This window comes from Pseudophryne corroboree, chromosome 4 (assembly GCF_028390025.1).
Source record: "Pseudophryne corroboree isolate aPseCor3 chromosome 4, aPseCor3.hap2, whole genome shotgun sequence".
Taxonomy (NCBI): Eukaryota; Metazoa; Chordata; class Amphibia; order Anura; family Myobatrachidae; genus Pseudophryne; species Pseudophryne corroboree.
This window is the reverse complement of record NC_086447.1, coordinates 807,559,140-807,631,228: the sequence shown is the minus strand read 5'-3', so window position 1 is coordinate 807,631,228 and position 72,089 is coordinate 807,559,140. Positions and strand designations below refer to the sequence as shown.

General features: G+C 44.2%; 3 pseudogenes; 2 read left to right on the top strand and 1 right to left on the bottom strand.

Moving 5' to 3' along the window:
* Window positions 1-35,531: 35,531 nt before the first annotated feature.
* LOC134913130 (5S ribosomal RNA) lies at window positions 35,532-35,649 on the bottom strand (annotated as a pseudogene).
* Window positions 35,650-41,493: 5,844 nt separating this feature from the next.
* LOC134912054 (5S ribosomal RNA) lies at window positions 41,494-41,611 on the top strand (annotated as a pseudogene).
* Window positions 41,612-41,750: 139 nt separating this feature from the next.
* Window positions 41,751-41,868, top strand: LOC134913129 (5S ribosomal RNA; annotated as a pseudogene).
* The last annotated feature ends 30,221 nt before the right edge of the window (window positions 41,869-72,089 follow it).

The following is a 72,089-nucleotide window of genomic DNA, read 5'->3' as shown; positions in this document are numbered from 1 at the left end:
CACAGAAACCAGAACTAAATGATAGAATTTAATTTCAAGAAAATCTTCAAAGCTTATAGTTGCACAAAAAAGTTTACTAGATAATAATAGTTTAAATAGTCACACAAGTAATTACAATTTCAAGAAATAAAACAGGGATAAAAACAAAGTTCAAGTCACCTGTAGTACTGAACGCTGGTTGAGTGAGGCCTCTCTTCATAATCTGGTATCATTATAGGACCCAGTGTCTTACTCGACCCACCTCAACGACAATGAACACTTTGCAGGCGAGTTTCCCATATTTAAACCTACTGCAATTAACATGCAGCCCCACCCCCTTGGGATTCATTTTTAACCCTTCCAAAACCAGATTTGACTGAATCTCAGTTTACACTTTGGGGTTTCTGATCCATTCTAGCAGGGTGGATTCCCTTATATTTAATTGTTTGTTTGAAGGTAGGGAACTAGGACTGTGTAAACAAACTCTTAGAAGTTCTAGGAAGAAACGTTCACACTTTCATAGACATGGTGTCTTTCCTGGATCCTTTTACGGCACTTTGATCATGGCTTCATAGAGAATTCCAGGGCCATTAGCCTTTTGTCTCTGGACTCTTGGTGTATATGAGGAAACACTAGCAAGGCAATTAGCTTTCCAACCATTTGACATGCAAAGGCATTTAACTTGTACAATACATTGATACAGTACATCGATACATCACTCAGTTAGAATAATACAAATTTTAATCATGCTCATTCCGATATAAAATTGGGCATCAAAATTACATTAGTAATATGGGAAGATGTATCAAGTAGTGAAAAAAGTTGAGAAGTGGACATGCTGAGAAGTAGACTGTACTTGATAAATACTACCTCAAAGTTGATTGGTTACTGTGGGAAACGTCTCCACTGGTCCTCTTCTCCATTCTTTTCACTGATTGACACATCTGCCCTATAATTACGGTCTTCATCTGTGTATCTCTTTTCAGATAACTTCCATTTCCTACTACAGTACGTTAGGCGTTTCCATCTATCTATCTATCTATCTATCTATCTATCTATCTATCTATCTATCTATCTCTCATATATATATATATAGAGAGAGAGAGAGAGAGTTGTTGTTACTTAAACATTTTGAGTACAATCAGTGCTTTTTGAATATTTGCTGTGCATAGGGGTACAATTTTGAATTGGGTCCAAAGTTTCTTGGGAGGGATAGCATGCAAGCCCTGCCATTGTGCTCTACCTGCTTAGAAAAGAAGGAATCACTCAAGCCCCATACACACTAGACAAGATTTTGAAAGATCTCACTCAGAATGGCCGATATGAGCGAGATCTTTCACAATCTCATCCAGTGTGTACACTAAATGTTGTTAACAATGCGCGCTCCCACGCATCGTTGACCCCCTCCCTCGTACAAACATGTACAGACAAGGGAGGGCCTCGTTAACAACAACCGTGCTGCAGATGCAGCATGGCTGTCGTCGCCCCACCCCCCTTACCCCCATCGCTGCCTGTCTCGGCTGCATCGGCATGTGTGTATGCACTTGCCGATGCCGGCCCCTCCGCCAGGTCCCCGCTGCCGCCAATATAGGCAGGGATCGCATAGTGTGTAGGGCCCTTAAGGTTTCAGTGCCTCAAGGTGTTGGAGGACACACAACAGGTTGATCAATAAGGTTCCAGTTGAAAGCGGGCACCATTCTATTCAGGCAACATATCACAAACATATAATAAATAAGTAATAAAGAAAGGTGGTTATGGGTGCAAATTTGTTCTATTGCTTTACTTATACTGTACACTGCACTATAGTGTATAATTATTGCACAGTGTTTCTGTTTTTGATTTCTGTATTTCATCCTCGGTGTTTGCATAGCTTTACAGAATGTCAGCTTGACAACAGGTTGTATTATCAGAAATGCAATAAGTAAGACAGCAGTACGACCACAACACAAATATACCGCTGACTGTTACTGTCTAAAGGACTATACTAACACCCAGTAAAAGTGATTGTTTTGCTCTTTTAATTAACTGCAATTTATGAATACAGTAAATGTGTTGAAAATGACCTTTGTGAGGAAACAAGGGAGTATAAATATGCAGAAATAATGATGCCTGGGACAAGAGAGGAAGGTGAAACAGTAAAAGGTCACACATGATGATAGACAAAAACTGCTCTAGTTACTATATTGGGTTTGAGCTAATCTACTACAAATGTTTTGCTTACAGTACTGTATGTGATGGATTTTTTATTTTTTTTGCCTTATTAATTTTCTACAAACATACCCCCCTTCCCTTACTGCCCCTTAACTGTGGGGCTTCTTCTTTATCCTCTGTGCTTTAGGGGTCCTCTAAGACACCAGATCCCTAAAAAGGTGCCCTATGTTGACCCACAATTATCATACTACTGCAATTGACAATCTTCACAGCCACAGACAAATCATTGTGACTCGGGAACCATTGTGGTAAGCAGCATGCACATGAGGGGCAAACAGAGATCTACTGTATTTGTGGCTTACTCAAAACCGAGACCCTTATTATTTGTTGTCTGATTTTGTCAGGAACTTATATGGTACAGAAGATAGAGGTTCCATAGGAGCACAGTTCTGATATTCATCAAATGGCTTATATTTATTTGTCCAAGTTGCACTGTGTATGTGTCCTGATTTAGTATGTACTGAGTAACAGTACAGATTTGGATGCATGGTAGCAGAAATTTAAGGGGCATTCCTGGACGGGGACGGGGAGGTAACAGAGGAACAGCTAAAAATATGTGCATGGCGATGTTGTGTCTTATGGGAGTGTCGCAGGCATGTCACTCACTGATAGTGTCTGTGTATATAGGGGGAGGTGTATCAAACCTTGGAAAGATAAAAAGTACCAACCAATCAACATCTGTCATTTTTAAACACAGCCTGTAACACGGCAGTTAGAAGTTGATTTGTTGCTGCTTTATCTTTCTCAACCTTTTCTTTATTTTCCGAGGTTTGATACATCTCCCCCATAGACTCTCAACTGCTTACATAGAAGGCCATACTCAGATGGTGAAAAGGCTCCATATACTGACATTCCACTTATTGTTGTAAAAAAGCAGATCCTGATTCGACTGTTATTGTTGAGAAGCAGGAGGCATCTAGTTCAATGTTTACCGAGAGTTGTCCTGCCGAAGATAGCAAACAAAAAGTCACCCCTTCAGCAGTGCCAGCAGAGACACATTCCACATCGCGGTGGCCATTTTATGATGACTTTTGGCACTCTAAGCAAGCGCCGGGCTGACAGAGAGGTGAGTATAGTTAAATGGGTGCAGTGTGCACAGTGTGTTGGCCCCCTGGACCCAGGGGCCGCTGTGCATTGCACACCTAGCACCCATTATAGATACACCAGTGGGGTTAGGACTTGGAGAACCTAAGGACTAATTCCTATGATTGAACATGCAAAATGTAATGACCAAATATAGATTGAGGCGAATATTTCCCTGAACAATTTTGATCATTTACCTCATCTCTAGATGTTTTCACTAAATTCTAAGCAGTAATTCTTGTAATGTTGAACAAAGCAAAAAGTGTGATTAATACTGTATCTGGGCTGCAAATCAACTGACCCAGTAAACGGTGCCATGGACTTTTACCTCCAATATTGTAACAATCGTTAGTCTTGATAACATTTCACTCTGAGCCTAGTCTACAGAATATTCTTCCCTACAATAATGCCTGACAATGTAGTGAATAGCAAGGAATATGTTGCAGCTGTTCTTAGACAGTATTGCAGAGTACAGTTTTGTGTACCAGTTCATAAAAAGGATATTCGAGAACTGGAAAGAGTTCAGAGACGGACAACAGAATTAATAAAGGGATTGGAAGATTTTAAGTTATAGCAGAAAGTTAGCCAAATTAGCTTTGTCAGCTGCAGTCCCAGTAGGTCGAGAGCTCCACATTAGCTCAACATCTGAAACTACAAGGGCTCATTATGTATTGTTCAAAACGCTTCGCTTCATACAACTGTTTACTTAACAAAAGAAATAGATTCGTATTAAGAACAACAGTATCAATATGACATAGAGAGGAAATATTGTATAATTATAAAATTACACCTAAAATAATCATTAAAAAACAACGTAAAAACACAATACTATGGAAAACATACAACTGGGGACAAGACAGACAAATATAAATCTATAATAGATTTAAATTAATAATGCATTTATAATTATAAAAAACTCTTACCAGAATAAATAAAGTTTACCTATGGCATTTGTGTGGTAGAGCCAAGCATTGGCAAGTAAAGTTTTGGTCCATTCAATAACTTCTTTCACCAAGATAGTTATAAAGAAAGAAACACAATTGGTTTAAAGTTACAGTGCCTAGCACTGTTCCCAAGCTGCAGTGGAAACGGGTAAACCAGATTGCCTGAACCAGGACTTGTTTACAGCATGGAACTCTGTTCCAAATCCTAGGTCAGACCTGGGACTTTACTGAAAAAGCGGTATACGTCACCTTTTCTCAAGTATGGCTATCCTTAAAACATGGACTGTTAGGGTGCCTTGAGGACCGTGGTTGGGAACCTCTGGTCTAGAGCTTACCCCTTATGGTTCTTATAAAACCATTGTCCTTTCTATTTACTATTTGCAAGGTATTGTGTCCTCCTATGATTCTTGTATGTGTGCTGCCTGACTTACCTGACTTTAGGTGAGCTGCTACTAATACTACTATTGGCAAAAGCCGTACTTGCACTAACATCTCAGATTTACTCTCAACATGGTGTGTTTATCTTCATCTGTTCCAATTTCAAACAGTGATTATTGTGCGTTGTGATTACCTAGCTTAATGTTTATGCTATGCAGGATATTTGTATTTTATTTAGTTTGGTACTTTATTTTTTATTTTTTTTTACCATTTTAGCATTCATTTGTCTTTTGTGTGTTCATTGATTGCTCTATTACATATTGCCATTTGTTTAGAAACCTCCTTGTTTGAATGACATCAATCAGATATATTTTATTTATATTTTTGCACTCCAGCACAGAGATTATATCTGTTTTTATTGTCCTCTAACTCAGTAGAACCTAGACAATGTGGACCGCAGAGTCATGTACACCAAGAGCCACTTCCTTCCAATAAGGTACAGTAATAGGAATCGGAAAGCAATCAATTTGGTCAGGATACTGATGCCGGAACCCTTACAGATGACATTGCCGACAGCCGGAATACCGACGCACCGGGACTATTCCCACTCATGGGTGTCCACAGCACCCATAGAGTGGGAATAGATGTTGTGGTGAGTGCTGCAAGCCATTGAGCCTGCAAGGGGATTTGTAGCGCTCACCCTGCTGCCAGCATTCTGGCATGCGGGATGCTGCTGTCGGGATAGTGACAGCCGACATCCCGTCCGTCGGGAATACATATGTATTCCTAGGAATCCTTTGCTAATGAAGCTAAGCATACTATCCAACATAAAATAGTGTGGAGATTCTAAGCTTGGGGTGAAAGGAAAAGTGAAGATAGGAACTTCTTAAATATTAATTTATTTGATATGGATATTATAGAGAGGAAAATGGGCTTGATGATTTAATGCACAATGATTAGGTGTCCTCATGAGCACTCACGATCTCTAATTAGACTTATGGGGAAAATGATCTCAAATAGATCCCTATCCCCATGTGAGACATTACCAGTGACATGCAGGAAACATTGGGAGGTTATAACACCTAAGGAGTTCATTTTAAGGAGAAAGCATGTGTGTTCAGACTGTATTTAGAGATAAGAAACATGTAAAAAGCATATAACTTTCATATGCTGTGTTGAATACATGTCAAGATATGTTAAGAGTAAAACATAAGTATTTGCACCAGACATGCACCACATGTATAAGTGAACATACTTATGCCATATCACAGCATAAAAATACCATAGAGAAAGCATATTTACCCGGCAATGTGACTTGATTATGTTAGTAGTAAATGATATAGTGGTATTACCCTATTTGTACACAATATAATAATATAATAAAGTAACATATAGACAAGAAACAATATTGTTCTTGCAGTTTTATTAATGTTTAACTAATTGATTCCATATAAAGTGTAATTAAATCTAAAACTAAATGCAAAATACAAATGCAATAAAAGTAAAATAAATTCAAACAAATGTTCCTCTTTAAAAATCAAAAAGGCATCTTCTGGCAACAGTCCAAATGGTTATGTCAGTTAAGTATTCTGCCAATGATTCCAGATGCCTTGAAAAAAATATTAAAATATTTGATTGGATAGAGTTAGAAAATGGAAGAAATTATGTAGGATAATGAAAGAAAATTGGGGTATGGGTCGTTGGGTTGACCCAACTTAGGTCGACGCTCATTATGTCGATGTGCATTAGGTCAACATGGGCGTTAGGTCGACATGTACTAGGTCGACAGGTCAAAGGGTCAACATGAGGTTTTTTTTACTGTTTTTGGGGTAGTTTTCTCCGTAAAGTGATGGGGAACCCAAATTAGTGCACCGCGTCCCTCGCATGGTGAGCAAAAGGTGCCTCACTCCATTACCACTTTGCTCGGCACAGATAACCATTCCAATCGTAGTCCACGTGGATCCTTAAGTATGAAAAAATCACAAAAATGATTAAAAAATGTGAAAAACTCATGTCGACCTTTTGACCTGTCAACCTAATACATGTTGACCTAATGGCCATGTCGACCTAATGCATGTCAACCTAATGGCATTGTCGACCTTCAGTGGTCGACCTAATGAGTGTCGACCTAAGTTGTGTCGACCTAACGACCGTAACCCAAAAATTGTGTAGCCTTTCTTTTTTCACCTTGTTTATATTGGGAAGATATTAAGGGCTTAACCCCTGAAACTTTCAAAATATGAATTTATCATTTGGCTCGAGGGGCAGGATTGCAAATTTTGTGACAAATAAAAAACAACAATAGTAAATTCCGCCATTTAGTTGTCCATTACTATAAAAGCCATATCACCTTAGAAATATTTGGTAATCTGTAGAAGTCATTAAGATCTTAATCAAACATATGTGTCTGGCATTACACAGTTAAATTGTCAGCAGCACTTAAAGTATGTGTCTGCTTTTAAGCCAGTGTACTTATCTCAGTCATGTAGTATTTTTACCAAACATCTACTTTGGCAACTAGTGACCCAGAAACAAGGATAAATCCAAGAAAAGCCTAGCACAATCAAAGTAATTTATATGCCTACATTTTTCCTCCAAGCCCACTTCCTGCATATGTTTCCAGGCAACTAAATATTTAGCAAATTAGTGGTTTTGTATTGAGAACTACAACTATTTGTTGCATCACCATGTAGGAGGCAGGATGACTGGATAAAGGCAGCTTAGCTGCAGTTTCGCTGACTTACTGTATGGGCAGTGACTGTAAGAGTCAGAATGCCTATTGCCGATGGGGCATGTGCCAGAGGATTGGAAGGGGAGGATGGCGGATTTATGGGAAAAGCCACAAAGAAAGATGTGATACAGCTGCGTTTCATTAGCTGTCTGAATATACATATGTAGATTGTTAAGGATGTCCTGGATTGAAGATGAAAATGATTTATTTTCTCCCTTATAAATACAAGCTTCAGCTTTTAGATTATTGCATGTTCATCGCAAGGGAGAAATGTTAGAGCAAATTCGTCTGGTCTCCGTTTAAAATATCTCAGTATACGGAACAGTTGACTATGTGAAGGAATTCCACCCCCCCTTGACCAACAGACACTGTGCTAACTCACTTTGACGTTTCCCTCTCTCTCTCTGAATGCAGTGGGTTATACTTTGGAGAGTACAAGTGCTGGTTCTGGCTTCAGTACTGGAGAATTTTTCTTAAAATAATTATTCTATAAACACCCCCTTACATGAGACCACGCTCTCTCATTAGTGAACTCATACTGGCCCAGATTTATCAAGCCTTGGAGAGTGATAAATAGCACGGTGATAAAGTACCAGCCAACCGGCTCCTAACTGTCATTTTTCAAACAGCCTGTGACATGGAAGTTAGGAGCTGATTGGCTGTTACTTTATCACCGTACAATTTATTACTCTCTGAGGCTTGATAAATGGGGGCCACTGTATGCTGGATAGCTCTAGTAACGATGTACAGTATAAGCCCTGAAGAGGAGGACTAAGATGCAGTGTCTTCTTCAAATAAACACCATAACCCCATAATCAGGTGTTGACTGTCATTGCTACCTGGCTGTTTCTGTTTCTGTGATTCCTATCCTTTGTGCGAGTGTGTGTGTGTGTGTGTGTGTGGGGGGGGGGGGGGGGCTTATACAACACCCTCCACACTAATACATTACTACAATTCTTATGGCTTGAATCCCAACCATCATGTGTCACATTTAGATAAATCAAGTACCATCTATTATTTCTACTAGGCTATCATTTTATTTATCTGTGTTAAATTCTTTGGACCTTATGTTGTCTATCACTAGTGAAGGCTTTCAGCACATGTTTCTACTGTTAGAAAGTACAGGGCGTGCCTGCATTAACTGGTAACTGGTGTATGAGTGTAAGTATTCTCACTTCTTAATCATCTACTATATCTCCTTCAGACATCCGTCCCTGACTAATAGGCTTGTAGCATTAAAAAGAAAATGGAAATTCTGCTCTGCACCTTTAGAATATAGGATAATTATAATAGTTCTCCCCGATGAAGGGGCAACAACGAAAACAACGAATGATGTCACTGAGGAGCCTCCTTCTTTTTCAAACAATTCTTCCAGACAGAGTTATATGGGGAGTAAAATAATAAAAGTATATAAATTAAACAAAAATCCTGAATGTAGATGATTGTCAAAACACCATCATAGATGATATGAGTGAGAACTCTCTAATTAGTCACCCTGAGTGTGATAAATATAAAATGAATGTTCACATGTGTGCCTACATGGGCATTGCAGTTATGGTTAGTAACCGTCCTTCCTCCGTCCTCGGTATTAAATAATGGAAAATTCCACGGTGTAAATATAAAATTATTTATTCAACCACAAAAAACAAAACTATCATTCAATATAGATATTAAATCACAACACCTTAGAAAATAGTGAAGACCCCGGAACAGCTATATGTGAAGTTTCCATTTCTGCTCCTCCTTGGTGATCTCTGCAGCCCCTGTGATGAAAGCAGCTGCAGTAGCAACAACAACTTTTGTGAATAAGGGCCCTGGCCTTCAACTTGGCAGTAAGCATGGTGCCAAAGAGAAATAACAAGTATACAGAAAGTACAGGTGAGAAGATAGAAACAAGTCTTCTCCAGAATGAGAAGAGAAGTAGGTGCAGTTAATATACATGGAGAAGGCAAATGCAGATGTCAGTCTTAGGATTTCTACATGTTTTATGTCTCCACCTTCCACTATCTTTCCTCATTCCAACCCTACTACACAGGTGGTGTTCTGTAACCTGAACAGAACATCTCAAAATTGCCTGTCCATGTCAAAGCTGGAAGTCTGGCAACTGAAATGCTCAGAATAATTAATCACCCTGAAAATGTACCATTGTCATATATTATATTAGTATGAGGAAATAAAAATGCTAAAAACTGTGGAGCAATCTAATTACTTTAAACGTAAGGACACAAAACTAAAATTAAATGTTTAGTTGCCAGGGATATTTGAACGAATGGGTTGAAATCGGGAGACCAGCAGTTAAGATGCCAGCGGTCTAAATCCTGATGGCAGCATCCGGACAGGTCTTCCACAGCCTAACCCTAACCTTCCCTCCCCGCAGCCTAAACCTTACCCTCCCTCCCACAGCTTTACCCTCCCGAAAATACTTAAGTTTGGGATTCCGGCAGTCAATATTCTGGTGCCGGCGTTCTGATAGGTGTCAGGATTCCGATGCTGGCATCATTACCGATGGAATCCCGAAACACCAGCATGCTGACTACATCCCGAACAAACTTCGTGGTTGTTGAATTCAAAGCTGTAAGTAGTTTTTCCAATTGGTTCTCGTTCTTGAGATAATGAATAACCTCTATTAATAGGTATCTTTGCCATAATTCGTGGATATGGGAATATACCAGAATATCATAGTAGATGAGACACGTGAATATTTTAGGCGTTCATGCCGCAATTATTCTAGAATAATCTCCTTTCTGTATTTAAGTGATTGGCCATGGCAGTTGGCAGTTAAGCAGTTTGCATTGCCTATTGTGTTTTTCTTGTTTTCTCGTCTGTGTATCTCAAAAACTAGAGCAAATACAACACCGATGTCATATTCTGAATCAGCACCACCAAGCTATCCTAAAATCGCTCTAATATGATTGGCAATAAAATGAGTGATTTGTGTAATTCATAACTTTTCATTGGTGCCACAGTGATCTTGAAAGAATAATTTGTCATAAGCAGAGAATTAACTAGAACCTGTTTTCTGCGTGGTGTTTTATATTTTAGGATGCAACATATGTCACAAGGAGCCATTATACTGAAAAGTGGATTTTCTCCCCAAATGTTTTATTTGGCAATAGGTAGTAAACTCGCATCCTAATTGTAGTAAGCACAAATGTTTCATTGCCCACAATTTATTTCTATCACACTCACACCCTTGTTTAAATTGAATGATCTAACCCACATCATAATGCAAGAGAAATGTAAGGTGGTTTGTGGATAACCATGCTGTCAGCGGCATTAGCTCAAAGTCGTTTGGTTTCAAAACAGCAATCAGTCACAACTTTAGTGAACATATAACATCTGGTTGTAGTCTCTGAATATTTAAAATTTTATAAAGAAATAAAACAAATATAACCTCAAGAATTTATTCTTACCTGTTGTTGTTTTTGAGGCTAAATACCTTATAATAATAATATTTTCATATTTACTGACAACTGATATCTGTGTATAGGGACTAAAACATCTTATTCTTAACCTCTTCAGCTGGCATATTCCACCAGTAGCAGTGGATCTAGGTTCAGCTGGGATCTAAGCTTAGGTGGGCCACTTGCTCAGACAGAGACTCAAGTAATTAACAGAGAACTTTCTCCATCATTAGGCAGTCACAGGCTGAGACGGACAGCACTCAGCCCGTGACTGGCACCCCTGGAAAATATCATCCTGTCCAATCAGTAGTAACGACCCTGTCACATACCTCATAAATATGCAATAGTAGCTGGAGTGACCTTCTGCATCTTAGCCTCCATGTCTTCCTTTGTTACCACACAGGGTGGTGAAGAAATGAAGAACGAATTCTGTACGGAAAGAGGAAACATCATAGCTTGGCCTGCACTATCCAGAGTCTAAAGTGGTCTGTGTGCAAGTCACCACAGGACTGAAAGTTGCAGAAGTGTGACTCTACTAGCTGCAGTCATGCTGAACAAAGGTTACAGAGGCACTTCCTGTATAACAAGTGGATGTCAGTGATGCAACTTCCTGACCTCCAAACCTTTTTAAACATAAACAAAGAAAACTGGTGTCTGGGTGTTAGACAGTGTAAAAGGTTTTGTATGCAGAGACAGAGTGCAACAAAGAACAAACAAACTGAAAAAATGGGAGATTAAGTAACACATTCCTGTAATTTTGGATTAGGCCATGAAATTCTCCCAGATTTGGTGAGAAATGGGCTAGTGGAGTGGCCGGTGTCTGAATAGGTTCACTATTTTGCACAGTACCGACACTGTTAAACTTGACAGGGGTCTGGATGCGGCCCTTCTATCCAGGGGACAATGGTCTTAAGTGATGAGATGCTTTATCATGAGTGGCTTTGAGCCACAAAATGGAGTTCTGCAAAGCAGCTTGTGGTATAAGTTTGAACTTGCTGCTGGAATTGATAGTGCCGGTACACTTGGGTAGGAGAGGTTGAGCAGAAGAGGGAAGACCATCTCTCGGGGTATTTCTCAAATTGATAAGTGCCTTAAACATGTCAGGGCAATCCCTATAACATTTATCTAACAGGTGCTTGCAGAACATATTGCCCTTTCTGGTCGTCCATTGTACTGTGGTTACTGAGGACTGCTGGTGACATGTGAGATAATCCATTCACTGGTGAAAGTCTGGAACTCACCACTGATGAACTGCGTGGCATTTTTGCATGGTATTGCCTGCAAGTAACTTGCTGCAGTGCTGCAAGCCGAGGGGCAGTGCATAGTAATAGCACTTGCGTCATCTAGGTAAGGGATTCGGCTTTAGCTCTGCCTAAGCTGTGCCTGGAGACTTGACAACTCACAAGACTATCAATGTACTGCAATAAAGCTCTGCAGCAGCCGTTGTGTACAGCTGAGCCACCAAGAAGAAGCGGAGCAGAGGCAAAATTCTGTACTCTGGTCCTCAGGATGCTAATTGTGAAGACAGTGTGTGGGGACCCCTTGGGATGACCACTCCTGCCGCACTGCTGGTAATCAGTCCCTGCAGAACTCAGAGGGTTTGATGTAGAGCTGTATGAATTTTATGTGAAAAACTTGGATGTAAAATGTGTCCAATGAAGTATGGAGAATTCCGGGTGAATGCTGAGCCCGTGCATCCATCTATGCAAAAGTAACAGTTTACACCAGTAGTTACAATAGTGTAGCGCTATGACTTCAAAGGGTGGAATTCAAATGATATATCACGCCCAATCTCCTGTCTAAAATGATCCCCGTTATCATGCATATCGCGCCCATAGTAATCAGGTTTAGCCGTGTAAAGGGTTGGGTGCCTCGCTACTCCAAGGGCAACAAACTGAAATAATGATACCATGCCCCCGAGGGCAGAAACAGAAAGGGTGTTGAAAGGGTTGAAAAGAATTTAATCCTGCCCAAAGTGTTATATAGATGTAGCCACTCTGATTGTTGCTGCAATGTGTATGCACAGCATAAGCATGTGGCAACGACTAGGTGCACTGGGCTGTGACTATTCGCACCTGCAACCACACAATACAAAGCATATTGGCTACTCATTTGCCACATGTCCTGTGGCAAATGAGTTGCGAGTGTTATTACATCTGTAGTGCTAAATGTTAAAGTCGTGGGATGCATATACCACCCAAAGTCGCATTGGCTAATTTGTACACATATAATACTAAAATGAAGTGTCATGTACATTGGACAGTGTTAATCAGAAATGCAAAGGTCATAAATACATAATATACAATTAAAAACAAATACCAATACAAAATAAAAGTACAAATTAAAATGAATTAACTACAAACATCTTGTTGAATCAAAATGGATTTTCCCTGTCTGGGGGGTGCACAATGTTATACTGTAGGTGAGTTTCATCTATAATCAGTCCTATAACTGGACCATTCTCACCACTGGCAGATTTAGGCATCAGACCACCCCTAGGCACAGTATTATTGGGCTCCTCTTCTGCTGCCTCCAGTATTCTGATGAGACACTCCTCCAGTTATTTGTTTTTTGGGGCCATTTGCAGGCTAAGAGCATCCTCTTTCTGCTCCTGGATTGCACATGCGCCCACTACTGATTCTCCTGATGGTGCATCATGTTGGATGTATAGTAGTCTTTGTTCTGGGTCCAAATAATCAGCAGCTGAATTGGGGCACTGGAAATCTCTGCTGCAGGGGGACTGCAGTGCAGCCCCTAAATAGTAACTCCCGTAGGCACATGCCTCACAAGCTTAGTGGGAAATCCAACACTGCTTATCACAGATGTGTCCTTGATAGAAGTCCAGTGTGAGGACTGAGATAGTGGATCAATTTCACTGTTTGGTAATTTGGTATGTTTCTGCTAAACATGGAAGCTATCATCTTGCACCCCACAGATAAATCAGTTTTAATATTTTTTAAAGGAAATGCAGATTTTGAAAAGTTAGTTTTTTGTGGCATCCAATGTAATGAAACAATGGCAATGTTTTTCAGCATACAGGGAAACAAAATATTCCACATTTGACAATTCATTACGTCAACTTTATATTTATCCACCAAGCAAAAAGATTACCAAAGTAATCTGATAGTGTTGAAAATAAAATAAAAAATTGCGATCTTTCAACGTGCCCAAATTAGTAAATGGGATATGATGAATTAAAGGATGCTTACTAACAATGCAGGAATTTTGTTCAAAAGAAACATTTGGGCACTTTCACTGGGAAAGAGGTTAAGAGGTTGTCAGAGCTTTCTCGAGGGGCTCCATCTGACAGTGAACATGTGTTTCCTCCCTTTAATCGGCTTGCCAGTAGCCAGAAAGCTGCTTGTTTTCTGCCGAGGTTGTCAAAAATAATTTCAGTCTGGAGACGATGAATGATAAAAGAGATTTTCAAACACAGTTTTGCACTGTAGTCCACACAGTCCACAGTAGATAGGTTGTATTACAACCCAGTGCAAAGGGTCTTGCCCGTGTTTCAGAAGTATAGCAGCACTTTGTACAACCTGCTCAACTACTTAGAAACGCAAAGTCTGTACGAAAAAAAGAAACTTTAAAGGGAAATAGTTTTAAAATGCAAATGTAGAGGCATTAATATTTCATTATATCACATAAAGATTTTAGAGAGAAAAAATACCATCTTGCATTATTGTTAAAATAGACAGTATTAATGGACCTTTCATTCAGTGGTTTTAGATCAAGTAGACAGTGCTACAGTAGTTAGTGCTATACTATTATGAAAACACAATGATGCTTTCTTCACATAAAACTTCTGTGCAAGGGCCGTCATTCCGAGTTGTTCGCTCGCTAGCAGATTTTAGCAGCATTGCACACGCTAGGCCGCCGCCCTCTGGGAGTGTATCTTAGCTTAGCATCATAGCGAACGAAAGATTAGCAGAGCTGCTAATAAATAATTATTTGCAGTTTCTGATTAGCTCCAGACCTACTCACAGATTGCGATCAGCTCAGTCCGTTTAGTTCCTGGTTTGACGTCACAAACACGCCCTGCATTCAGCCAGCCACTCCCCCGTTTCTCCAGACACTCCCGCGTTTTTCCCTGACACGCCTGCGTTTTTTAGCACACTCCCGGAAAACGCTCAGTTACCACCCAGAAACGCCCCTTTCCTGTCAATCATTCACCGATCAGCAGAGCGACTGAAAAGCGCCGCAGGATCCACAGCAAATCTGCTAAGTTTTTAGTTAAATAACTAAGCGCATGCGCCCTGCGTGCCTTGCGCATGCGCAATTAGCAACAAATCGCAGCATAGCAAAAATCGGCAACGAGCGAACAACTCGGAATGACCCCCTATGCTCTCTGCAGTGGTAGCCTAGAATGTTTTTTTATCACAGCCGGCGCGTTGTGTCACACAGTGGTTAAAGACACGCAGCTACTTCCCTAGCCCTGGTCTGACCCATGGACTACACTGATTGTTGATCTGTATTTGGTTATGTATTAGGCAATATTGTATTATATTGTATGATGTTATTGTTACAAGGGTACAGTTATGTTTTCGATGTATATATATGAATGTATTGGTTATTGTGTTATAGTTTGTAAAATAATGTTTCCCCATGTGACGATCAGATAACCTGTGTATTTGCTCTGTCTGGGAAGATACAGCTAGTCTCAGATGTCAGGCCATTCACCCCCCTCATTCTTCCCCACACAATGGATTCCAGGCCACACAATCAGATTAAGTAAGGTTACTTTAGTTAACATCTATTGTGGCCTAGGGAACATGTCTGGACATGTGAAAGTAGTTCTGTGGGTGTCGCCTTATTGTAGAAAAGACAAAGGGTTTTGATAATAGCAAACAGGGGCGGTGAGAGAGATCTGAGACAGAAGGTGAGAGAGAGGCAGGAGACTGACTAAGAAGTAATGTTCTGTCAAGAGCTCCAGGAGGGAATTGTCGTGTAGAATTGGATCACAGAAGTGTGCTGAACTGTGTTATAACCTATTCTGTTAATAAACCACTGTTGGTTTTTCATCTACCACCGTGACTGAGTGATTTTGAACCCAATATCCTCACATTTGGCGGCAGCAGTGGGATCACTCAAGACACCAGCAGAAAGGTATAAACCACAGCAGGCAATGGATTCTGCCCCGCTATGCTACCGATACAGCAAGAAGGATCAACTACAGGACCTCTGTCGAACAAGACGGATTGAGTTTAATGCATCGGACACCAGAGCAGTCTTAATGGCAAAGCTAGCTGAATGGGACCAAGAACACCCTGGGCAGGAGGATGATGAGGACTGCATCCCAGAGCAGGCCGAGGGTCAAGGAACCACTGGAACCGCTACAACAGGCCCTGCACTGGTCGTTGGAAGTACAGATCAGTTGCGGGAGTTGCTGGCAGCACTGGGGCAAGGAGCATCAGTACTGGGAGCCGCATTGGGGGCGCAGACCGGTATAACCGCCCCGGCAGTGGCGGTAAGGCAGACCTCCCGGCTGAGGTATAATGAGGTCCCACCTTTTGATGAGGTCAGTTCGGATATTGATACTCATTTGCAGATGTTTGAATCTGTTATGATAATGCATGGAATTGAGGCAACAGAGTGGCCTCGATATTTGGTACCCAGTCTGAGAGAGCGGGCACTGGAGGCATTCCATACCCTGAGTCCAGAGCAGATCCTGGTATATGAGGAGGTACGGAGTGTGCTGCTTGCCAGATATGCGGTGACCGCTGAATCGTATCGCATAAAGTTCCGGTCTATGGCGCGGAAAGGAGATGTCTCATTTATAGAGTTCAATAACTTGCTGCGGAGGAACTGTGATAAGTGGCTGGCTGTGAAGAAGGCCCTTACTGTAGCAGACATTAAACATGCTTTTATTTTGGAGCAGCTGCTAAACAAGATGCCTCCAGAGATCAGGGAGTGGGTGGCAGACCGGAACCCTACCACTCCGGAAAAAGCAGCACACCTAGCAGATGAGTTCACAGCTAACAGGCCTCGGTGGAGAGGTGCCAATACAGAGGAGAGCACAACCCTCCGACGGCCCCAGCAGGATCGTGATCTACCATTGCTTCCCCACCGGCCGGCCCCAATACATACCCCAGCTTCCCTAGCCAGAAATTCAAGGTCTCGGGGACCAGCGTCACCTGCAAGCCGACGCTGCTACAACTGTGACCAGGTGGGGCATTTACTTCGTGACTGTACACGGGTAAAACGGCCATTCCCAGGTACCCAATCTGCCATGTCGCGGGTGGCCGTGTGCCACGAATCATTTGGAACGGGCGAGGTGGACTACTTTCCTGATGCGCCAGAGGCGGAGGAAGTAGCATACCAAGTAGAGGTGGTAGCAGCTATTGGGAAATCCACCCCGGATAATATGAAGACCCACCTACAACCTGTTAAAGTTAATGGGAAGGAGCTGCAAGGGTTGAGAGACTCTGGAGCTTCTATCACCCTTATACGGCCAGAATTAATTCCCCCCTGCCAGATACTGAAGAAAAGGAAAGTTAAAATTTCCATGGCAGGAGGGCAGATCACTGTAATACCTATGGCAAGGGTACACCTGGACTGGGGCCTGGACTCTGGAGAGGTAAATGTGGGACTTTTGGATGGATTACCCACTCACGTCATTCTGGGCAACGATCTGAGTGCTGGATTGGCTAGTTACTTTGTGGGAGCTATCACCCGAAGCCAAGCACAGGCATTGGAGACAGTGCATGAGGACCCTCTCATGCCAGCACCAGGAGTCCCTGTGGAAGTGACAGCCACAAACCGTGAACCGTTGGCGGTAAGTAACCCTGTCCCGGACTTACCTGACTGTAATGAGAATCTGGGGGAAGTAGATAGGATAGCCTTTAGGGAAGCCCAACGGACCGACCCCTCCCTAGCTAGCCTCCGCAGGGCAGCGGGACGAACAGATTGGGGGCCTCAGGAGGATCGCATTATGTGGGAGGAGGGGAGACTGTACCGGGTGCCAGCAAAAGCAGACCCATTAGAGCCCGGGTTCCTAAGAAAACAGTTGATTGTTCCACAGCAGTACCGTGCCCGGTTGCTGGCCCTTGCCCATGACATTCCCTTAGCAGGCCACTTAGGGGTTCGGAAAACCTGTGCCCGGCTGCTGCGACATTTCTTATGGTCTGGGGTTAACCAGGAGGTAAAACAGTATAGAGAGTCATGTGAGGTCTGCCAACGCCTCGGGGGACCCCCACGCCGGGTTCCCCTACAACCCATGCCTGTCATAAGTGAGCCATTTAAGAGAGTGGCCATGGACATTGTGGGGCCTTTTAAGAAACCGAGCCGAACAGGAAAGAGATACATACTGACTGTAGTTGATTACGCGACTAGATACCCTGAGGCAGTGGCACTGGCATCCATAGATGCTGAACATATCGCCCAGGCTCTTATGGATATTTTTAGTCGCGTAGGATTTCCCCAAGAAGTAGTTACTGATCAGGGTACGCAATTTCAAGGGGAATTGCTGCAGACAGTATGGGACAACTTTGGGGTCCATCCCTTACGCACCACCCCTTATCACCCCCAGACTAATGGTCTCTGTGAGAGATTCAATTCGACCCTAAAGCAGTTGCTGCGGGCATTTGCTGAATCGGAGGGGGGAGACTGGGAGAAGTCCTTGCAACAGCTATTATTCGCGTACCGCGAAGTGCCGCAGGATTCAACCGGATTCTCTCCTTTTGAGTTACTATATGCCCGAAGGGTAAGGGGACCACTTGACCTAGTCAGGGAAAGCTGGGAAGGGTCATTTCAGGAACCTGAGGTTCCTATCTTGGAATATGTAGTCCAAATGAAGGAGAAACTGCACAGGCTGATGCAGCTTGCGCATGACCACACCCTGGGCGCGCAGGAAAGACAGTGCCGGTACTATAACCAACGAGCGCAGGACAGGGAACTAGAGGTTGGACAGAAAGTGATGGTGCTAGTACCTGCCCGAAAGCATAAGTTACAGGCGACCTGGGCAGGGCCTTATACTGTAGTGGATCGGCAGGGACGGGTAGATTATATTATTGCCCTAGACCAAACAGGGAAGCGGGTGGGTACCTTCCACATAAATAGGTTAAAGAAATATGTCATCAGGGAGATAGGGGCGGTGGCAATCTGTTGCCCACCTATGGATGACCCAGAGACTGACCCCATCCCTGATATTCTAGCAGCCACCAAGAGGGACCTAGGAGTGGAGGCAGTGCCCATAGGCTCGCAATTAACAGAAACCCAGGCCCTACAGATGAGGGAGGTATTGGAGGTAGAGAGGCCACAATTCACAAGCAGGCCAGGGCGCACTCATGTAGTGTCCCATCATGTCAACACCGGGGAGGCTCGGCCCACTAGGCAACCCGCTTATCGGGTGAACCCCAGGGTGATTGATATGATCAAAAGGGAGGTCGATGAAATGCTGGCGCTTGGTGTTATTGTACCGTCCCATAGTCCCTGGGCCGCCAGCGTAGTCCTAGTGCCCAAGAAAGATGGCAGTACCCGCTTCTGCGTGGACTATAGGAGGCTGAACGAGGTGACAGTGACAGACGCATACCCCATGCCCCGGGTAGATGAGCTGTTAGACAGGTTGGGAATGGCACGCTATGTATCCACTCTGGATCTTAGCAAAGGATACTGGCAGATACCCCTTACCAGGGAGGCACAGGAGAGGTCTGCATTCAGCACCCCATTTGGGCTCTTTGAATTTACTGCCATGCCCTTTGGGATGAAGAATGCCCCAGCCACCTTTCAGCGTACCATAGATCACCTACTGACAGGGTGTCAGGACTTTGCCCAGGCATACCTTGATGACATAGCCATTTTTAGTCAGACATGGGAGGAGCATCTGCAGCATGTGGCCCAGGTGTTGGCACGGATCAGCAAGGCAGGGTTAACAATCAGACCTGACAAATGTCAGATGGGGATGGCAGAGGTGTTGTACCTCGGGCACAGGGTTGGCGGAGGCCATATTCGTCCAGAGCCAGCTAAAATTGAGGCCATCCTGAAATGGCCTCGGCCCACTAACCAAAAACAGGTACGTGCCTTCCTTGGAACAGCAGGGTACTACCGTAAATTTGTGCCCCAGTACAGCACCATTGCCAAACCCCTGACTGACCTAACGACAAAAAAGTACACCCGACAAATTGACTGGAGCCCAGAGTGTGAGCAGGCTTTTTCCCAGCTGAAGGACATTTTGTCCCAATCCCCAGTGTTAGCAGCCCCCGACTTCCGCCGGCGGTTCATTGTGCAAACAGATGCCTCGGGTTGTGGAATAGGAGCTGTGTTGAGCCAAGTAGGGGAGGATGGTTGTGAACACCCAGTTGCCTTTCTCTCCCGAAAACTTCTGGACCGTGAGATAGCCTATGCCACTATTGAAAAGGAGTGCCTGGCCATAGTCTGGGCACTCAAGAAATTGCAGGCATATGTGTACGGGCGCGAGTTCTCAGTGGTAACAGACCACAGTCCCCTTAGTTGGTTACAGCGCACTGCCGGAGACAATGGACGACTGCTGAGATGGAGCTTAGCCCTACAACTATACAATTTCACTATCTCTCACAAAAAGGGCAGAGATCACGGGAACGCAGATGGCCTGTCCCGTCAGCAGGAACCAGACCAAACGCCGAGCAAGCCCAGGAAACCCCTCGCTACAAATACCCAGGGTACAGGAGAATACCATTACTCTCAGCAAGCTTAAGCCACCCAGGACACCGGGCTTGGAAGTAGAGGGAGGAAATGTGACAACACAGCCGGCGCGTTGTGTCACACAGTGGTTAAAGACACGCAGCTACTTCCCTAGCCCTGGTCTGACCCATGGACTACACTGATTGTTGATCTGTATTTGGTTATGTATTAGGCAATATTGTATTATATTGTATGATGTTATTGTTACAAGGGTACAGTTATGTTTTCGATGTATATATATGAATGTATTAGTTATTGTGTTATAGTTTGTAAAATAATGTTTCCCCATGTGACGATCAGATAACCTGTGTATTTGCTCTGTCTGGGAAGATACAGCTAGTCTCAGATGTCAGGCCATTCACCCCCCTCATTCTTCCCCACACAATGGATTCCAGGCCACACAATCAGATTAAGTAAGGTTACTTTAGTTAACATCTATTGTGGCCTAGGGAACATGTCTGGACATGTGAAAGTAGTTCTGTGGGTGTCGCCTTATTGTAGAAAAGACAAAGGGTTTTGATAATAGCAAACAGGGGCGGTGAGAGAGATCTGAGACAGAAGGTGAGAGAGAGGCAGGAGACTGACTAAGAAGTAATGTTCTGTCAAGAGCTCCAGGAGGGAATTGTCGTGTAGAATTGGATCACAGAAGTGTGCTGAACTGTGTTATAACCTATTCTGTTAATAAACCACTGTTGGTTTTTCATCTACCACCGTGACTGAGTGATTTTGAACCCAATATCCTCACATTTAGTATAGAACTACAGGTGATAGAAAAAAAGTATCATCTGCTTTAATTTCGTAAAGCCCTAATTAACAAGGGGCTGGATCATAGGAAGAGGTCAATTAATAAGATATAAGAATTGAACTGAGAACATTATTTACCCACTTATTTTATTTGTTGTCTGGTAGATCTGGGGAAAGGGAGATCTAAGTAAGAGGGTGAAAGCTGTTTTTCTATGATTCATATTATTGGGATAATGCATATAATCATGACTGTGATGGCCGTTTTCGATAATGATATGATAATGCATGACATCAAAGCCATGATGGGAGGGATGTTCATTATCATATGAGCTGGGAGAACTCCCCTAAATATAGTGAGTCTCTCTAAATTCTAGGAGAGTGTGCAATTATGACTAAGATATAAGGCAGGGTGTATCCAGTATCACATTTACTATGCGATACATACTACCACCTATTCTATTGCATGCTTAACAGCATTTAATAACACTGGTACTCATGGAATAGTTCCTGGGACAGCTCTTCTAATCAGAGCTGTCCCTTGCAATGAGGTCTATGACTTGACAGTAATATTGCACTGCGTGGCCACACTATAGATAGTCCATGGCAGTATGTTCAAAATTCAGTCCTCAAGGACTAATAACAGTTCATGTCTTCTAGATCTGCTAGTTGGGCTAGTTGGTGGAAAGGTGCATTTATTACTGGCTGACACATTTGAAAAGATCCACAGACGATTATATATTTTGTGTAACTGAGGAGATCCGTAAAACAAGCACTATTAGGAGTCCTGAAAGCCAAGTTTTGGAAACTCTGGAATATTGTAGGAGAATCCAGTAGGATGCACTGGGCAGTGCTGTTCTTCCCGGAGGATGTCATGCACTCAGGGGGTGTGGCCAAAATACTGAAATAGTGATTGGTGCACCATTAGATACACCATTGGTCGCCGCATTGACACTTGCACCTTCCATATAGCAGTTGCATTTTTCTCATACGTCCTAGAGGATGCTGGGGCCACATCAAGAACCATGGTGTATAGACGGGATCCGCAGGAGACATGGGCACTTTAAGACTTTCAAAGGGTGTGACCTGGCTCCTCCCTCTATGCCCCGCCTCCAGACTCCAGTTTAGAATCTGTGCCCAGGCAGACTGGATGCACACTGAGGAGCTCTACTGAGTTTCTCTGAAAATACTTTATGTTAGGTTTTTTATATCCAGGGAGCACTGCTGGCAACAGTCACCCTGCTTCGTGGGACTTAGGGGAGAGAAGTCAGACCTACTACTCTGAGTTAAAGGCTCTGCTTCTTTGGCTACAGGACACCATTAGCTCCTGAGGGTTTGGAACACTAGGTACGCCTAACGGTTCATTCCCAGAGCCCGCCGTCACCCCCCTTGCAGAGCCAGAAGTCAGTAGATAGGTGAGTAGAAGAAGATCAGTAGACTTCAGTGACAGCTTTGAGGTACTGCGCAGCGATCGCACGCTGCGCGCCATGCTCCCGCACACAGCGGTACTACAGGGTGCAGGGCGCAGGGGGGGGGTGCCCTGGGCAGCATATAAATCCTAAAAATACACTGGCAAGAAGGGACATAAGTGCCAAGGCACTGTCCTAACCCCCGCCAGTATAAATATTAGTTGGAAAAAGGCGGGATGAAGCACGGCATTGAGAGGTAGAACTTTCTCCTCACAGCCCACACACACATACACTGCTAGACATATGCAGGGTGCAAGGCGCAGGGGGGGTGCCCTGGGCAGAAAAAACACTTGTTTATGGCAAAAAGGGACATTAACACACACTGTCCTACCCCCGCCAGTGAAATTAATTATTTAATTAAGAGCGGGAGAAGCACACCATTATGGGGGCGGGGCTTCTTCCTCAATAAGCCAGTACACAACTCAGCACCATTTTCTCCTACAGAGAAACACTGGGCCTCCCTCCACTACTGACTTGTATCAAGGTGCAAAAAAGGAGGGGTGGGGGGGGGGGGCGATCTATATGGTGCTTGTATTGTATCATGTTATATTATAAAGTGCTGCAGGTCTGTTTTATGATATATTTCACAGATTTGTGTGTTTGCACTGGGGTGTGAACTGGCTAACCCCCTTTTATGTGTCCCTCTGACAGAGGTCTGTCCCCTATTAGTCCCAGTGTGTCTGTAGGTGTGTGTGGTACACGTGGGTGACATATCTGAAGCAGGGAGTTCCTTCACGGAGAAACCATTTGGGTACGCAGAGTTGTAAGGTGGTGACGCTACCGGCACACCAAGAGCTGTTAAGGCTGCATGCTGGATATGTAGAAGATATGTTTGTTAGCATTCTGTTTTTTCCATCTGCAGGCGACCCTCTCTGGGTCACATAAAGTCCATTTACAAATGTTATGACTACTGCTACCGACGCAGACTCTGAGTCCTGTGTAGCCGATAGGGATTCCAGGGAAATAGATAAAATAAGACGAGCTTAATATATTCTTTCCCTGCAGTCACTCCCTGTGTTAGACAGTGCACTGTCTAGGATGAAAAAGAAGGTAATTCTCCCTATACCTGGCATGGCTTCACTAAACGGGCCCTCGAACCAAAAGGTGAAAACTATATGTTGCAAAGATACACTGTTCAGGTCCACTATTGCTTACGCGTGGGTGTGTCATGCTATTACAAAATGGTTATAGAACGTGTCATCAGAAATTGACACAATTGATAAAGATGAGATACTACCTAAGTTAGGAAATATGAAAGACGCTGTGGCATACATGCTAGGAGCAATAAAAGATATTGGACTCTTCAGTTCACGAGCCGCTACCAGGGCAGCATCGGCTCGGCAGGCGTTGGGGATTCGCCAGTGAAACGCGGATGCAAATTCCAAAAGAAATATGGAGGATCTCTTATACAAAGGTGAGGCCTTATTTGGTGATGGACTGGAGGCGTTGGTCTCAGCGGCTACCGCAGGTAAATCGACATTTTTTGCCCTCTGCACGGGCACCGGCAAAGAGATCACCCTCACATGCAGTCTTTTTGACCGAGTAAGTACAGTGAAAGGGTTCCCCTTAGGGGAAGAGACATAAAGATGTCTACCGCGGCTTCAGGTTACCACGAAAAGAAGGCTACCCATACTTCTGCCATGTGTACAGCATGACGCTGGGGCTCCCTCGCGGGAGGTCGCTCGGGTGGGGGCATGTCTAAAACTACTCAGTCAGAATTGGATTCAATCTGACCTGGATCCCTGGGTTTTACATAAAGTGTCCCAGGGGTACGAATCAAGACGTTCCCCCATGCCGGTTTTTAAAATCGACCTTGCCGGCATCTCTTCCAGGAAGAGAAGCAGTTATATCGGTAATTCAAATGTTCTGTCAAAGACCAGGTCATAGTCCTGGTGCCTGGGTCACAACAAAGGGAGGAGGTTATTCAAGCCTCCTTGTTGTTCCAAAACCGGACGGCTTTTGTCAGACCGCCCCATAACCTAAAAATCTGAATCTCTACTAAAAACGGTTCAAGTTCAAGGTGGAATCACTGGGGCCAGTGATTTCCACTCTGGAGGAGGGGGATTACGGGGGGGTCAGTAGAAAAAGGATGCTTACCTGCATGTTCCCTTTTATCCTCCTCACCAGGCTTATCTGTGGTTCGCGGTTCAGAATTGCCATTACCAATTCCAGACGTTACCTTTCGGTATCTCCACAGCGCAGAGGGCTTTTCACCAAGGGGATGGTGGAGATGATGGTCCTCCTGCGTCAAGAAGGAGTCAATATAATTCCTTATCTAGACGATCTCCTGATAAAGGCGAGATCCAGTGAGCAGTTGTTACAAAACATCACACTCTCCCTGTCAATACTCCAACAACACGGTTGGATCGTAAATTATCCAAAGTCACAGTTGGAACCGACGGCAAGATTGTCTTTTCTCAGGATGATTCTGGACACAGAGGTTCAGAGAATATTTTTTCCGGTGGAAAAGGCTCTGGAAATCCAGAAAATGGTAAAACAGATATTGAAACCATCAAGTGTGTCGATCCATCAGTGCATTCGGTTGTTGGGGAAGATGGTGTCAGCCTACGAGGCCATACAGTTTGGCAGGTTCCATGCCAGGGTATTCCAGTGGGACCTGTGGGACAAGTGGTCGTGATCCCACCTACACATGCACCGGAAGATAATCCTGTCATCAAAAGCCAGGATTTCGCTCCTGTGGTGGCTACACAGTTCTCACCTACTAGAGGGACGCAGGTTCGGGATTCAGGACTGGGTCCTGGTAACCACGGATACAAGTCTCCGAGGATGGGGAGCTGTCACTCAGGGGGAAAGCTTCCAATGAAAATGGTCAAGTCAGGAAGCCTGCCCTCACATAAATGTGCTGGAATTGAGAGCCATTTACAACGGCCTTCAACAAGCGGTACATCTTCTTCAGATCATTCCGTGTAGATCCAGTCGGAAAATGTAACGGCAGTCGCGTACGTAAACAGGCAGGGCGGAAAGAAAAGCAGAGCAGCAATGGCAGAGGGGACGAAGATCCTCCTCTGGGCAGAAAGACTTGTAAAGGCTCTGTTGGCAATTTTCATTCCGGGAGTAGACAACTGGGAAGCAGACTTCCACCGCAGACACGATCTCCATCCAGGAGAGTGGGGCCGCCACCAAGAAGTTTTCGCAGAGGTGACAAGTCTTTGGGGAGTTCCTCAAGTAGACATGATGGAATCTGGGAATACAGGTGTTTGTACTGTAGTAATGTATAATGGATTTCGCATGATGGGCAATAGATGTTTGTGAACGAGATATAGCAATGAATTCAGTTGACAGCACTTTATACCCCATAGAGTAGCGAGCACTTTTGTAAGAATCGGGGTGCAAATTGCCTTGGAGAAGGGTGCGATACAGGGTGCCATTGCTGGCATTTAAATTCCACGTCAATGGCAATTCACACACTACACCTGTAATCAATTTCCCCTCATTGGTAAGAATTTTAGAGAGGTGAAATATGGTTTGGCACATGAAGTCATAGATGTTTGGAGGAAGGAAGATATCATTTAGCAAACAGAAGGAAAAGGTAGGAGAGCAATATAGATACAATATATGGATGAAGGAGGATTTAGGGGTCTATTCAGGTACATCACGAAAACTGATTTGTTACCAATCAGTAGTATACATTGCATTGGTTTGATGCGATGTATAGCTTTGATAAGTAGCAATTCATGTATGCTCAGTTTTCCGGAGATGCAATGCGGTAAACTGAATATGTAGAAATGAGAGCTGTAAGCAACATGCACCATAATAAAACAGCGCTCATCCAAGCACATCGAAAGGTCCCGATTAAATTTTATAGCATACTATTTTTACAACAAACTCCCTTAAGCCAATAGCAAAATGAGTTAAATATCAATCGATTATATAGCTTAATATCCAAAATGTGTTGTGCTTCACACTATTAGTTTCATTAATTTAGTTTAATACAATTAAAGATAGCAGTATCAATGGATTTATATATCATAGGCATAAAGATACTGTTTTTTTTATTTGCAATACAATAATCTAAGTCCACAACTTTAATCATTAGAACTGCTGGATCATCAAAATCATACTGAGGTGGAAATAGAGGATGAAGCGGCGATGAGCCAATCTGCATTTAACCTGTCAATAATGGTCTTGCAACAGCTATGCAGAGTTGTGTTCATTTAGCAAAACAATCAATGCTGGTTAAAGAACAAAGGATTTTAATCATCTGTCAAATCATCATGATTTGGTTTTCTTGGCTATATAGAAAATGTTTCACTGTGATTTAATTCATTTTATTCTCTCAATTTACACTTAGCTTATAGAAGAACTATCATGAAACCATTAAAATTTAAAATAAAATTAAATACAGTAATTATATACATTTTGTTAATTACAGTTAAAAAGAATGCTCGTCTTTATGGTTCATTCACAGATTAGATTTTTTTTATGGATTTTCCCATATATTGCCACTGAAAAAATAATTGACACTTCCCACTTCTGTAGATTTCTTATATAATAATAATAATAATAATAATAATAATAATATTTAGTCAAACAACTCTAGCATATGCCACATTACTTTACAATTGGAAGTATAGGAGTTTGATACCCGAGGCTAAGGGCAAAGGTGGAATAACTGAGATATTTACTAAATGTTGATTTTGTAGTTGATTTCAAAGTCAGTTTAAATTGACCGAAATCGACTTTCTATTTCACTGTCCAAATGGCTAACTTACTAACATTTTATCACTAGTCAAAATCAACACGCATGAAATTCGATTTTGAAATTGACTTAATTTTTTTCAATTTAGGATGTTTACTTTAAATTTGAACATGAAATCACCTATAAAATCAATTACCAAACCAAATCAAATAGAATGAAATATCAACAACCACTTCCTTATGTATTCATTTTGGCCCAAGCATACAACATTTACTGTAAGCATCTGCACACACACAAGCAAATTAAAAGGCAGTTTTGTGGAGTGAAAACACTGTTTGCCAGGAGAGAGGGGAATTCAATTAAGAGTGAAAAAAAGTGAGTGCTGTGAGTTTTGTCTTGTCTATCTCTGTATTGTGTAGTCTCATTTATTATTTTTTGTCTTTGTCAGTGTTTCTGTGTGTGTGTGTGTGTGTGTGTGTATGTGTGTGTGTGTGTCTGCTGAGTATGTTTTTTTTTTAGTTTTAAGTTTGCTAGTGTAGTTTGTGTTTTTATTTTATATTTGTTATAGAGGCTGGTACGAGTAGGGCAAGAAAGGAGAGGGAGGTGGAGGAGAGGGAGATTGTTCGGAGAAGGGGTTCCACTTTTATAGTTATCACAATTAAGTTCCAACCAATAGAATGTCTGTTATTAGTCTGTTATTTGGGGTATTTTTGTGTCTTTTTTGAGTAACATTTTTGTTCGATTTTCAAACCAAATTTTAGTAATTCCGGGGATCCTGTAGTTGTCTATGTAAAAGTATCGATGTTTGGTCAATATTTGGTTTTGGTCGGGATTCAGATTTATAGTCTATTTTACAGTCAGTTTTGCCTTTAGTAACTCTCTGATTTGCAAAATGTAATGAAAATCAACTACAAATACATCAAAAATACAAAATCAACCTTTACTCAATATACTCCTACAAGTTTCCCCATTAGATTTATGGGGGATAAGTTAAAAATATTATGTATTACATATGGCCATTTACAGAGGATAAAATTATGTGTATGCACATCCCAGCCTCCACTTACTTCCCCTCCTTTCTTTTCCTCTTCCTGAATTGAACTGGGATTGCACAGTAAAAGCCTTGCCATTAGAGGAAGAAATGGGTACCATTTACTTACACAGGTCCTGCTTCAGAGATGGTTGGTAATGCAGCCATGATCACAGTCACTTTCAATAGCAGTTGGAGAAATATGCAAATGCTAATCTCAATCATTACTTTGTGCTCCGCCATGTGGTGGAGTGTATGCAGTGCCGTACCTAGACATTTTAGCGCTGTGTGCTAAAAACAGCATCGCCCCCCCCCCCCCATATTTAATATAGGAACAGTATGCGCCATAGGCACGTGACAAAAATGTAAGGCCGTGGCTTCATGGGGAAGGGGCATGGCCACAAAATAATACCAAATCATATTACGCTGCACAATAGTTTCCATTTTTAAAATTACGCTGCACAGCAGTGCCACTTACACACAGTACACCAAGTAGAGCTCCTTTTACACATTATGCCAGGTTGAGCCCCATTTTACACGTTACGGAAGGTAGAGTCCCCTTTTACACATTACGGCAGGTAGAGTCCCTTTTTACTCATTATGGCAGGTAGAGTCCCTTTTACACATTACGGCAGGTAGAGTCCCCTTTTACACATTATAGCAGGCAGAGCTCCCTTTTACACATTACTGCAGGTAGAGTCCCTTTTTACTCATTATGGCAGGTTGAGTTCCTTTTACACATTACGGCAGGTAGAGTCCCCTTTTACACATTATAGCAGGCAGAGCTCCCTTTTACACATTACGGCAGGTAGAGTCCCCATTTACACAGTACTTCAGGGTGAGTCACCTTTTTACACATTAAGCCAGGTAGAGGAAAGAGAGAGAGAGAGAGAGAGAGAGAGATAGGGTTGGAAGAGAGAAAGAAAAGTGACAGTTAGAGAGACAGAGAGAGTGGTGGGAAGCAGACAGAAAGAGAGGAGTGGGAGGGGGAGAGAGGAGAGAGAGAGGCACACACAGTAGTACCTACTGTATGTAATGATGGCTGGAGTGCAGGTAGCCATGGAGGTGGCGGGGGATGTCCCTGTGATGGTGATTACTGTAGCTGTGGTACACTATATAATCAGAGCTTTTGATGATGCTGGAGCAGTCGCCACTCCTCCTGCCGGCTCATGGCATCCCCTGCATGGCTCTCTGCATCCCCTGGTTGGCTCCCAGCATCCCCTGCATGGCTACCTCCCAGGAGGAGGTGCGGCTCTGGCCTGGGCCTGTACAGGGATGCTGCTGCACAAGTGTCAGCATTCTGAGTCTTACCTCCGGTTCTGGTCCCTGTGGCCTTCCTGTTAGCTGGCTGGTGTGGCTGCAGCAGATAGGAGCTGCGGCAGTGAGATCCTCCAGTTCAGCTGCTAGGCATCTGGAGGCCGGGGTCCGGGTCCTGGGGAGTGGAGCATGGCAGCCGGAGGTGTTTGTTTCCAAGTGGCCTGTTGCTGGAGTGCGGCATCTGGGAGGCTGGGGCCAGAGGTAGTGGCTGTGTACTAGATCCATATGTGTCCTCTGTGCAGGGAGTCACCATGTTTGAGACCAAGCCAAGCCAATAGGTATCCCAGTTCACGTCCAGCCAATATGGTGCTGTTTTCCCTTATAAAAACGGGTTGATGCTTAGCTATGGTGCCAGTGCTTCAATTTACTTGCTGCTGTAAGGTGCTCAATCTCTGTGCTCCCAGGTTAACCCCTGGTATCCTGGTTCTGTGGAGGCTACCTGGTGGTCAGTTCTGTTATTGCAGTCCCTTGCTTCCAGTCCAACTGTCCTTGTGGTTTAACTGCTGGGTCCTCTATCTGCTAGAGGGTGTCCATTTGCTGTCAGTGCTCTCAGTGATACTCTCTTCAACATTGTGCTTCAAGTCATCTCGTCATTAAGTGTTCTCCCGCATTGTTTACAAATCACAAGTCATCTCTTCATCCAGTGTATTTCAGCATTGTTAACAAATCACAAGTCATCTCCTCGTTTGGTGTTCTTCAGCATAGTTTACAAATCACAAGTGATCTCCTCATTCAGCATTCTTCAGCATCGTTTACAAATCACAAGTCACTTCTACATTCAGTGTTCTTCAGCACTATCTACAAGTCACGAACATTTTGTTCTTCAGAACTCACTCAGACTTATCTCCTATTTGTGGTGTATTATTGAAGTCTCATTAAAACTGAATTCATCTTTCTTCAGTGTATCATTCTCAGTCATTGTCCTCATTGCTTACCCCTCTTCATCTTCTGGACAACTCTTCAATCCATGAGTAAGAACTATGGGGGTCATTCCGAGTTGATCGCTAGCTGCTGTTGTTCACAGCGTAGTGATCAGGCTAAAAATCTGCATTTCTGTGCATGTGTATGGGCCGCAGTGCGCACGCGCAAAGTACTTTCACAAAAAACTATGCAGTTTTACACACGCTTTTCAGTCGCTCTGCTGATCGGTGAGTGATTGACAGGAAGTGGGTGTTTCTTGGTGGTAACTGACCGTTTTCCGGGAGTGTGCTAAAAAACGCAGGCGTGTCAGGTAAAAACGCAGGCGTGCCTGGGGAAACGGGGGAGTGGCTGGCCGGACGCAGGGCGTGTTTGTGACGTCGAAACATTAACTAAACAGACTGAAGTGATCGCAAGGTAGGAGTAGGTCGGCAGCTACTCTGAAACTGCTTGAAAAAATGTCAGCACTGTTCTGCTAACCTTTCATTCGCACTTCTGCTAAGCTAAGATACACTCCCAGAGGGAAGCGGCTTAGCGTTTGCACTGCTGCTAAAAGCAGCTAGCGAGCGATCAACTCGGAATGAGGGCCTATATTCAGCCACCTTGTTTCCTTCCTTTGTCGAAAGCTGCTCTCTCAGTCAATTGTCTGTCGTGAGAACCTCAACTCAAGCCGAGCGTGACAACAAGAGGGGAGGAGCGGGCGGAGCACACGGGGAGACCAAGCAATGCTGCCAGCTATAACGTACATTAGCAGCTGTGCTTCGGGCAGAGGAGCTGGGCGCAGTGCTACTGTTACAGCGGTCAGCACTGCAGCTGGCTATGGCCAATCAGGGTGAATGTGGATGGTGCAACCACACTTAGTTATGGCCCTGAGTGTATGAATACTTAGATGCACATTTTTAGGTTCTGTGGTCTGAGTAATTGCAATGGAGATTGTAAGCTCTTCAACATTGAAACATTGGTCACACATCAACATTTGTGGTAGCCTAGGGTCTATTAGAGAAACTCTCCTCAAATGCAACTAAACATGACCTCTGAAGCAGTGGATTTGCGATTAAGGGGTATATTTACTACAATTTCGTGTTTGTCCGACTTGTGTTTTTTTTTCTAAGTCCCAACACGGGATTTTACTGTTATGCACACCAGTGCCAGCAGGAATGTACTGGTGTCTGAACGGTGAGGGATGCAAAACAAATGAACTCACAGACAGACTGGGGAATATGACATTACATACACAGAAGGTGATAGGGTAACAAAATAAACACAAAGTGAACAGAGAAGCCCAAAGGCTAAGAAACTGTGTGTCTCCCTAGTATTAGGAATGCTCAGATGGAAAGAAGCGAGATGTAGTGATTTAATACGTAGAGAACCCGAAATGCTGTTGCTAAGGGCAACAGCAAAACCCTAAAGGGTTACCAACGGGTGTGGCAGTAAACTCCTTGGTCAGAGATGGAATAATAGACACAAGGAGAGTCTCCACAATCCTAGTCCTCACTTGCAGTGCACTGGTTCAGCTTACTGCCACTAAACTGACACCTGAACACCTTGCACAGTGAGAAAGGATTTTGGCAGGCAAGTCTGAGAATACAGCCGCAAACTTGCTAGGTTCACAGAGTATCAAAAGAACCCCAGCAGGTTAAACGACTGACTCCAGTCTTACTGCTAGGTCTGGATTGGCAGAGTGTAATACCAAATCCCAAGGCCTATTTGCAGTAAGCAACAAACAAATACACAGTTTACACAGTACTAGCTAGCTTTCAGGAACTGACCAACCAACAAAGATTCAGCAGCATCTGCCTAACCTGAGAAGAGGGTTTATATAGCAGGTGCTGTCCACGCCCCACTCAGACCTCACAGACTGTGAGCACAAAAACCAGCACCGGATCCCCTGACGTGCACAGAGCCTGTAAACACTGCACAGCAAAAGACCCGAACCGGAGTATCAGCTACGCTCAGGTTACTCCGCTAGCACTTGTCTCCCGGTTGCCATGACGACGTGGCAGCACAGAGCAGGAGACCCTAACAGTACCCCCCCTCTGACGAGGGGTCAAAGAACCCCTACCACCGGGTTTATCGGGGAACTGCGAGAAGAAAGAGCGTAACAGTCTGGGGGCATGAAGATCACAACTGCGCACCCACGACCGCTCCTCCGGGCCATACCCCTTCCAGTGCACCAAAAATGACAGCCGACCCCGAACCATCTTGGAGTCAAGAATCCTTTCAACAACAAACTCCCTCTGGCCACGTATCAGAAGAGGGGAAGGTCTTCCACTGGAAGAAGGATTACTAATCGCCCGTTTTAAAAGGGAACAATGAAATGTTTTATTGATACCCAAAGAACGGGGTAGATCTAACTGAAATGCCACCGGATTGATAACCCTAGTGATCTTATAAGGACCGATGAACCGGGGGCCTAACTTATGAGATGGCTGTCTCAACTTCAAATTCTTGGTAGACAACCAGACGAAGTCTCCTAATTTGAAGCTGCAAGGTCTTTTCCACTTATCAAAAAGCCTTTTGGTCACTAATGACACAGACACAAGGGCTTTCTTCACTTTCTTCCAAATACCTCTAAGGACCGAAACCACAGAGGAACCACCAGGCGTGGAGTCCAGGGGGTCAAAAGAATTGGCCTTAGGATGATGCCCATACACACAAAGGAAGGGAGAGATCCCTGTAGCAGAGTGAGCCGCGTTGTTATAGGCAAACTCCGCCATGGACAGATGAGCCACCCAGTCAGTCTGACACTTGGAGACATAACACCTGAGGAACTGCTCCAAGGACTGGTTCACCCTTTCAGTCTGCCCATTAGACTGCGGATGGTAGCCTGACGACAAGCTGACAGAAATCTGGAGATCGGTACAAAATGCCCTCCAGAATTTGGCCACAAACGGATCCGCGGTCAGAGACCACATCAAGTGGCAACCCGTGGAGGTGCAAAACATGCAGCATAAATAATTCAGACAGGCGTCTGGCCGATGGCAGCCCAACCAATGGAACGAAGTGCGCCATCTTCGAAAACCTGTCAACGACAACCCAGATGGCTGTCATCCCCAAGGATTTGGGAAAGTCCACCACAAAATCCATTGAAATGTGGGTCCATGGCTTAGATGGAATAGAGAGTGGATGTAATGGGCCAACAGGAACCCCTCTAGGAGTCTTATTTCGGGCACAGATGTCACATGCCCGAACCCACTGATCCACATCCCTAGCCACCGAGGGCCACCACACCACCCTAGATAGCAACTCCCGAGTTCTGGCAATACCCGGGTGACCTGCCGACTTCTTGGCATGGAATTCCAGGAACACTCGCTGTCTTAACCTAGGAGGCACAAACAAAAGACCTACTGGAAGGTCTGGAGGAGCCTGCTCCTGTGCTCTAAGGACTAATGACAAGAGGTCCTGGGTAATGCCCACTTTAATACATGATGGGGACACAATGGGCAATGGCTCCTCGGTGGTCTCCTGGATTGGAGCAAAACTCCGCGAGAGCGCATCAGCCTTGATGTTTTTTGACCCAGGGCGATATGTTATCAAAAAATTAAAGCGAGCAAAAAACAAAGCCCATCGTGCCTGCCTGGCATTGAGGCGCTTCGTTGACTCTAAATATGCCAAATTCTTATGGTCGGTGAGAATTGAGACCACAAACTTAGCCCCCTCAAGCCAGTGTCTCCACTCCTCGAGTGCATCCTTAATAGCCAACAATTCCCGGTTACCCACGTCATAATTCATCTCGGCAGGCGAAAATTTACGGGAAAAGTAAGCACAGGGATGAAGGCGATTATCAGACACCCCCATCTGAGAGAGCACTGCCCCAATACCCATCTCAGAGGCATCCACCTCCACCACAAAAGGACGCTCTGGATCTGGGTGTCGCAGCACCTTGGCCGAGACAAATGCCCTTTTGAGACGGGCAAAAGCTGCTTTGGCCTCACAAGACCAGTGAGCAACATCCGCCCCTTTCTTAGTGAGTGCCACCAAGGGCGCCACTATAGATGAAAATCCAGCGATAAATCGTCTATAAAAATTCGCAAAGCCCAGATAACGCTGAAGCGCCTTCAAACTAGTGGGCTGCACCCAATCCAGGACTGCCTGTACCTTGGAACCCTCCATTTGGAAACCTTCTGGGGAGATAATATATCCTAGAAATGCAATTTATGGAACTTCAAATTCGCACTTCTCCAGCTTCGCCCCAAGCCGGTGGTCTCTGAGTTTCTGGAGGACTAAGCGTACATGCTTCCGATGTTCCTCCAGGGAATGGGAGAAGATTAGGATGTCATCTAAGTATACAACTAAGAATCTATCCAAATATTCCCTGAGCACATCGTTCATGAAGTCCTGGAAGACTGCCGGGGCATTACAGAGCCCAAAAGGCATCACCAAATATTCATAATGCCCTGAGTGGGTATTAAAGGCAGTCTTCCATTCATCCCCCTCTCTTATTCGGATTAGATTGTACGCACCGCGTAGGTCAATCTTAGAAAAAATGGTGGCAGTACGAAGCTGGTCAAACAAGACCGAAATGAGAGGCAGTGGGTATGAGTTTTTAATCGTGATACGGTTCAATTCCCTGAAGTCGATGCACGGTCGCAACGAACCGTCCTTTTTACCCACGAAGAAGAACCCCGACCCAACTGGAGACTGTGAAGGTCTGATAAATTAAGTATGGAAAAAAATATAAATACGATAAAACTTAACCTTTAATTGTTTCTCAAATAAAAGGAAAAAAAGGGGAGGAGGAATAGTATGAAGAATATAGGACTCGTGTCTGGTAATTTAGCGAAAAAAACTTGTTTAACCCTTTTAGCAAATGAGGTACAAGTGGCTAGGAGAAGGTGAAAATATTGGAAGTGATAAATTGGAAGGATATAGGTATATTCAAGTGAAATGAGTATATCCAGGACCGTCACTATATATGCCTCAATACAAAGGTATCCAAATGGAGAGTGATATGGTAGCAAGTTTGAATGAGCAATGTTGAATGTTGTATTAGAGATAGAGGAAAAGGGGGCCCACTGCACCTGGTATTCTCAGGGGGTTTCCCATCCTGATACTGACCAGGCCATACCTGCTTAGCTTCCGAGATCGGACAGGATCGGGCGCATTCAGGGTAGTATGGCCGTGGGCCTGGGGTGAGAAAGAAGTGAAAGAAAATAAGAGCAAGATTTCAACTTCTATGATAAACTTTTTCCTTTTCTTTCTCCTTTAAACGTTTATTTCAATAAAACAAGGATACTCCCCTCTCTCAGCTCTTATGACCAGTACGAACATGAGTACCTTTAGTTTGAAAACTGAATTGAAAAACAAAAGAACCATTGAAGACTTAGACACTATCTTTCCAATCAAAATCCCCGACCCCATTACGGACACCAATTGGGAAGAAGACTTATCCCGTTTGAAGAGAACTCTCCAAAGACGCATCAGAGTTGATTGGGACTTAATTAGTTTGGACCACTATTGTAAACAAAAAATATCTCCAAGAGGCCTACGGCCCAAACTTTTTCCCTCATTCGCACTTTCCACGGATAATCTACGCCTAGATTGGGAACAATGTCTCCTAAAATGCTCTCAGGACTTAATGGGCATTTTAATAAAACACAACCATCTAATTATGGAAGAATGTACTAAAGAAATTGACACCTTGGGTCAAAAATTGGAACAATGGGAAGGTAATTCTTCCTTTCAGGATTCCTTTAGCAAAATAAAAAAAGATCTTGAGTCATATGAAGACATTATTATTGAAAGGAAAAAATCCAAGTTTGCAAGGGACAAACGCGACTTCACTTCGGGACACATTTTTAAATGGACCCAACAAACCAATAGAAGAGATACGACCAGGCGGGAGTATACACCATCATCTTCGGAAGTCGAATCAACAGATACAGAAGACCATCCTGATTCTAATTTTGACTTAAGAGATCCCTTCAATCATAGGAGGGATCCCAGTCATCACTCCGCTTCCACATCCACATCTTTTTTAGAGGTAAGCAGGGGCAAGACCCGTGGATACCCTGCAAAACAAAAATCAGGCGGGGGGGAAGGAAGAACATCAAGACCAAGATGGCGGTCCCCACAGCAAAGACGATACCCCTCCAGGAAACAGAAATAACCAAAGAGGGTCTCACCAAACTAAGGATAATCAACCTGTCCACACATGTCCTTACTCAGGACCAAACCAATGTCCTTGAAAAAGGTCTCTCCTTCTCACCGACCAATCACTTTGACCGCTTCAAATGGGAAGTAAGCCTTCGACATTTTGGTCGCAAACTTCTTCTTAAAAAACACTTTTCCAAAAAAGAAAAGTCTCCTTCCCTCTCAGATACTGACCCAGCCAATTGGTCACAGCAAGAACAAGATGCATTAGCTATCCTAGAGGAATTATCGGACGAACAACCCTCCACTCCCAGCCGCCCAATCTGTAAAAATAAGTCAACTTTTTATCCTCAGGATAATCAAAGCCCTGAGATAAAGGTGTTTTTGGATTTAGTATCACGTGATTTTGACAACTTGTATCGGCGCCAGAAATCCTTCAGATCAATCGACAATCTATCCAGACAACAAAAAACAGCCATCAAAGAGATGCAAAAATGGGACGACGTCCAAATTAAAATGTCTGACAAAGGAGGAAATATTGTCATTTGGCCGACTATATTATACCTTAAAGAGGCCAACAGACAACTAAAGGATACCTCCTGCTACAAAACAACTTTATTTGATCCCACACAGAATTTTCTAAACCTCTATTCTCGGATTATCAACAAACATCTTCAACAAGGTACTATCACCAAAACAGAATGGGATTATCTGAACACCCCACACCCAAGAACACCGACATTATACCTGCTACCAAAAGTCCACAAAAATGTGGACAATCCACCAGGACGACCTATTATATCAGGTAATGGGGGCCTCCTTGAAAAAGCCAGCTGTTTCCTTGATGTTCACCTGCGACAGCATGTCCTTACTCTACCTTCATATGTCAAGGATACAACTGATGTCCTGAAAAAAATTCAGGGCATACATTTGGAAGACTCCCACATAATGGTTGGACTAGATGTTGAGTCCCTATATACATCTATTGAACACGATCTTGGTATCAATGCAGTCAAATATTTTTTGTCCATGGGTGACACTGGTGACTTTCAGGTCTTCCTTCTGGAACTACTCCATTTTGTGCTCAACCACAACTATTTCCTTTTCAATAATCATTTCTACATACAGACCAGGGGCACCGCTATGGGGGCGGCATGTGCCCCCACATATGCGAACCTCTTTTTGGGCTGGTGGGAACGGGAAATGGTGTTCAGTGATGATCAAGAGAAATACACTAATCATATTCTGATCTGGATACGCTACATCGATGATATTTTTATGATCTGGGACGGTACCCAAGATGAACTGGACCAATACATTCTGTCTCTAAATACTAACCAGATCAACATGAAATTCACATACAACAGTAGTCAACTCTCTATTCCATTCCTTGATCTCAGGATATATCGAGATGATACCAACACAGTTGCTACTGAAATTTTTAGGAAAGAGACTTCAACCAACAGCTTGCTCCATTCAACCAGTAGTCACTTCCCATCAACCATCAAAAATATTCCCAAAGGAGAATTCCTCCGTTTAAAAAGGAATTGTACCGAAGATCCCACCTTTCAAACCAAAAGTATCGATCTGGCTGCAAGATTAAAAGAACGTGGTTACAGTAATAGACTGATAAAAAGGGCCAAATCGGAAGTACAGAAGGTAGAACGGGATTCATTGGTCTTTCCAACCACAAAGATCAAGGAAGATAAAAACACCTTACGCTTCATTGGTGACTTTTGCAAAAACTGGAAAGATGCTAGAAACATCTTACAAACACATTGGCACATTCTGAAAATGGATGAGGACATATCGGACCTTATAGGTCAGAATATCAACATGAGCTGGAAAAGGGCACCAAACTTAAAAGACAAATTGGTAAGAAGCCACTTTACACAGCCCTCAAAGCCAAGATCACTTAAAGGCAGTTACCCATGTGGTAAATGCAAATTGTGCCCACAAATCTTCAACCTTACGACTACCTCTGACAGATTCAACCAACAGGTCACAATACATGATTTCTTCAACTGCAGGACAGAAAATGTGATTTACTGCATTTCTTGTACCTGCAACCTGAGATATGTAGGTATGACCTCTCGTATGTTCAAAGTCAGGGCACTTGAACATATTGGCACGGTGAGAAATGCCAAATCTGATTTGGCCCAGTTCAAGAAGCTCACCACAGTTGCCAGACACTTCCTACGTTTTCATGACAGTCGAACGGAGGATCTTCATTTTTCAGGTCTGGAACATGTCAGAATGGGCTTAAGAGGTGGTGATTACCACACGGCACTCCAGAAGAAGGAATCCGAATGGATTTTCAAGCTGGACACATTAATGCCCAAAGGTCTAAATGAATACATCAATTATAGCATCTTTCTGCCCACATAATTCCCAAAGTCCATTCTTTTTCTTTTGTTCCCCCATTGCCCCGCCATGACACTTTCACTCCATCACATTTCCCATCTCTCCACTTTCTTTTCACCCCTCCCCTCCCTCTTCCTTCCCCTTCTCTCCTCCCTCCCCCTTCCTTCTTAGCCCATCCAACATTCACACTCACCCCCCCCTTTTGTCTCCTTCCCCTCCCTCCTATTCTCCCCCTCCTGAATCCCCTTCCACATCACCTCAGACCTTTTCATTTTCTTTTTCTTTTTCCTTTCTCTTTCTCTCTCCCCCTTCCCCCTATTTTTCCCACTTTCTCCTTCTATCCCCCCTTCTTTTTTTCCTCCCCTTCATCCTTTCCTTTTTCTTCTCTCAACTCCAAGCACTCCTCTTTCACTCACCCTTTACCCTCCATGATCACTTTGCTTCAGCGACCTATCACCTTCACCTAACTCAACACATCTACAGATTACACTACACACAACCCACAGATCCTCTCATCCACACACTCACACCCCAATATCCTTTTTCACTCCATCCATCAGTTACACCACCCCGTAGCATTCTCACCCCTTTATCCACACTTCCATCATCACTTCTGCTTTTCCCTATACACCATCTCTCCTTTATTTCACTTCTATCATCATTTCTTTTTTATCTATTCTCTTAAATTCATTCTTTTTCTTCTCACATTCAAATTCATTTAATCCTCACAATTTTTCACACCAACAACATTTTTCTCACTTTATATCACCATGGATCACTATATTATTTCTTACATATATTTTTTACCATTTTTATATTTATTTTATTTCATATTCGTATTTATTTTTATATTCATTTTTGTTTTTGTTTTTATTTTATTTTCATCATTTTTATACTTATTCATTTTTATATTTTTATTATTATTATTTTTATTATTATTTTTATTATTATGATTATTATTAATATTTACTTTATTTTTATATTTTTATTTTTATTTTTATTTTTTTATATTTATATTTATATTTATTTTTATTTTTATTTTTATTTTATTTCAATACTATTCACATACATTCATATTTACCTTTATCATCATTCACTTTTATTTTATTTTATTATTATATTTTTTCATCTTCCATCACCATTTCATTACCATTTCTTTTCCCATTTGTCCCATTCACAATCCTTCACACACCTGGTCTTAGCTAACTTCACGCTCTTTGCCACATTCCCCATCATTTTCATTCTTTTCCTTCCCTCCTTTCCCTTTTCCAAAATGGATTCTATGGGACATCCAACCAGCGTTCAGATTGGTCTGACTTACAATCAGTCACAACTAACTCATTCCATTGGTTACTCTAACCTTTAAGAGCTGGCCACATGAGAGCAGCAGAGAGGGGCTCTCGTGACCAAGCCAAAAGGTGAAACGTACGTTGAGAGAAGCGTCAACAGTGACGTCATCGCGGCGACGCCCAACCCGGAAGCGGGCGGCCGCGCTCGTCACTAACAGCGGGACCAGCAGGACTTTGAAAAGGTAAGTAAAACATATAAAATCCGCCGCAGATCGTGCGGCCAGGGTACATAACACTAGACCACCAGGGTCTTAGGCGCATCACTCCAAATCAGTGCAGCACGGAAACTTTTTCCCTGCTCTAAACTGATTATACAGTGCTTAGCACTGTTCCTTGCGCTCAATAGTGTGCTTCCTCCTTACAAACGACCTATACTGGGTGATTTCATCAGACCATTAGGGTCATCAATTATGCCTATACTTATCATCAATTTGTAAAGAGGTGTCAATTTACCCCATGACAGTGGTAACGGTCATCAGACCATTATACACCACTTTATTTACCCTTGTCACAGATATCGCAATAGCAATCTAAATACTATATTTTCTGTTTCACAACAGCTTGCTGAATTACAGTAATAATCTGTGGCACTTAGTCCTCATACCCGCCCTTGCCTCCAAGGTTCTACTATTACTATATACAGATACCAAAATGTGATCTAAAGATACAATTTGTTTTTTCAATATGCATGGTAGCATTTTTCATACTTCATCTCTGACTATTTGATATTTGATATGAGATAGAGGTATTCATTTCTTCCTACTTAGGAATTAAAGGTAAGTATTGTCACTTAGGAGCCAGCCCTGAGCTCCGTCATAATATATGACCATTTATTTTCTTTCGCATAGGGACTAACCTACTCTGTGTGTTTTGTCCTTTACATCAGTTAATTAGAGTATATATAATTTTTTTCAAGCCTCACTCTACCTTTTCATACATCCCCCCAAAAAATTTTTTTTCATTTAGTGACATGATTCACACACACTCACATCATATATCACTTTCCTAAATTTCTCCAACTATACACATCCTCCCTAAACCCAGACACCAATTATTTTTACATTGTCTGGAAATACTATCCCGAAACCATCAGTGGTTGTGGTTGAGTGTGAAGTACACTAAAACAGTGCATTCTCCCTTTCCACTCAATTTTTTCCTCACACTGGCCCACGGCCATACTACCCTGAATACGCCCGATCCTGTCCAATCTCGGAAGCTAAGCAGGTGTGGCCTGGCTAGTATTAGGAAGGGAAACCCCCTGAGAATACCAGGTGCAGTGGGCCCCATTTTAATTCTCCAAAACTGACTATACCCCTATGTCTGTTTCTGGAAAAACACTCCCGGACCACCCATGGTGGATTTGTATTCAGCACGGACATTGAAATCTTGCTCTTATTTTCTTTCACTTCTTTCTCACCCCAGGCCCACGGCCATACTACCCTGAATGCGCCCGATCCTGTCCGATCTCGGAAGCTAAGCAGGTATGGCCTGGTCAGTATCAGGATGGGAAACCCCCTGAGAATACCAGGTGCAGTGGGCCCCCTTTTCCTCTATCTCTAATACAACATTCAACATTGCTCATTCAAACTTGCTACCATATCACTCTCCATTTGGATACCTTTGTATTGAGGCATATATAGTGACGGTCCTGGATATACTCATTTCACTTGAATATACCTATATCCTTCCAATTTATCACTTCCAATATTTTCACCTTCTCCTAGCCACTTGTACCTCATTTGCTAAAAGGGTTAAACAAGTTTTTTTCGCTAAATTACCAGACACGAGTCCTATATTCTTCATACTATTCCTCCTCCCCTTTTTTTCCTTTTATTTGAGAAACAATTAAAGGTTAAGTTTTATCGTATTTATATTTTTTTCCATACTTACCTCATCTAATCTAATTTAATTTATTCAAATGAGTGCTCCCAAACAAGGGTTTTTTGTCTTGTCTCTCCTTCCCAACTGTAGTCCAATCTACAATTTTCCTGGGAGCACCGCCAATCAGTAGCAGTTCCTAATCACATTTTTTCAACTACATTTATATTGGTTTTCTTATGCTATTCATATATCTTACTTAGATTATTAACACTAGTGCGGTTCCAAATTCAACCTTATATATATAAGGTCTGATAAATCCCTTAGCCAAGTTCTCCTGAATGTACTCTGCCATAGCCTGAGTCTCAGGACGTGACAGGGAGTACAACCTGCTCTTGGGAAGCTTAGCATTCGGCAACAAATCAATGGCACAGTCATAGGGGCGATGGGGAGGTAGTACCTCTGCAACTCTTTTGGAGAACACGTCCGCAAAATCTGCATAACATCCTGGCAATCCTGGCAAACTTAGCTGCGAAAGCCTGACTGGAAGGCTCAAGCAACTCCTGAAACAATCAGTTCCCCAACTAAGAATCTCCCCAGAGACCAAGTCAAATTGAGGATTGTGGGCCCTTAACCAGGGTAACCCCAACACCAATGGGGCAAAAGTACAGACAGTCACATAAAAGGACAATTTTTCAGAGTGTGTGGCTCCAATAAACAAAGAAATCTGGCTAGTGCAAGAGGTAATTTTACCCTGGGATAATGGTTCCCCGTTTAACCCACAAATCTCAATTTCCGATGCCAAGGGTACTAAGGGAACAAAGTTTTTCAGGGCGAATTGGCGGTCCATAAAAACCCCGTCGGCCCCACTGTCCACAAAGGCCTCAGTCTTGACAGTTTGACCGAGGATCTTCAAGGTCACCGGAATGATAAAAGTCTTCTTGGGAAATTCCGACTTCTGACCTGACAGGATATTTCCCATCACCCTCAGGCCCTGAAGTTTTCCGGCTTTTCTGGGCATGATACTACCACATGACCTTTATTCCCACAGTACAAACATAACCCCTGCTGTCTCCTCCGCGTCTTCTCACACGAGGAGAGGCGGGTAGCCCCAATCTGCATAGGCTCCTCGGAAAATTCCTCAGAGTCTGAGGTTCCCTTGGGAAAGAAGGAAACCTCGGTCTCCCTTTCAAGCCTGCGCTCTCTCAGCCGTCTATCCACCCGAATGGATAACTGCATGAGCTGATCCAAGCTATCAGGCAAGGGATATTGTACCAGTTGGTCTTTTAACTGGTTAGAAAGACCTCTTCGGTACTGGTGTCTCAGGGCTGAGTCATTCCACTGGGTATCATGGGCCAACCTCCGAAACTCCGTACAATAAACCTCAAATGGCGTTCGCCCTTGCTTAAGGATCGAAATCTGAGCCTCGGCTGAGGCCGTCTTGTCAGGGTCATCATACAACATGCCCAGTGCCGTAAAAAAAAGCATCAACACTTTTAAGCGACGGACAGTCAGGCTGCAACCCATATGCCCAGACCTGTGGGTCTCCTTGTAGCAAGGAAATCATTATGCCCACCCGCTGAATCTCCGACCCAGAAGACTGAGGCCTAAGCTGGAAATATAGCTTGCAGCTCTCCTTGAAACAAAAGAACTGCGAGCGATCTCCAGAAAAACGATCCGGGAGATTTACTTTCGGCTCCTTATCCCCTGAAGGTACTGCTGCTGCGGGAGCTCCGCCAGCGGCCTGCGAGGTGTGCATTTTAATGGACAAATCATTAAATTGTCGTGTCAGGACCTGCACCTGATCGACCACCTGTTGCAAAGTATTTTGAGGGGTATGCTTCATATTCCCACAAAATTTCAACAGGAGTATTTGGCTGCTGAATATGTTATGCACACCAGTGCCAGCAGGAATGTACTGGTGTCTGAACGGTGAGGGATGCAAAACAAATGAACTCACAGACAGACTGGGGAATATGACATTACATACACAGAAGGTGATAGGGTAACAAAATAAACACAAAGTGAACAGGGAAGCCCAAAGGCTAGGAAACTGGGTGTCTCCCTAGTATTAGGAATGCTCAGATGGAAAGAAGCGAGATGTAGTGATTTAATACATAGAGAACCCGAAATGCTGTTGCTAAGGGCAACAGCAAAACCCTAAAGGGTTACCAACGGGTGTGGCAGTAAACTCCTTGGTCAGAGATGGAATAATAGACACAAGGAGAGTCTCCACAATCCTAGTCCTTACTTGCAGTGCACTGGTTCAGCTTACTGCCACTAAACTGACACCTGAACACCTTGCACAGTGAGAAAGGATTTTGGCAGGCAAGTCTGAGAATACAGCCGCAAACTTGCTAGGTTCACAGAGTATCAAAAGAACCCCAGCAGGTTAAACGACTGACTCCAGTCTTACTGCTAGGTCTGGATTGGCAGAGTGTAATACCAAATCCCAAGGCCTATTTGCAGTAAGCAACAAACAAATACACAGTTTACACAGTACTAGCTAGCTTTCAGGAACTGACTAACCAACAAAGATTCAGCAGCATCTGCCTAACCTGAGAAGAGGGTTTATATAGCAGGTGCTGTCCACGCCCCACTCAGACCTCACAGACTGTGAGCACAAAAACCAGCACCGGATCCCCTGCCGTGCACAGAGCCTGTAACCACTGCACAGCAAAAGACCCGAACCGGAGTATCAGCTACGCTCAGGTTACTCCGCTAGCACTTGTCTCCCGGTTGCCATGACGATGTGGCAGCACAGAGCAGGAGACCCTAACATTTACCAAGCATAAATCTCGGCAGTGTTTGGGCTATTCTTAATGGTTTTCACGGCTAAGTTCAGAAATATGAGTGAATAGACCATCGGTCAAACACGGCTGTTTGTTCATACAACGCGGGAATTTACTATCCATTCATATTTGGGTGTTAGTTTCTGAATGCTCTATTGCGGTCGGGTTTTTTTTTGCTAATCGTTAAAAAAAAGCAGCAAAAAAATAGACCTGCTTTTTCCAGGCGAGTTTGGATAATCATGCATGGATCAGTGAGATCTGTGCATGGTTATGAATGGGAAAGGGTCTGTTTAATGTAAAAATGTAAAAAAAAACATTGTGTGGGGTCCCCCCTCCTAAGCATAACCAGCCTCGGGCTCTTTGAGCCAGTCCTGGTTGTAAAAATACAGGGAAAAAACTGACCGGGGTTCCCCCATATTTAAACAACCAGCACCGGGCTCTGTGCCTGGTCCTGGGGCCAAACAGTGGCGGAACTTCCACCAGTGCAGGCGGTGCAATGCACAGGGGCCCACAACACTGAAGGGGCCCAGATGAGTTGTTTTTCTAAGTTAATTTATTGCCTGGCACTTGAGGGGGTGGGCTGTGGTTACAGATTTCAATTATTGGTTTCACTTGTATTAGTCCTCTACTTAAGTCCAATGGTGTAGGCTGTGCAAAGCCGTTTGGCTGTGCATCTATGATCTAAGCGTGCATTTTTATCAAAGCGTGATAAAATTGACACACAACTGCAGCGTTCCAATAGTGTTCAAACGAAGTGAAAAAGAAGGAAAACAGAAGCACACCAATCTAACAAAACAAAGAAACCAGAGGAACTAATAACAAATGTGAGTCACTTACTCTTCAGACCACTCACCTCCTGATTGTTGCATCTGATTAAATAGCACAGAACTACCTTACTTGGACATTTCATAAACCATCCATTTTACCAACAAATGCTTGTATCTATATTATTGGAATTTTGTTTTTCATGCACAGCTGCACCAATGCAATCTTACCTACAAACACCTAAAAAATCTTACAGAACCACCATTGCTTCATAAACCTCACAATCTTTTCATTACATACGGTACAAATACATCTCAACACCCACTTTATCTACACTTCTGATTCATTTCATACTAAATCTACACCCATTGAGCCGACACTGCTTTTCTCATCTGCATTTCTGCAATTCTTCAACTCTGAATTCCTTACAGCCTCCACTGCTACTTACACTTTCCCTCAACCTATTTACCTACTAAACACTATGTCAAGGCTTTCTTATACTCCCCACATTACTCAGTGTCTACCTAATCATGTGTCTTTATCCTTCCCCCCTAGTCTCCTACACCTCCTGCTCCCTCCCCTCCTCTGTCTCCCCTCCATCTCTCTGTATACTTTCCCCTCCTTTCCTGTTACCCCACTTTCACTCACGTCTGCCCCATGGTCCTGCTACCCCACAACTCAGCCCTGCTCCCTCTCTCCCTTCCCTGTCACCTCCCCACACCCCCATCCACATCATACTGACCTCCCTCCCTGCCCACCTCCTGCAGTTTCCCCTCCTAGCTCTGGCACCCGCACCATCACTACACTCTCATCATCCCTGCACTCAAAGTTAATCTCTCCTCATCGCTTCAGCAACCCTGATACTCTCATTCACATCTCTCCCACAAACTCATACCCCCTATCCTGTGCCCTGTGGAAAGCCAGATCTGTTTGTAACAAACTGGTCCCCACTCATGACCTTTTCATTTCCAACTCCCTCCACATACTAGCCATTACTGAAACTTGGATTACGCCCTCTGACACTACTTCTCCTGCTGCTCTCTCTGCTGGGGGCCTCGCATTCCCACACACACCCCGACCTGGGGGTCGCCATGGGGGTGGTGTTGGGGTCCTTTTACCTTCTAGTTACTCCTACCAACTCGTCCCACCAGAACCATCCCTTACATTCTCTACATTTGAGGTCCATACTATACGCCTCTTCCAACCAGTCCATCTTAGAGTAGCTGTCATTTACCGCCCCCCCTGGCGTTGCTTCCAAATTCATCGACAATTTTGCTTCCTGGCTTCCTCACTTCCTCTCTTCTGACATTCCTTCCATTATCCTAGGCGATTTCAACATCCCTATTGACATCCCCACACAATCCCCTGCCTCTAAACTCCTTAACCACACTTCTTCACTTGGTCTCTCCCGGTGGACCTCCTCACCCTCCCATGTGAATGGGAGCTCACTGGATCTGGTCTTCACTCACCGCTGTGATATTTCTGATTTTTCAAATTCCCCATTTCCCCTCTCTGACCACCACCTGCTCTCCTTTAACCTATCTCTCTCGACTTCCCCATCTCTACCTCCCAAGGCTACCATCACTAAGCGTAACATTGAGGCTATTGACACCACATTCCTTTCCTCCCTGTTTGACTCACTTCTCTCTCCTATTCTCTCTCTCTCATGCCCTGAACAAGCCACTTCCATATACAATGCATCCCTTACTTCTGCTCTTGACTCTGTTGCTCCACCAACCACTATTCACCCTCGCAAATTAACACCTCAACCCTGGCACACCAAATGCACCAGATATCTGCAAAAATGCTCACGTACTGCTGAGCGACACTGGAGGAAATCACGCTCTAAGGCAGACTTCCTCCATTTCAAACTTATGCTCTCATCCTTCAGTGCTGCCCTTTCTCTTGCTAAACAGTCATACTTCAAGAACCTCATCTCCTCCCAGTCTTCCAACCCCCGGCGCCTCTTTGCCACTCTCAACTCACTCCTCTGCCCACCTCCACCTCGTCTCCCTTCCTCACTCTCTGCTCTTGACTTTGCCACTTACTTCACATCCAAAATTGACTCCATACGTAAGGACATCACATCACATCAGACCATCAGTAGCCAGCTTTCCCCCATCCCTTACCACCCCTCCCCATCCCTCCCACCTACTCTGACCTCTTTCTCCCATGCAACTGGAGAGGAAGTCATGGCCCTAATTCGTTCCTGTCCCCTCACCACCTCCCCACTTGACCCTATCCCCTCCCGCCTCCTCCGCTACCTCTCTCCTTCTGCTTGTTCCCACCTTTCCCACCTTCTCAATCTCTCCCTCTCATCAGGCACTGTCCCCTCTGCCTTCAAGCATGCACTCATCTCTCCTATTCTAAAAAAACCTACCCTTGATCCAAACACTCTCTCCAACTACCGACTCATCTCTCTCCTCCCTTTTGCCTCCAAAATCCTTGAGCGTATTGTCTACAACCGCCTTACTGCTTTTCTTTCCTCACACTCACTACTTGACCCATTCCAGTCTGGCTTCCGTCCTCTCCACTCCACTGAAACTGCCCTTACAAAGGTATGCAATGACCTCCATGCTGCTAAATCTAAGGGACACTACTCTCTACTTATTCTACTTGATCTCTCTGCTGCTTTTGACACTGTGGATCATCCTCTCCTACTGCAAATCCTTCACTCCATTGGTCTGCGCGACACTGCCCTCTCTTGGCTGTCTTCCTACCTCTCTGACCGTTCATTCTCTGTCTCTTCTCATGACTCCACCTCCCCCTCACTTCCACTAACTGTAGGTGTACCCCAAGGTTCTGTCCTTGGTCCTCTCCTCTTCTCTCTCTATACGTCCTCACTAGGTAAGCTCATTAGTTCTTTTGGTTTCCAATATCATCTCTATGCTGATGACACCCAAATCTATCTTTCCTCTCCAGACCTCTCCCCTGCTCTCCTCACTCATATCTCCAACTGTCTCTCTGCTACCTCTTCCTAAATGTCCCAGCGCTTTCTTAAACTTAACATGTCTAAGACCGAACTGATCATCTTTCCTCCCTCCCGCATAACCTCTCCTCCTACAATCTCATTATCTATTGATGGCACTACTATCTCCTCTAGCCCCCAAGTGTGCTGTCTTGGAGTAATCCTTGACTCCTCCCTCTCCTTCAAACCACACATTCAGCACCTCTCACAAACCTGCCGTTTTCATCTAAAAAATATTTCCAGGATCAGACCCTTTCTGACCCAGGATGCTACTAAGACTCTTATCCACTCACTGGTCATCTCTAGACTGGATTACTGTAATCTCCTCCTGACTGGCATTCCTGACAAACACCTCTCTCCACTCCAATCTATCCTCAATGCTGCTGCCCGGCTCATTTTCCTCACCAAACGCACTACGTCTACCTCTCCTCTCTTACTAGACCTTCACTGGCTCCCCTTCCCTTTCAGAATCCATTTCAAGCTTTTCACACTCGCTTACAAAGCCCTCACCCACTCCTCTCCCATCTACATCTCTGATCTTATCTCCCTTTACATTCCCACACGTCCTCTTCGCTCTGCTAATGCTCTCCGACTCTCCTGCCTACGGATTACTTCCTCCCACTAATACCTCCAAGATTTTTCACGTGCTGCACCACTTCTCTGGAATTCCCTATTTCTACCCCTCAGACTCTCCACCTCTCTACAAAACTTCAAACGGGCTCTCAAGACCCACTTCTTCACCAAACCCAGCCAAATCTCATCCTAACCCTCTGTTCTACACTCTCCATGTACCCCATGTGTGTCACCCCTGTCTGTCTACCCCTCCCCTTTAGAATGTAAGCTCTCATGAGCAGGGCCCTCTTCCCTCATGTGCTTATCCTTTCTTACTTTAATAATCTTCAACTACATCAACTCCAGCAGTCTTCTGCCACCTGATACTTATTCCAGTGTCATCTGCTGATGTAGCTATAATTATTTACCCTGTACTTGTCCTATACTGTCATCAACTGTAAGTTGCTGTTTTCCTGTTTGATTATTCATGTACTCTGTAATTGGGCGCTGCGGAACCCTTGTGGCGCCATATAAATAAAGGATAATAATAATAATAATGAGTCAGACTTCATTATACTGACTCATCTTTATTAATTTGTATTGTTGGGCATGCACGGCCGCGGTCTGTAATGAATGCGGAGGAGGCGGTCCAGCTGGAGGAGGAAGAGGGAGCCCACTCCCCTCTCTTCCCATCTCCTCCCATCCTCCAACCCTCTCACAGACAGGCTGCTATTGCCGGGGTCCGACGTCACGCTCTAGTGACCGGCCCCGGCGCGAAAATTAAAGAGAGGAGAGATGCGTCCCTGTCCCCAGGTAAGCCAATCATCCCTGCCGCCCCAGGTCACCTCCATCACGCTCTGGCCCTGGTCACCTCCATCGCGCTCCAGACCTGGTCACCTCCATCGCGCTCTGGCCCTGGTCACCTCCATCGTACTCTGTCCCTGGTCTCCTCCATCGCGCTCCAGCCCTGGTCACCCCGGATTCTTTGTAAGTATAATTTTTTTTACAGGTACCCCGGGATTCTACTGGAGAAGAGGACAGACTGCTTCGTGTCAACATAGGTAAGTATGTATGTATGTAAGTAAGTGTGCATGTATGTTTAATAAAATTGTACTATCACGGTGTTTTGTTTTTATTTGAGTATTTTTTTGTAGTAGAACTACAGGTACCAACGGGCCCGTTTCCCCCCGCATGCTGGTACTTGTGGTTCTCCAAGTACCAGCTTGCGGGGAGGCTTGCTTGGACTTGTAGTTCTGCTACAAAAAACAATATTCTTTTTTTTTACACAAAAGGCTATCAGCCTCCCATCCGCCGCCCTTGGATGGGGGGACAGCCTCAGGCTTCACCCATGGCCCTTGATTTAAGGAGTCCCCACTCCTCCAGGGTACCCCGGCCAGGGGTGACTAGTTGGTGATTTAATGCCAGGGCCGCCGGGACCAATATAAAAGTGTCCCCCGGCTGTGGCATTATCTCTCTGACTAGTGGAGCCCGGTGCTGGTGGAAAAAATACGGGGAACCCCTACGTCTTTTGTCCCCCATATTTTTTGCACCAGGACCAGGCGCAGAGCCCGGTGCTGGTTGTTAAAATATGGGGGATCCCCTGTCAATTTTTTACCACTATTTTTACAACCAGGACTGGCTCAAAGAGCCCGAGGCTGGTTTTGCTTAGGAGGGAGGACCCCACGCAATTTTTTTTCTGTTTTTAACCCATTCTGCACTGCTCACAATGCACACAATGAAGCCCTGCACGGATCTCACAGATCTGGCTGGATTCCTTGTGTTTTGTCAGGCAGTGTTTTACTAATCACTCCCGTAAAACACTGCCTGACATTACGAATCACATCAATATCGGAAAATACGAATGTGGAAAACTCGGCAGCTTACTAAATGACCGTATCAGGATTCCTAAAGTTGCAGTAAAATGCACCCGATACCATTCGAGATCAAACACCCTTAAAAACGGCTAAAACACGAATATTAGTAAATATACCCCTAGGAGTGCAGCAGCATTCTCAGACATGCCCTTGACACTCCCATAACACACCCATTAAACTGATCCTTTTTACATTAACTTTAGGACACTCCCAGTATCCACTATGAAACAACCTGGGAACACAGACCCCTTCTCACATGTTAGTAATGCTGTACTCAATAGCGAATGCCATCAGACACTTGGATTTGTGCAAGCGCACTAAGGGTTTGCAGGACATTATGCACAGCAGTAGCAAGAAGTGGCTCAACTGTGGGAACATCAACACTGTGTTCTTCTATGAATCAGGCCGACAGTACCATTCCGTCATGGACATGCAGTGAGGTAAATGGCTCAGGAGTCACTGGCTAGCACCAAAGCCAAATGTACACGCAATATATGAGCCAAAGGGTACATCTGGGCATTATACACAGGTGCAGCAGTATATACTCTTGAAAATGTGGTTAGTTTTGATCTGAGATGTGCAGAAAAGATAGGCACTGCCTCACCTGCCATAGACTTTTTACTCCACAGTTTTAGCTATAAAAATTATTAGAATAATGTAAAGAAGATATTTCAAACATATTCTTTGAATTTTTTAGTGATGTGCACTGGACATTTTTCGGGTTTTGTGTTTTGGTTTTGGATTCGGTTCCGCGGCCGTGTTTTGGATTCGGACGCGTTTTGGCAAAACCTCACCGAAATTTTTTTGTCGGATTCGGGTGTGTTTTGGATTCGGGTGTTTTTTTCAAAAAACCCTAAAAAACAGCTTAAATCAAAGAGTTTGGGGGTCATTTTGACCTCAATAACCATAATTTCCACTCATTTCCAGTCTATTCTGAACACCTCACACCTCACAATATTATTTTTAGTCCTAAAATTTGCACCGAGGTCGCTGGATGGCTAAGCTAAGCGACACAAGTGGCCGACACAAACACCTGGCCCATCTAGGAGTGGCACTGCAGTGTCAGGCAGGATGGCACTTCAAAAAAATTGTCCCCAAACAGCACATGATGCAAAGAAAAAAAGAGGCGCACCAAGGTCGCTGTGTGACTAAGCTAAGTGACACAAGTGGCCGACACAAAGACCTGGCCCATCTAGGAGTGGCATTGCAGTGTCAGGCAGGATGGCACTTCAAAAAACAGCACATGATGCAAAGAAAAATGAAAGAAAAAAGAGGTGCAAGATGGAATTGTCCTTGGGCCCTCCCACCCACCCTTATGTTGTATAAACAGGACATGCACACTTTAACGAACCCATCATTTCAGCGACAGGGTCTGCCACACGACTGTGACTGAAATGACTGGTTGGTTTGGGCCCCCACCAAAAAAAGAAGCAATCAATCTCTCCTTGCACAAACTGGCTCTAAGAGGCAAGATGTCCACCTCATCATCATCCTCCGATTCCTCACCCCTTTCACTGTGTACATCCCCCTCCTCACAGATTATTAATTCGTCCCCACTGGAATCCACCATCTCTGATCCCTGTGTACTTTGTGGAGGCAATTGCTGCTAATGAATGTCTCCACGGAGGAATTGATTATAATTCATTTTGATGAACATCATCTTTTCCACATTTTCTGGAAGTAACCTCGTACGCCGATTGCTGACAAGGTGAGTGGCTGCACTAAACACTCTTTCGGAGTACACACTGGAGGGAGGGCTACTTAGGTAGAATAAAGCCAGTTTGTGCAAGGGCCTCCAAATTGCCTATTTTTCCTGCCAGTATACATACGGACTGTCTACTTGGATGCGGTCACTCATATAATCCTCCACCATTCTTTCAATGGTGAGAGAATCATATGAAGTGACAGTAGACGACATGTCAGTAATCGTTGGCAGGTCCTTCAGTCCGGACCAGATGTCATCACTCGCTCCAGACTGCCCTGCATCACCGCCAGCGGGTGGGCTCGGAATTCTTAGCCTTTTCCTCGCACCCCCAGTTGCGGGAGAATGTGAAGGTGGAGATGTTGACGGGTCAAGATCCGCTTGACTTGACAATTTTCTCACTAGCAGGTCTTTGAACCTCTGCAGACTTGTGTCTGCCGGAAAGAGAGATACAACATAGGTTTTAAATCTAGGATCGAGCACGGTGGCCAAAATGTAGTGCTCTGATTTCAACAGATTGACCACCCGTGAATCCTGGTTAAGCGAATTAAGGGCTCCATCCACAAGTCCCACATGCCTAGCGGAATCGCTCTGTTTTAGCTCCTCCTTCAATGTCTCCAGCTTCTTCTGCAAAAGCCTGATGAGGGGAATGACCTGACTCAGGCTGGCAGTGTCTGAACTGACTTCACGTGTGGCAAGTTCAAAGGGTTGCAGAACCTTGCACAACGTTAAAATCATTCTCCACTGTGCTTGAGTCAGATGCATTCCCCCTCCTTTGCCTATATCGTAGCCAGCTGTATAGGGTTGAATGGCCTTTTGCTGCTCCTCCATCCTCTGAAGCATATAGAGGGTTGAATTCCACCTCGTTACGACCTCTTGCTTCAGATGATTGCAGGGCAGGTTCAGGAATGTTTGGTGGTGCTCCAGTCTTCTGTACGCGGTGGCTGAATGCCGAAAGTGGCCCGCAATTCTTCGGGCCACCGACAGCATCTCTTGCATGCCCCTTTCATTTTTTAAATAATTCTGCACCACCAAATTCAATGTATGTGCAAAACATGGGGCGTGCTGGAATTTGCCCAGATGTAATGCACGCACAATATTGCTGGCGTTGTCCGATGTCACAAATCCCCAGGAGAGTCCAATTGGGGAAAGCCATTCTGCTATGATCTTCCTCAGTTTCCGTAAGAGGTTTTTAGCTGTGTGCCTCTTCTGGAAAGCGGTGATACAAAGCGTAGCCTGCCTAGGAACGAGTTGGTGTTTGCGAGATGCTGCTACTGGTGCCGCCGCTGCTGTTCTAGCTGCGGGAGGCAATACATCTACCCAGTGGGCTGTCACAGTCATATAGTCCTGAGTCTGACCTGCTCCACTTGTCCACATGTCCGTGGTTAAGTGGACATTGGGTACAACTACATTTTTTAGGACACTGGTGAGTCTTTTTCTGAGGTCTGTGTACATTTTCGGTATCGCCTGCCTAGAGAAATGGAACCTAGATGGTATTTGGTACCGGGGACACAGTACCTCAATCAAGTCTCTAGTTTCCTCTTAATTAACGGTGGATACCGGAACCACGTTTCTCACCGCCCAGGCTGCCAAGGCCTGAGTTATCTGCTTTGCAGCAGGATGACTGCTGTGATATTTCATCTTCCTCGCAAAGAACTGTTGGACAGTTAATTGCTTACTGGAAGTAGTACAAGTGGTCTTCCGACTTCCCCTCTGGGATGACGATTGACTCCCAGCAGCTACAACAGCAGCGCCAGCAGCAGTAGGCGTTACACTCAAGGATGCATCGGAGGAATCCCAGGCAGGAGAGGACTCGTCAGACTTGCCAGTGACATGATCTGCAGGACTATTGGCTTTCCTGGGTAAGGAGGAAATTGACACTGAGGGAGTTGGTGGTGTGGTTTGCAGGAGCTTGGTTACAAGAGGAAGGGATTTAGTGGTCAGTGGACTGCTTCCGCTGTCACCCAAAGTTTTTGAACTTGTCACTGACTTATGATGAATGCGCTGCAGGTGACGTATAAAGGAGGATGTTCTGAGGTGGTTAACGTCCTTACCCCTACTTATTACAGCTTGATAAAGGCAACACACGGCTTGACACCTGTTGTCCGCATTTGTGTTGAAATAATTCCACACCGAAGAGCTGATTTTTTTTGTATTTTGACCAGGCATGTCAATGGCCATATTCGTCCCACGGACAACAGGTGTTTCCCCGGGTGCCTGACTTAAACAAACCACCTCACCATCAGAATCCTCCTTGTCAATTTCCTTCCCAGCGCCAGCAACACCCATATCCTCATCCTGGTGTACTTCAACAGTGACATCTTCAATTTGACTATTAGGAACTGGATTGCGGGTGCTCCTTCCAGCACTTGCAGGGGGCGTGCAAATGGTGGAAGGCGCAAGCTCTTCCCGTCCAGTGTTGGGAAGGTCAGGCATCGCAACCGACACAATTGGACTCTCCTTGGGTATTTGTGATTTAGAAGAACGCACAGTTCTTTGCTGTGCTTTTGCCAGCTTAAGTCTTTTCATTTTTTTAGCGAGAGGATGAGTGCTTCCATCCTCATGTGAAGCTGAACCACTAGCCATGAATATAGGCCAGGGCCTCAGCCGTTCCTTGCCACTCAGTGTCGTAAATGGCATATTGGCAAGTTTACGCTTCTCCTCAGACGCTTTTAATTTTGGTTTTTGGGTCATTTTACTGAACTTTTGTTTTTTGGATTTTACATGCTCTCTACTATGACATTGGGCATCGGCCTTGGTAGAACGACGTTGATGGCATTTCATCGTCTCGGCCATGACTAGTGGCAGCAGCTTCAGCACGAGGTGGAAGTGGATCTTGATCTTTCCCTATTTTAACCTCCACATTTTTGTTCTCCATATTTTAATGTGTGGAATTATATGGCAGTATCAATAGCAATGGCCTACTACTATATATACTGTGCACAACTAAAATGCACCACAGGTATAAAATGTAGATGGATAGTATACTTAATGATGACACAGAGGTAGGTACAGCAGTGGCCTTCCGTACCGTACTGCTATATATAGTATACTGGTGGTCACTGTGTCAGCAAACTGCAAAACTAAAATGCACCACAGGTATAGAATGTAGATGGATAGTATACTTAATGACGACACAGAGGTAGGTACAGCAGTGGCCTTCCGTACGGTACTGCTATATATAGTATACTGGTGGTCACTGTGTCAGCAAACTGCAAAACTAAAATGCACCACAGGTATAGAATGTAGATGGATAGTATACCTAATGACGACACAGAGGTAGGTACAGCAGTCGCCTTCCGTACCGTACTGCTATATATAGTATACTGGTGGTCACTGTGTCAGCAAACTGCAAAACTAAAATGCACCACAGGTATAGAATGTAGATGGATAGTATACTTAATGATGACACAGAGGTAGGTACAGCAGTGGCCTTCCATACGGTACTGCTATATATAGTATACTGGTGGTCACTGTGTCAGCAAACTGCAAAACTAAAATGCACCACAGGTATAGAATGTAGATGGATAGTATACTTAATGACGACACAGAGGTAGGTACAGCAGTGGCCTTCCGTACCGTACTGCTATATATAGTATACTGGTGGTCACTGTGTCAGCAAAACTCTGCACTGTACTCCTCCTATATAATATTATACTGGTGGTCCCGACTCCCCAGTCCCCACAATAAAGCAGCACAATGAGCTCAGAGTTGGAGTGTTTTTCAGGCAGACAACGTATAATGGTGGTCACTGTCAGCAAAACTCTGCACTGTACTCCTCCTATATAATATTAATTATACTGGTGGTCCCCAGTTCCCACATTGAAATAAAGCAGCACACTGAGCACAGATATGGAGTATTTTTCAGGCAGACAACGTATACTGGTGGTCACTGTCAGCAAAACTCTGCACTGTACTCCTGCTATATAATACAGCTGCTCCCCAGTCCCCACAATTAAGCAGTGTGAGCACAGATATATATGCAGCACACTGAGCACAGATATGGAGCGTTTTTTTCAGGCAGAGAACGGATAACTGGTGGTCACTGATCAGCAAAACTCTGCACTGTACTCCTCCTATATTATACAGCTGCTCCCCAGTCCTCCCCACAATGAATTAAGCAATAATGCACAATCAAATTCAACAATAACGGAGAGGACGCCAGCCACGTCCTCTCCCTAACATTTGCAATGCACGAGTGAAAATGGCGGCGACGCGCGGCTGCTTATATAGAATCTGAATCTCGCGAGAATCCGACAGCGGGATTATGACGTTCGGGCGCGCTCGGGTTACCCGAGCCATACGGGAGAATCCGAGTATGGCTCGGACCTGTGTAAAAAGGGTGAAGTTCGGGGGGGTTCGGTTTCCGAGAAACCGAACCCGCTCATCACTAGTATTTTTCATATACTTTATACAATCAAAACTCTGTCACAACGTTAGTATGACAGGAAGGGCTCTGCCTCACCTGCCTCACCTCACCGCACATCACTGCATTCTGCCCCTTGACGGTGTTACAGCATGTAGAATATCTCTCTCTCTCTTTCCCCTCTGCCACTCAATTAACTTCCTAATTCTATAACCATCTTCCTATATAATTGGTGCTGTTGAAGGAGAGCTTCAACTATGCGTCAAAAACAGCCCATTTACAGTTATTTTCCATTTTAGTCAAGTGTCCTATGGTCACCTAGGAATTGGCTGGCTACATTGGAATTGAGAAGTGTGAGGTACAGGTTCCCCGATATTCCTGAATTCTACTCTTCTTTCACCTGCAAGCACGGCAGAAACTAGGATTTTTGTCAGTTGGGGCAAGGCAGTAATGTGGTGCCCCCCTCCCTCCCCACTCTGGGACATATTCCATACACATAGGCACCCTATATTTGTACTCCCTATATATATATATATATATATATACTCCCAATAGATGAATTATTTAGAGGTACTATGCAAAGATGTACTTCTTCTAGATTTAATATTTTATATATCTTTAGGGAATAAATATAGAAGTACATCTTTGCAGAGATCTCTCCATATCGACACACCCTCTAGAGATACACTTCCTATAGATGTATAGATATATTTCCTATAAATGCATCCCCTATGGATGGACTCACTTTAGATGCTCTCACTCACTCTTGTGGCTGTGAGTTCCCATGCACAGAGGTGGCTGCCTGGGCTACCGGTGTGTGAGGGCAGTGGCCTGCTGCTAGGATGATCCTCAGAGGAGCAGGGTGTTGGTCAGCTGCTGCTGCCTGTGTTTGTGTCTCTGTGTACTTTACACTCACAGTTCCGGTTCTGGTGTGTGGTAAGTGGAGAGCCGTGGTGGGTGGGGACATGCAGAGCCCACTATATGAGTCCCAGCCCACTGACTGGCTGGGACATTGCAAAACTTTCCCAAGGTTTCCCTAGCCCAGGAGAGACTGAGCACCGGTGCCCACACAGACTGCAGCAGTGACGCTGGGAGCGGGGCACACAGCGATAGCTGCTGTATGTATGCTGGTAACCGGGAGAGGAGACGATGCAGCAGTGCTGAGGGTGGGGAGGCAAGACAGTTTGCATCCCCTCAAATCTGGCGCGTGCCCCCCTGGTTACGGCCATGCCTGCAAGATAACCCTTTAAATTCCAAATGACTGGGTCCTGATATCTACTGTACTGTTATAAAAATTATAAATATATATATATATATATATATATACGGTGTATATATATATATATATATATATACACACACACACACACACACACGTTATATAGGGTGGTATTCATGTGACCGCCGGTCAGCTGACCGACAGTCACATGACCTCCTCCACCAGCCCGACATCTCACTATCCCGATGGTCGTCATGCCGACCAACAGGGACTATTTCCACTCGTGGGTGTCCACGACACCCATAGAGTGGGAATAGAACCCGTGGCGACCGCAGCCGAGCCCGCAGCGTGGCGAGCGCAGCGAGCCCGCAAGGTGCTTGCTGCACTCGCCCCTCCCCGCCGGGATCCCTGCGTCGGTATGCTGCCGGGATCCCAGCGTCGGTAAGCTGACCGGCGGTCTCCTGACCGCCTGTCAGCAGTAATACACCCGTTATATATACTGTATGTATATATATATATATATAATTATTATTACTATTATTTTTAAATACAGTGTTACACAAATATCAATTAAAAGTAACTGCAAACCATAGTCACCATTAATATTGATTGTAATTTTTACAGAGAACATCATTTCATGGCAAAACTTTTCCAGGTGAAGTGTATCACAGTGAATTAAAATAGAAAAGGTGCAAAAAGAGTGGTATAGCGCCACTTGTGAGAAGGAATCTCAGTATATTATGTGAATATGGATAAAAGTATCAAAAAAAAACACCATAAAAAAGCACACATAACCTTATTGCTAGGTGTCAGCCAGACCCTAAGTACTGCAATACTGGTACAGTATTGCATAAAACATATGGAGAATGGAGGGATAGGGATGTCGGCTGAAGAGGACCTCATGTTTGGTCAATCGGTGCTGCAGAGTCATCCGCACTCTCCCGCCCGTTCTAGAGATGTGACCCCAGCATCCTCTACGGACTAAGAGAAAAGGATTTACCGGTAGGTATTAAAATCCTATTTTCTCATACATCCTAGAGGATGCTGGGGTCACATCAAGAACCATGGGGTTTATACCAGTGCGTACTGTATCTGCAGTTATTGGTTGTGGTTACACACAGGTTGTGTTATGATTTTTGTCAGCATATTGCTGCATATTCTTCATGCCGTTGGCTGGTGTTCTATTAAATGCCACGTTCTGCGGCATGCTTGCGGTGTGAGCTGGTAAGATGCTCACCGTGGTTTAACAATAAATCCTTTCCTCGAAATGTCCATCTCCCTGGGCACAGTTCCTTAAATTGGAGTCTGGAGGAGGGGCATAGAGGGAGGAGCCATGTCACACCCTTTGAAAGTCTTAAAGTGGCCCATGTCTCCTGCAGATCCCATCTATACCCCATGGTTCTTGATGTGACCCCAGCATCCTCTACGGACTAAGAGAAAAGGATTTACCGGTAGATATTAAAATCCTATTTTTCAGTCCGAGTATGGCCTGTCATATAAGTGGATGACACTTACATTGGAGGCCATACTCTGTATGCAACCACTTTTAGCGATACGTCTGCGACACATTTGTGGCAATCCTATTAAAAATTTTAAATGCCCATAATTCCGTCTATTTCTGTGCATTCACTAAGCCACTTCGAACTCACCTCGCAGGAACACCACTGTATTTTCAAAATATTTCTGACAACATGCGTCTCCCATGAGTCTCAATCATAACTCCGTCTCTGTGCACATGCTATCTGGACACAGTGCACACTGCGTCTTAGACTCGTGCAAAAGGAATAAATCCCTCCACTTCATCTGACATCAGCACTGCGTCCAACTCAGAATCAGGCCCATATTTTTTTACTTAAAATACAATTAACAAATTGTTACAAAAGGAAAAAAAATAGTATAAGATATAAATGATAGTTATGCATTTTGGAATGAAATTAATTGCATATTACAGATATACTAAAATTACTAAAAGCTGCATCTTGATCTCTTTAAAGATTTTTTAATTAAATTAAGATATTGCTAATTATTATAAAGCAAAAAGAGAAAAGTTCCCAATTGCTTGGTCACTTAACTGAAATGCCTCAATTGGTTTTCAGAAACATTTGGCTAGCATCATCCAGTTCTGGCAACGAGGATTGTATCGAGTGTTTTCAGTTTATTATAGTTTACAATCAAGATGAAGAGCACTGCAGCTTAATAATTGTGGTAATGGAATATTTGTGTATGTTTTCCACAGCAGGACGCAAATTAACATAAGTGTCACACTCTGCTGCCATTCCTGCAATAATATCTCAGGCGTTACACACGCTGGGAATTCTTCATCTGAATACCAAGAAGATGAATACGGCATGCAAATACAGCAATAACAAACCCTTTTCTATTTTAGAGAATGGAGGGATAGGGATGTCGGCGACCAGTGTTGCTATTAAAAGGTTATTAAACCATAAACGATTTGTAAAAAGCCAGAGATATATAAATAATAAAAAAGTTTTTTAATACATATGAGAGTAATTAAAATAGTTGACAAGATAAAAAAGGTTCTATATAAAAGATATATAAAAAATTAAACTTTTCTTTTTTTAAAGGATAGGAAATCGGACTTAGCTTAGAAATCAGTAGGGGGTCAGTGCAGGAAACCCAACGCGTTTCGTCTCATCAGACTTCATCAAGGGGTAGAGACAGAGTGAAGCTGTCTGTCTATTTATACTATTTATACTATTCTATTGAAATGTGATAGGTGTGTCAAACTATATTGGTGTAACTATATTGGTCCATCTTTATTTGATGTCACTCATCCATCATTACAGTACCCGATCTTCCCAGGTGGTCCCCCCCCCTGGTACTGATCAGGCCCAAACACAACTAAACTCTCTCTCCATGAACTGATTAATACTGGGAGCACCCGCGTACACATGCGCAGAAGGACGTCTGTAAGGATGGGAGCCGCCACGCCGCGCAAGCGCGGACCCCATCCGATAGTATCACGGACGTCACCGGAAGAGGGGCGGAAGTGTCGTACGGACACGAGCCGCACCTCCCGTCACCGGAAGTGTGGCAGAAATACCGCAACTTCACTTCAATGACTGTTTTAAAAGCATTCTAACTTGCATTTCCACACGTTTTTCTAGCAATGAGCTCCTTTTAGTCTGTCCTTATTTTATACTGTGCTGCAAATTAGTTTTTGAATGTTAATTATACAAGTAGATCACATGATCCCCTATGATGTCACAACCCTCAAATTAAGTACTATGGGTATAAGTAGACGTGCAGCTTCACTCTGTCCCTACCCCTTGATGAAGTCTGATGAGACGAAACGCGTTGGATTTCCTGCACTGACCCCTACTGATTTCTAAGCTAAGTCCGATTTCCTTTCCTTTAAAAAAAGAAAATTTTTATTTTTTTATATATCTTTTATAGAGAACCTTTTTTATCTTGTCAACTATTTTAATTACTCTCATATGTATTAAAAAACTTTTTTATTATTTATATATCTCTGGCTTTTTACAAATCGTTTATGGTTTAATAACCTTTTAATAGCAACACTGGTCGCCGACATCCCTATCCCTCCATTCTCCATATGTTTTATGCAATACTGTACCAGTATTGCAGTACTTAGGGTCTGGCTGACACCTAGCAATAAGGTTATGTGTGCTTTTTTATGGTGTTTTTTTTGATACTTTTATCCATATTCACATAATATACTGAGATTCCTTCTCACAAGTGGCGCTATACCACTCTTTTTGCACCTTTTCTATTTTAATTCACTGTGATACACTTCACCTGGAAAAGTTTTGCCATGAAATGATGTTCTCTGTAAAAATTACAATCAATATTAATGGTGACTATGGTTTGCAGTTACTTTTAATTGATATTTGTGTAACACTGTATTTAAAAATAATAGTAATAATAATTATATATATATATATATATACATACAGTATATATAACGGGTGTATTACTGCTGACAGGCGGTCAGGAGACCGCCGGTCAGCTTACCGACGCTGGGATCCCGGCAGCATACCGACGCAGGGATCCCGGCGGGGAGGGGCGAGTGCAGCAAGCACCTTGCGGGCTCGCTGCGCTCGCCACGCTGCGCTCGCCACACTGCGGGCTCGGCTGCGGTCGCCACGGGTTCTATTCCCACTCTATGGGTGTCGTGGACACCCACGAGTGGAAATAGTCCCTGTTGGTCGGCATGACGACCATCAGGATAGTGAGATGTCGGGCTGGTGGAGGAGGTCATGTGACTGTCGGTCAGCTGACCGGCGGTCACATGAATACCACCCTATATAACGTGTGTGTGTGTGTGTATATATATATATATATATATATATATATATATATACACCGTATATATATATATATATATATATAATTTTTATAACAGTACAATAGATATCAGGACCCAGTCATTTGGAATTTAAAGGGTTATCTTGCAGGCATGGCCGTAACCAGGGGGGCACGCGCCAGATTTGAGGGGATGCAAGCTGTCTCGCCTCCCCACCCTCAGCACTGCTGCATCGTCTCCTCTCCCGGTTACCAGCATACATACAGCAGCTATCGCTGTGTGCCCCGCTCCCAGCGTCACTGCTGCAGTCTGTGTGGGCACCGGTGCTCAGTCTCTCCTAGGCTAGGGAAACCTTGGGAAAGTTTTGCAATGTCCCAGCCAGTCAGTGGGCTGGGACTTCTATAGTGGGCTCTGCATGTCCCCACCCACCACGGCTCTCCACTTACCACACACCAGAACCGGAACTGTGAGTGTAAAGTACACAGAGACACAAACACAGGCAGCAGCAGCTGACCAACACCCTGCTCCTCTGAGGATCATCCTAGCAGCAGGCCACTGCCCTCACACACCGGTAGCCCAGGCAGCCACCTCTGTGCATGGGAACTCACAGCCACAAGAGTGAGTGAGAGCATCTAAAGTGAGTCCATCCATAGGGGATGCATTTATAGGAAATATATCTATACATCTATAGGAAGTGTATCTCTAGAGGGTGTGTCGATATGGAGAGATCTCTGCAAAGATGTACTTCTATATTTATTCCCTATAGATATATAAAATACTAAATCTAGAAGAAGTACATCTTTGCATAGTACCTCTAAATAATTCATCTATTGGGAGTATATATATATATATATATATATAGGGAGTACAAATATAGGGTGCCTATGTGTATGGAATATGTCCCAGAGTGGGGAGGGAGGGGGGCACCACATTACTGCCTTGCCCCAACTGACAAAAATCCTAGTTTCTGCCGTGCTTGCAGGTGAAAGAAGAGTAGAATTCAGGAATATCGGGGAACCTGTACCTCACACTTCTCAATTCCAATGCAGCCAATTCCTAGGTGACCATAGGACACTTGACTAAAATGGAAAATAACTGTAAATGGGCTGTTTTTGACGCATAGTTGAAGCTCTCCTTCAACAGCACCAATTATATAGGAAGATGGTTATAGAATTAAGAAGTTAATTGAGTGGCAGAGGGGAAAAAGAGAGAGAGATATTCTACATGCTGTAACACCGTCAAGGGGCAGAATGCAATGATGTGCGGTGAGGTGAGGCAGGTGAGGCAGAGCCCTTCCTGTCATACTAACGTTGTGACAGAGTTTTGATTGTATAAAGTATATGAAAAATACTAGTGATGAGCGGGTTCGGTTTCTCGGAAACCGAACCCCCCCGAACTTCACCCTTTTTACACGGGTCCGAGCCATACTCGGATTCTCCCGTATGGCTCGGGTAACCCGAGCGCGCCCGAACGTCATAATCCCGCTGTCGGATTCTCGCGAGATTCAGATTCTATATAAGCAGCCGCGCGTCGCCGCCATTTTCACTCGTGCATTGCAAATGTTAGGGAGAGGACGTGGCTGGCGTCCTCTCCGTTATTGTTGAATTTGATTGTGCATTATTGCTTAATTCATTGTGGGGAGGACTGGGGAGCAGCTGTATAATATAGGAGGAGTACAGTGCAGAGTTTTGCTGATCAGTGACCACCAGTTATCCGTTCTCTGCCTGAAAAAAACGCTCCATATCTGTGCTCAGTGTGCTGCATATATATCTGTGCTCACACTGCTTAATTGTGGGGACTGGGGAGCAGCTGTATTATATAGCAGGAGTACAGTGCAGAGTTTTGCTGACAGTGACCACCAGTATACGTTGTCTGCCTGAAAAACACTCCATATCTGTGCTCAGTGTGCTGCTTTATTTCAATGTGGGGACTGGGGACCACCAGTATAATTAATATTATATAGGAGGAGTACAGTGCAGAGTTTTGCTGACAGTGACCACCATTATACGTTGTCTGCCTGAAAAACACTCCATATCTGTGCTCAGTGTGCTGCTTTATTGTGGGGACTGGGGAGTCGGGACCACCAGTATAATATTATATAGGAAGGAAATTTTGTGGGCGCTCGGAGGGGATCAAATATAATGACTACTGGTTTTAAAATTATTAAATTTAGTTTATTGGTAAAAAACATTTTTTAACAAGTAGACATTATGATAATATGGCTAAATGCCACTGGCAATACATGTAAACAATTGGATATAAATAATGTAATATAAACAAATTAAAACAATGATTACAAATAAAAATGACTGTGTTCTGGGCCTCAGAACCAAAAAATATGCTTAAGTACCAGCTCTAGTTAGGTTAGTCCTCTTGCATGCAAAAAGCCAGCTGTTAGGTTAGTAAGAGTTAGTGTGTATTTGACTCAAACTGCACTCCGCAGGAAAAAGGCTGATTGATAATAAGTAGTAAAGCTTGTTGATACTTCACCAAGAGAAGAGCTGGTATGGTGGTCTTCAGTACTGAGGCTAAGTGCACAATGTATCGATCCTGCAGCTGTCTCCTGTCCGTGGAATAATTTTGATCCACTCACTGCTTGTGTGGCGGGCCGCACAGCGGCGGTTCTCTTTGACAGTGCCTGAGGTAGATGGTAAAGTGTGCTGTCGTTGGCACTGTACCGCAGCAGGAACGAAGACTGGGAATCACACGTGCAGTTCTGGGTAGCAGGGGACGCGGTGATGCCGCGATTCGCGGCTTCCGGGTTCGGGGCTTCCGGCTTCCGGTTGCGGTCCACCTGCGTTCCACAGTCGTCACGGGTCACCTGACGCGTTTCTCCGCCTCCAAAGTGGGCGGTTTCATCAGAGGTACCTGAAGCCGGAAGCCCCGAGCCCCGAACCCGGAAGCCGCGAATCGCGGCATCACCGCGTCCCCTGCTACCCAGAACTGCACGTGTGATTCCCAGTCTTCGTTCCTGCTGCGGTACAGTGCCAACGACAGCACACTTTACCATCTACCTCAGGCACTGTCAAAGAGAACCGCCGCTGTGCGGCCCGCCACACAAGCAGTGAGTGGATCAAAATTATTCCACGGACAGGAGACAGCTGCAGGATCGATACATTGTGCACTTAGCCTCAGTACTGAAGACCACCATACCAGCTCTTCTCTTGGTGAAGTATCAACAAGCTTTACTACTTATTATCAATCAGCCTTTTTCCTGCGGAGTGCAGTTTGAGTCAAATACACACTAACTCTTACTAACCTAACAGCTGGCTTTTTGCATGCAAGAGGACTAACCTAACTAGAGCTGGTACTTAAGCATATTTTTTGGTTCTGAGGCCCAGAACACAGTCATTTTTATTTGTAATCATTGTTTTAATTTGTTTATATTACATTATTTATATCCAATTGTTTACATGTATTGCCAGTGGCATTTAGCCATATTATCATAATGTCTACTTGTTAAAAAAAATTTTTTACCAATAAACTAAATTTAATAATTTTAAAACCAGTAGTCATTATATTCGATCCCCTCTGAGCGCCCACAAAATTTCCTTCTTGTTTTTGATTAAGTACGGTGGATACCCAGGTCCACCATTGTGGGCAGCCAGAAGGGTGATACGTTTTTTGTAACATAAAAGATATATATATATATGTTTATATATATATACTATATATATATATACAATTTGAAAATTATTATTGTCTTATTATATAAGAAAAATTTCATTAATCAGCGCCCACTTTTGTCCCTTGGACTTTCCCTTTTTTATAATATTATATAGGAGGAGTACAGTGCAGAGTTTTGCTGACACAGTGACCACCAGTATACTATATATAGCAGTACGGTACGGACGGCCACTGATGTACCTACCTCTGTGTCGTCATTAAGTATACTATCCATCTACATTCTATACCCGTGGTGCATTTTAGTTTTGCAGTTTGCTGACACAGTGACCACCAGTATACTATATATAGCAGTATGGTACGGAAGGCCACTGCTGTACCTACCTCTGTGTCGTCATTAGGTATACTATCCATCTACATTCTATGCCTGTGGTGCATTTTAGTTTTGCAGTTTGCTGACACAGTGACCACCAGTATACTATATATAGCAGTACCGTACGGAAGGCCACTGCTGTACCTACCTCTGTGTCGTCATTAGGTATACTATCCATCTACATTCTATACCTGTGGTGCATTTTAGTTTTGCAGTTTGCTGACACAGTGACCACCAGTATACTTTATATAGCAGTACCGTACGGAAGGCCACTGCTGTACCTACCTCTGTGTCGTCATTAAGTATACTATCCATCTACATTCTATACCTGTGGTGCATTTTAGTTTTGCAGTTTGCTGACACAGTGACCACCAGTATACTATATATAGCAGTACGGTACGGAAGGCCATTGCTGTACCTACCTCTGTGTCGTCATTAAGTATACTATCCATCTACATTCTATACCTGTGGTGCATTTTAGTTGTGCACAGTATATATAGTAGTAGGCCATTGCTATTGATACTGCCATATAATTCCACACATTAAAATATGGAGAACAAAAATGTGGAGGTTAAAATAGGGAAAGATCAAGATCCACTTCCACCTCGTGCTGAAGCTGCTGCCACTAGTCATGGCCGAGACGATGAAATGCCATCAACGTCGTTCTGCCAAGGCCGATGCCCAATGTCATAGTAGAGAGCATGTAAAATCCAAAAAACAAAAGTTCAGTAAAATGACCCAAAAATCAAAATTAAAAGCATCTGAGGAGAAGCGTAAACTTGCCAATATGCCATTTACGACACTGAGTGGCAAGGAACGGCTGAGGCCCTGGCCTATATTCATGGCTAGTGGTTCAGCTTCACATGAGGATGGAAGCACTCATCCTCTCGCTAGAAAAATGAAAAGAATTAAGCTGGCAAAAGCACAGCAAAGAACTGTGCGTTCTTCTAAATCACAAATACCCAAGGAGAGTCCAATTGTGTCGGTTGCGATGCCTGACCTTCCCAACACTGGACGGGAAGAGCTTGCGCCTTCCACCATTTGCACGCCCCCTGCAAGTGCTGGAAGGAGCACCCGCAGTCCAGTTCCTAATAGTCAAATTGAAGATGTCACTGTTGAAGTACACCAGGATGAGGATATGGGTGTTGCTGGCGCTGGGAAGGAAATTGACAAGGAGGATTCTGATGGTGAGGTGGTTTGTTTAAGTCAGGCACCCGGGGAGACACCTGTTGTCCGTGGGACGAATATGGCCATTGACATGCCTGGTCAAAATACAAAAAAAATCAGCTCTTCGGTGTGGAATTATTTCAACACAAATGCGGACAACAGGTGTCAAGCCGTGTGTTGCCTTTATCAAGCTGTAATAAGTAGGGGTAAGGACGTTAACCACCTCAGAACATCCTCCTTTATACGTCACCTGCAGCGCATTCATCATAAGTCAGTGACAAGTTCAAAAACTTTGGGTGACAGCGGAAGCAGTCCACTGACCACTAAATCCCTTCCTCTTGTAACCAAGCTCCTGCAAACCACACCACCAACTACCTCAGTGTCAATTTCCTCCTTACCCAGGAAAGCCAATAGTCCTGCAGGTCATGTCACTGGCAAGTCTGACGAGTCCTCTCCTGCCTGGGATTCCTCCGATGCATCCTTGAGTGTAACGCCTACTGCTGCTGGCGCTGCTGTTGTAGCTGCTGGGAGTCGATCGTCATCCCAGAGGGGAAGTCGGAAGACCACTTGTACTACTTCCAGTAAGCAATTGACTGTCCAACAGTTCTTTGCGAGGAAGATGAAATATCACAGCAGTCATCCTGCTGCAAAGCAGATAACTCAGGCCTTGGCAGCCTCGGCGGTGATAAACGTGGTTCCGGTATCCACCGTTAATTCAGAGGAAACTAGAGACTTGATTGAGATACTGTGTCCCCGGTACCAAATACCATCTAGGTTCCATTTCTCTAGGCAGACGATACCGAAAATGTACACAGACCTCAGAAAAAGACTCACCAGTGTCCTAAAAAATGCAGTTGTACCCAATGTCCACTTAACCACGGACATGTGGACAAGTGGAGCAGGTCAGACTCAGGACTATATGACTGTGACAGCCCACTGGGTAGATGTATTGCCTCCCGCAGCAAGAACAGCAGCGGCGGCACCAGTAGCAGCATCTCGCAAACACCAACTCGTTCCTAGGCAGGCTACGCTTTGTATCACCGCTTTCCAGAAGAGGCACACAGCTGACAACCTCTTACGGAAACTGAGGAAGATCATCGCAGAATGGCTTACCCCAATTGGACTCTCCTGGGGATTTTTGACATCGGACAACGCCAGCAATATTGTGCGTGCATTACATCTGGGCAAATTCCAGCACGCCCCATGTTTTGCACATACATTGAATTTGGTGGTGCAGAATTATTTAAAAAATGACAGGGGCATGCAAGAGATGCTGTCGGTGGCCCGAAGAATTGCGGGCCACTTTCGGCATTCAGCCACCGCGTACAGAAGACTGGAGCACCACCAAACATTCCTGAACCTGCCCTGCAATCATCTGAAGCAAGAGGTCGTAACGAGGTGGAATTCAACCCTCTATATGCTTCAGAGGATAGAGGAGCAGCAAAAGGCCATTCAAGCCTATACATCTGGCCACGATATAGGCAAAGGAGGGGGAATGCATCTGACTCAAGCGCAGTGGAGAATGATTTCAACGTTGTGCAAGGTTCTGCAACCCTTTGAACTTGCCACACGTGAAGTCAGTTCAGACACTGCCAGCCTGAGTCAGGTCATTCCCCTCATCAGGCTTTTGCAGAAGAAGCTGGAGACATTGAAGGAGGAGCTAAAACAGAGCGATTCCGCTAGGCATGTGGGACTTGTGGATGGAGCCCTTAATTCGCTTAACCAGGATTCACCGGTGGTCAATCTGTTGAAATCAGAGCACTACATTTTGGCCACCGTGCTCGATCCTAGATTTAAAACCTATGTTGTATCTCTCTTTCCGGCAGACACAAGTCTGCAGAGGTTCAAAGACTTGCTAGTGAGAAAATTGTCAAGTCAAGCGGATCGTGACCCGTCAACATCTCCACCTTCACATTCTCCCGCAACTGGGGGTGCGAGGAAAAGGCTAAGAATTCCGAGCCCACCCGCTGGCGGTGATGCAGGGCAGTCTCGAGCGAGTGCTGACATCTGGTCCGGACTGAAGGACCTGCCAACGATTACTGACATGTCGTCTACTGTCACTTCATATGATTCTCTCACCATTGAAAGAATGGTGGAGGATTATATGAGTGACCGCATCCAAGTAGGCACGTCAGACAGTCCGTACGTATACTGGCAGGAAAAATAGGCAATTTGGAGGCCCTTGCACAAACTGGCTTTATTCTACCTAAGTTGCCCTCCCTCCAGTGTGTACGCCGAAAGAGTGTTTAGTTCAGCCACTCACCTTGTCAGCAATCGGCGTACGAGGTTACTTCCAGAAAATGTGGAAAAGATGATGTTCATCAAAATGAATTATAATCAATTCCTCCGTGGAGACATTCATTAGCAGCAATTGCCTCCACAAAGTACACAGGGACCTGAGATGGTGGATTCCAGTGGGGACGAATTAATAATCTGTGAGGAGGGGGATGTACACAGTGAAAGGGGTGAGGAATCGGAGGATGATGATGAGGTGGACATCTTGCCTCTGTAGAGCCAGTTTGTGCAAGGAGAGATTGATTGCTTCTTTTTTTGGTGGGGGCCCAAACCAACCAGTCATTTCAGTCACAGTCGTGTGGCAGACCCTGTCGCTGAAATGATGGGTTCGTTAAAGTGTGCATGTCCTGTTTATACAACATAAGGGTGGGTGGGAGGGCCCAAGGACAATTCCATCTTGCACCTCTTTTTTCTTTCATTTTTCTTTGCATCATGTGCTGTTTGTGGACAATTTTTTTGAAGTGCCATCCTGCCTGACACTGCAATGCCACTCCTAGATGGGCCAGGTGTTTGTGTCGGCCACTTTTGTCGCTTAGCTTAGTCACACAGCGACCTTGGTGCGCCTCTTTTTTTCTTTGCATCATGTGCTGTTTGGGGACTATTTTTTTGAAGTGCCATCATGCCTGACACTGCAGTGCCACTCCTAGATGGGCCAGGTGTTTGTGTCGGCCACTTGTGTCGCTTAGCTTAGCCATCCAGCGACCTCGGTGCAAATTTTAGGACTAAAAATAATATTGTGAGGTGTGAGGTGTTCAGAATAGACTGGAAATGAGTGGAAATTATGGTTATTGAGGTTAATAATACTATGGGATCAAAATGACCCCCAAACTCTTTGATTTAAGCTGTTTTTTAGGGTTTTTTGAAAAAAACACCCGAATCCGACAAAAACATTTCTGTGAGGTTTTGCCAAAACGCGTCCGAATCCAAAACACGGCCGCTGAACCGAATCCTAAACCAAAACACAAAACCCGAAAAATGTCCAGTGCACATCACTAAAAAATTCAAAGAATATGTTTGAAATATCTTCTTTACATTATTCTAATAATTTTTATAGCTAAAACTGTGGAGTAAAAAGTCTATGGCAGGTGAGGCAGTGCCTATCTTTTCTGCACATCTCAGATCAAAACTAACCACATTTTCAAGAGTATATACTGCTGCACCTGTGTATAATGCCCAGATGTACCCTTTGGCTCATATATTGCGTGTACATTTGGCTTTGGTGCTAGCCAGTGACTCCTGAGCCATTTACCTCACTGCATGTCCCTGACGGAATGGTACTGTCGGTCTGATTCATAGAAGAACACAGTGTTGATGTTCCCACAGTTGAGCCACTTCTTGCTACTGCTGTGCATAATGTCCTGCAAACCCTTAGTGCGCTTGCACAAATCCAAGTGTCTGATGGCATTCGCTATTGAGTACAGCATTACTAACATGTGAGAAGAGGTCTGTGTTCCCAGGTTGTTTCATAGTGGAGACTGGGAGTGTCCTAAAGTTAATGTAAATAGGATCAGTTTCATGGGTGTGTTATGAGAGTGTCAAGGGCATGTCTGAGAATGCTGCTGCACTCCTAGGGGTATATTTACTAATATTCGTGTTTTAGCCGTTTTTAAGGGTGTTTGATCTCGAATGGTATCGGGTGCATTTTACTGCAACTTTTTGAATCGTGATACGGTCATTTAGTAAGCTGCCGAGTATTCCACATTCGTATTTTCCGATATCAATGTGATTCGTAATGTCAGGCAGTGTTTTACGGGAGTGATTAGTAAAACACTGCCTGACAAAACACAAGGAATCCAGCCAGATCTGTGAGATCCGTGCAGGGCTTCATTGTATGCATTGTGAGCAGTGCAGAATGGGTTAAAAACAGAAAAAAAATTGTGTGGGGTCCTCCCTCCTAAGCAAAACCAGCCTCGGGCTCTTTGAGCCAGTCCTGGTTGTAAAAATAGTGGTAAAAAATT